The 72,089-nt window shown below is 34.6% G+C and overlaps 1 protein-coding gene and 1 pseudogene across 1 annotated transcript; both read right to left on the minus strand.

The window, feature by feature from the left end:
• Positions 1–3,471: 3,471 nt before the first annotated feature.
• On the minus strand, positions 3,472–32,679 carry LOC149565984 (peroxidase P7-like). The gene is made up of 9 exons (XM_089816420.1): positions 32,570–32,679; positions 23,233–23,309; positions 5,418–5,520; positions 5,209–5,276; positions 4,957–5,023; positions 4,631–4,844; positions 4,346–4,537; positions 3,960–4,125; positions 3,472–3,863 (listed from the first exon to the last, which is right to left on the minus strand). The coding sequence occupies exons 1-9, from the start codon at positions 32,677–32,679 to the stop codon at positions 3,472–3,474; spliced, it is 1,389 nt and encodes a 462-aa protein (XP_089672546.1).
• A 9,409-nt stretch (positions 32,680–42,088) lies between these two features.
• On the minus strand, positions 42,089–60,012 carry LOC149565985 (carotenoid cleavage dioxygenase 8 homolog B, chloroplastic-like; annotated as a pseudogene).
• Positions 60,013–72,089: the final 12,077 nt, after the last annotated feature.

The raw sequence follows: 72,089 nt of genomic DNA on the forward strand, positions 1-72,089 counted from the left end.
CCTTTAAAAACATGAGGACAGCCATTTTCAGGGGGTTGGACAAGTTGGTTTTGCATTTTGTACGAATTGAGCAAGTATTTTGTTGCCGGTTTTATGCATTTGAAGGCATTTTTAATAGAGAAGGATTGAATGGCCTGATTTTCATGTTGGAAAATTTCTGAAATATTGTTTTTAATCTTTTGTAGTGTTGGTTTGATCATTTTAATTCATTTTCATTAGTGTAGAAAAATATTTTTGTTCTTGGCAAGTTGCTGATCTGAACAGGGCTGCACTTAGAAAATGGGATCTTAGGGCCACTTCCCACCATTGGAAACCTCTGGTATTTTGGGATTTGGAACTAGGATCAATGTACATTATGTATCAAGAAGGAGGGCCCTTGAAAGCATCAGCAAGCATTTTTAAGGTGATGCCCTAGGCAAGCCAAATGCATCTTGGCTAGGAATCACAGTTGGAAAATGAGTTATGGAGAGGATTGAGTGTACAAATACCTTAATCCGGCTGCACATAAAGTAATGAGAAGGTCTAACCTTGCTTCAGTCCAAAGGAGAGGTCTTGGAAAGGTGTCTAAGGTGGTTTTTCATCACAACAGCGATAAAGCACTTGAAATCCTCATTTATGGCCTAAAACTATACTTTCATTGTACGGAAAGTTTGGAGGCTAGAAAATTATAGAATCTTGAAGTAATATAAAAAGGGTATCCAAAAATATAATTTTTTTGTAGGGTTGTTAAGAAGTTTTTCAAGAAATCTTGTTTTCAGCTATTTAGGAGGGCTAATTCCTAGTAGCCTTTTTGGAGCAATTTGGTGTATCTTCCCTAGTAGATTGAATGCGCCTATGAAATCAGGATTGTTTAGGGTCATGGATGTTAGGAGGAGTCTAAAAAAACCCTAGATGAAGAACTGGTACCCTTGGAGCTATAGATGGACTTGAGGGTTAATAGCGGACTGGAGCCGGCTAGTAAGAAATTTGATGTTACTTTGTTGGTGTACCCCCAACTGAAGGATTAGGATCTCTTGAGCAAGGTCCTAGTAATTATAGGGTGTGAAGAAGCCCTTGTGGGTCTAGTGAATGACCTAAGGTAGCCCTGAGAGGGAGCTTGGGGTTTGGAAGAAAGGTTGGGGTGTTACATCAACATGTCATTCAACATATGTAAAAATGTCATTTTCAAGATATCTACACAAGTAATTTATAACTTTTTTTGTCATATGATTTATTTAATTATTATTTTAATTTTTTACCACCCACAATTTACCATTAGACCTCTAAAACATTATTGACAATGAAAATTAGAAAAGTCATGCATAACATTTTTATTAGTCCCTGCCTTATATAAGGTAGGGAACTAATGTTTTCATTTACCCCCACTCCTATTTCTTTTTTCAGTGCACAATCATCATTTTCTAAAGTTCTGAACTGAATATTTTTAAAATTTATTTATTAGAACAAAAATTATTTGTTCCTATTGGTTGAGGGCCATTTTCCTAGGCATAAAAATCTTTTTTTCCAAATGGAAAATGTTCAAAAAATCTAGGGATAAGGATGTAATAAATATCATTGTCAGGAATTTATTAGCCTGTCAGTGTTGCATAATTTATGTATAGCACACATGGCATAGTTTATTGGGAGAATGGAAGTAGAGCAGGTGAAGCATGTGCAGACGTGGCTCAACACATCTATGCCCGTAGCTATATAGCCATGAAAATGCACTTCCTTTACATTGCTTTTTAAAACTTTTATAAAAAAATTCTAAGTCCTCTCCTTCGTAAGGAAGTGCATTTTCGTGGCTGTATAGACGTTTCCCACATCTATCACCGAGCGATCACAAAATTTATTTCTAAACTCTTCTAGTATGTTGAAGAGCTACTTCCCATTCCTTCATCAATGGAAACTTCTGCAGCCAGTAAATCTGCCGAGATTTAGGGATGGCGATGGAGTTCATGATTGTGTTGCTGAGGGCTCTAGCGGAGCAGGTAGAGTGGATTTTCAAGGAGGTTGTTGAATTTTCCTAAACTACCACTCTCAAGCAATAGCGGGGATGGATTTCCATGGCCATCGCCAATGTGAGACTTTCTCTCTTTCTCACCCCTACCACAATAACTTTGCCAACCCACAGGTGAATTTGAAATTGATCCCTGAAAAGTGAAATTTTATTAAAGTTTTGGGCAATTCCACAAACTTTAAAGAGGATGTTTCAGGTAAGTCTCTACTCTTTATTGAGTGGAAATATTATGAGTGATGCTAGTCCTTTAATTAGAGCCCCATTTTCGATCTCGGGAGTAATTTAATTTACATAAAAGTTTCTCCTCCTCAGATTTCTTCTTTAAAAATCCAAACACATTTTCATTAATGTCCATTGAGAACATTAAAGAGGCGATAAATGTCAGAGCCAATGTCAACACATTCTTCAGTAGATGGTAATGTTGATGAGGAGGCTCAACGGTTCATACGTAGCTTTCGCCAAAATCTACATCTTGGAAGACTCAATTCACTCGTTGCAGCAACAGTAGTTTCCCCTCCTCCTCCTCCTGATAATGCCAGAAAAATGACAAAGATTGAAAATTCTAATCTCAATTTCAATTTGATAGCCAACAAATAAAAAGATGTTGATCAGTCGATGAAGATGTTCATAAGAAAATTTTGCCAGAATCTAAAGATGCAGAGAGAGGAGTCCCTCAAACGTTGTAATCCAGGGCATAGAAAATGGCAGCCTTGGATTGGGCCTCATTCACGACGTGTCCCCTACAGTGAAGCTCAATAGGGAATCCGTCATGTACGCCATGAGAGAAGTCGCTGTTGGTGGATTTGATAACAATAATGAAGTCCTCGGCATGCAAAGAGGCCTTTTTAAGGAAAACTAAGGGGCAGGTTCAACTGTAGATTGAAGTCTGTCATTGGATTTTCGAGAACGATCTCATAGTGACTAAAATTGAAAGGCTAATAGTCAAAACTTTAGAACCTATACACTATTAATTTGTATTTGTATTTTTAGTAATTAAAGACTAAAAATACACACATATATCTATAGAATCTATATCTTAATAACGAGTTCATTAAATTTTAAGTTTATTTTGATAGAGAATTTTCTATATTTTTGCAACCAAAACTTCCATTAGTCAAGAGATCACATACAAATTAATTAAATGATTTAGACATCATTTTACATATAAATGAGATCACATAGATTTAGACATCATTTTACATATAAATTACCAATAATCCAGAGGCAGGGACTCAAGCTCTCCCAAGAGCTTTTGTTAGATTATATCCACTATTGAATATTCTTAAATGATTCTCACATGTCTCCAGTAGTAGAGACACGATAATGACTAATAATCTCATTGAACGCGATCAGCCATAAGAAGTGATAAAAGAAAATGAAATCACTTTATATTTGTAATTAGGGACCTCTGTCTGCTTCAGTACAGGACCATTTAATGTACGAAGTTGTCAAACAAATAAAGAGTGCTGCAATTAATTTCTGACCCTACAATTTTTGCGAGTCTCTCCGCTGCTCCCAGTAAGAGGCTCCATGTTTCTCATATTCACCATTGCCGTCACAAAATCTTGAAAGAAGGCCGACTGGTTGACACTGTATGTAGTAACAAGAGCATCGGCGGATCCGCCATCAAACAGAACCTGATCAGAGTGCAAAAGACCTCTCTGTGTTTCGAGAACTTTGTAGTAGTTGTTGTCAAAGGAATTTGGTGTGTCCACGTCCAATGGAGACAAATTGCTGTCTGCACTGCCGCTGTTGCTCGGGCAGTTTGCCCTGCGAAATGTTGCGAATCCGGCATTGATATTGCTTTCACTGTATATGCGATCTCGGAAAAGGGAACATCGAGCTTGACCAATTGTATGAGCGCCTGATCAAAACCAAGGAAATTTGGAAAATTAGCCCCCATTATTACTTCCTAAAAGTTGTTCAGTGAAAGATAAAAGTACACTTTCGTATAGGTTACCTGAAAGGGCAACCATGTCCCTAAGAGAGAGTCCCTTTGCTTGGAATGCTGAGATGAGATTAGGAAGGCTTGAAAATGGATTTGGAATATTTCTATCTGCATCGCTTTTGTTGGCAGTCCGGGAGTCTCTCCTACCCAGTACCACACTCCACCACGGACATCCAAGCTACAAGTTTTACGAACAAGCAATTTAAACAATTGCAGAGTATGATTCAATATATTTGTTGATATGTAGCATCAAGGATCATTCTTAAACATCATATATTAAGGAGCTAGCAAAAACTAAGACAATTTTAGCTATTTAACACTCAAGTCTTAATATATGATATTCAAGCCATTCCTCGTCAAGATCACCGAAAGTTGAAAATAAGGGAAAAAGAGTATACCTGGACAACCGATTCCCGAGCAGCTAGTGTCAATATATCAGCACAGGACGCCACTCCGCTGCAGACTGACTCTAACTGGGTCTTTATGTTATCTATGACTTCGAAACCTCTCGTTGAGTTGGCATTTGAAAACGAATTCTTCTCTCCAGTGAAATTTGCGGTGTCATCCAACAGAATGGACGCATCACATCCCTGTAAAACTTCATGATCTTTGATATGCTAAAATAAACCCTAAAAAGAAAAGAAGAAAGAAGATTGATTATGTATTAGGGTTGAGAATGTTACGTTAACGAAACAGGCGTGAAAGTGAAGGCGGAGCAACGAAGAACCCATGCGCCCTTCTCTTGCGACTGCCTTCTTCACTTCAGCTAAGACTACAGTCTCTACCTGCGGACATGAAGTGGCATAAAATGATGAACTAAGTTGCCCATAGACAACAACAGTCGAACACAACACCAAAATAATGCACAGAACAGTCCCCATTGTTCCTGTCGACAAAGAAGATGTTGTTAAACAAGAGATTCAATTAAAAGCTTTCCGCAATAAACTGATTTCAAACACATTTGTTGTCAAAGGGACAAGTGCTTTGCTCTATATATAGTAGTAGAGACTGGGGCAGACGATATGTATCTTCTCGGAAACGACTAGGTTTTACGCGTTGAGTTGGATGGAGAACAACTGGAATTTGAGTAAGTAATTGAAAATTATTCGGTCAGATGGTATTTTAAGCTTTGACAATGACGCTCAACGATTATAGTGATCAAGATGACGGGAAGGAAATTTGTGGAAAGCTTAGATAAGCATTTGCAGTTGGCCCCACTGAATGCAACATCTTGTTATTTTTATTTCTTTCAACAATGTACAAGAAGATGATGTCAAAACAACTTTCCGTAGTTCACGTTCCTTATTCGAAGTCGCACTACTCGTAAGTCTGCTTTTGATATGTCATTGTACAGGAGTAACTTTATTAGAGCTCGTTTAAATTTAAAAACATGGACTCTGTAATTAAGTCATGTCCAATTAAACTAAGTAATTAATTGTTAAACAATGCTCCACATCCCATCATGTTCACCTCGCCGTGTCAGACATATTTCCCATATCTATATTGGGACCAGATTTCTTGCTGCATCCAAACGGATGAGATATTTGTGGCGTGAGGTCTCGTTTAATAGACTCTAATATTTATTGAGGAAATGCAATACTTACAGATAAAACTGATGAAAATGGCAGTGAAAGTTGTTAGTCACCACTCATGGGAAAACCCTCGGTAAAGTGTAACCTCTACTTGTTTTCGGACTGGATGGGAAAAGGAACTGGAGGGGGTAGGTACCGTTTACGGTGCAACTTAGTTTTTCTAATCTAAATATCACTCATCAACCCCTTTCTCTTTCTCTTCTTATAAAGGAGATCATTGAATCAAAGCAGTACCAGTTTTTAAATTAAAATAAATATAGTTTTTCACTACATTAAGTTATAAATTTTTTTGAAGGATTTCACATGGCCTCAACATCTATATGAATCTTTCTAAGCTTCAAATGGCCTAAATTCACTATGGGAAATCCAAAATAGGTGGTAGAGAAGGTAGGTTTCTAAGAGAGATCAAAGAATGGTTGAATGAAGAAATAGATAACAGCATTTTGGGAAATCTAGAATAAATGAAAATAATTTGGTAGCATACAAGGTTTTTAGAGGGTTTTCAAATTGTCAAGAAATAGGTCAAGTACAGCCAATTGAAAGTCAGAGTAATTAAAAAAAGATGGTCTTCATTAACAAAATTTAAGAGTTGATAGATAATTATAGGGACTTGGTAAACTACACAACTCTCAATATTTTGGTTTTATAGCATGATATGGAAGAAGAATGAGAATGGGAATGAAAAATAAGGGAACTTATCTATATGGATCCTAGTAGGGCCTCTTGCACTAATGTTACAAAAAATAGAGGTATTTGAATGGATTCACTAAGTTACCAACTCAATTCAATGCATCTATTTTCAATTTCAATATGAAACATATCTTTCTTTGATGAGAAATAAGATACTATGTAGAAGGAGTGAAAAAATCAAAGTAATCAAATTCCCTTGCCAATAATTAGTGTTTTGTTTATTGCTCATTAGTTGTCTTTGCATTTACCATTTTAAAGTTATTTTTCTCTAACTCTTTTCTTCTTTATTTTTGGTTAGTCTCATTCTAGGTAAGCTTCGCATAGTTTTTCTTTATGAAAGATTTATAGAAGATATGGGTCATTTTTTATGCTATTCTAATAAAACTAGTGTATTTTCATATTTCGATATAATCTAAGCAATATCCCCTTGTATACATTCTCCTATAATGGTTTATTTAACATGAAACAATTTCACTAGCATCAAAGAAATCAATATTGACATATTCAATGCCTAACACTATAAATTAATTTTGAAAAATATATATATTAAAATGCTTCACTAAGTTGTTATAATGGATATTTATATATACACATAATAAAGAAGACAATCAAGGATACCTATTTCCATCAAGGAGAAGATATCTTTAAACAAAAGTATATACCAATATCTTAGCTTAAAGGATTAACAACTTAAAAGGAACCTGCATCCTTTTTCCATGACATCTACCTGAAAGAGCAGTGTGTAATAAAAGACAAAATATTTCATATTAAAGAAGGGGAAGATAAAATGAGCATTCCTACTCAATGTTAGAAATAGAGGTTTGATTGGCACTAGGAAAAACTATTTATTTGTTTTATTGATGATATGTGTTTTTCTGTATGATAACATATGTAATGTCATCATGATAAACAATGATTATGTATATCACAAGGAGATTATTGGCATAATTATGAGACCTTACCCAATCTATCATAGTATAGATGACATATTTGCATTATGATACTTATAATTTGATGTTTTGATATGCTTTCAAGACTACAGGATTATGCTATTTTAATATCTATATTTTGATGATATGCACTTATGTCTACACATTAAGACCTAAATGATATATTTAATGATTTCATTCATGTTCTAATCTTTTGCAATTGCTTTGATAGAAACTAAATTGTAAAAATGCTTGTAATGTTAAAGTGGAAATTAGAGTTAAAGGATACATGATCATATACATCAGGGCCTAATTCACATATCTAGGGACTCAATAGTTGTGGATTCAATATTTCATTACTATGATAGAAAAGAGATTATGAATTTATTTAGAATATTAATTTGGCCATGTTAAGTAAAGTTTAATGTTGGTATGCAAATTTTGATATTTTAAAGTTTTGAATGCTTTGTTTGAAATGACTAAGAAAGGAAATTTAACTAGATTATGTTAATGAGGATTTCACAACATTGGGATTTCTATGCATTTATAATATGTATTTTATATGACTTGTCTTTAGACTAGTGATGCTCGAGTTTAGTGTGTAGGAAGTGGAACTATGGAAATTTATCTGGGAAACAAGTCCAAACTCACGTGAATGGAGTATAGCCAAGGTGAATCTTTGGAAAATTCACAAGCCTCCTTGTGAAGTGTTTTATTTCATAAATGTAAGCTTGAATGTATATGGTAAATTTAATCTCAAGAATGCATTAGGGACATGCCATAGTGATGTGTAATATGTTTTAATGTGTCACTTGACACTTGTAGTTGTTGTGTGTTAATGACATGTCACCTAGGGTTTTTGGTTATGGTGGCATTTAACTTTTAAACTAATTAGCTTAGATTAATATTAAGTAAACCCACTTGATAAGGGATAGGATGAGTCACCATCAAGGGGAAATTTGAATTAAGACATGAAAGGGATTTTAAAGGGTCTCAAATTATCTTTTTTGTGGAAATAAGCCACCCATATACTAGCATAACATGCTAGGGACCTAGATTTGACCATTTGAGTGGTTAGCTCGCCTAGGGGGGCCCTTAACCAATGCATTCTTTCATCAATTCGAAAATTGAGTTGTCCCATGAGTTCTCCCCCATGTTTCCACTAAGTCAAAAATAGCAAACTGGAAGGGAAAATATTGTGCGAGATAATGGCTTGATTTTTTTCCAAAATAGATAGTGCGAGAGCCTTTTTAGGGAGACTTGGACAAACTAGTGGGTTGTTCACCCACTCTCTAGGTTTAGAGACAATTAGGGTATTGAAAAGGAGGCTAAGGAGAAGAAATCTCTTCATCAACTATCTTTTCCTTTTGCTTGGACCAAGGTTGGTGCCCAAGCCATGACCATCTTTTGCATTTGCATAATGGTGTTGCAAGCATGTATCGTTATTGTGAAATCATGTTTTGTGTTGTGTTGGAGTGCTTGTAAATTTGTGTTGCAATTAATTTCTTTGGATTTCTACTTTTTTTCTTGTTTTTTAGTGTTGATTGTTCATGGGTATGAGGACTTCACTCACCCTTTGTGAAGGGAAGAGAAGTCTAGGGTGAAGGGGTTAGTTGGGCTTGACAATGTAGTTGAGAACCTTGGAGTATGGGCTCCATTATATCTCATAATCATTCATATCTTACTTGAGGGTGATAAGGGAAGCATGGTGGAGATGAGGAATTTTATGGAGTATAGGCTATGAGGGAGCTTTAGCTGATGCTAGTGTGTTTGGAGGATGGTTGTGAAAGCCTTGAAAAGGCATGGAATTTGCTAATTAGTGAAAGCCCAAAAAGGGCATGAAATTTATTTTGTAGATATTATTTGATATGGAAAGTATCCTACTTGAAAAACCCACCTTCACCCAATGCTTTCATGATTACAATGGTGAATCATTGTTGAAGCCATGGGAGGGATTGTGATGTGTTGTGTTGTGGTGTTGCATGCATTAAAAGTTGCTTGATTGTATCCCATTTGGATCTTGTTTCCCTAGCTTGGTGGGTGGCCACTTTGGAGGCCTGGGATGGGAGGTGAGCCTCCATTGTTCCTAGTTTTATGTTGTTTTTTAGGTTTTGTGACCATGAATCCTATGAAGAGATTAGGGTTTCTCCCTTGAAATTGTTGAAGAATAAAGTGTTGTGAAGATATCATCTTCTTTCATGTCATTTTGTAATATGTCATGATAGCCAAATTTCCACTTTTTCAATCTTCACTAAACTGTGAGGGGAATTTATCCCACAGTGTATACCATTGTGAATATGTAAAATATGATTGATGTTATACATATAGTTGACAATGTGAGAGAAATATTGTAACACTTTTTATTTCTGTATAGGAAGGAAAGAAATAGTTCATGTAAAAGAATATCCCCATTTTAGAATTCATAGGTGATTAAGATCTTTTATGCATATGTAGATTTATGTATTCAAGTAAACCTTGTGAAATATTCATGTAAATGACAGTTTAATGTAATATTTATTCAAGCTAGAAAGAGTAAGATTATTGTAAAGTTTCATGTTATGAGAATAAAATATTTTAGGATTGCACCTGCTCATGTGTATGGATGGAAAGTGATTCATTATGTTTTTAATAAGAAGTAATTCCATATATGATTCTATCCTTCCCTTAGAAATATTTAAGTTAAATCTTGTATATTAGAGCATTAAAATTTGAGTTATTTAATACCATTAGATCACTAGACTATATGGATGCAAAGAATAACATCAACTTAACACCAAAGAAATCCTCTTAGTTTCCTAATAGTAATGGATGAAATTAACTTCAAAATAAGACATAGCCGAAAACCCATATGAGAAAGTATGTTGTAGACACACATTCTCTTCTCTAGAATTTGTATGAGAATGGGACAATAATTTTATGCCTATTACAAACTAATCTTTTTATTCAGAGAGAATATGGCTAGGATATTCTTTGTTGAGTATGAATAAAATAACAACTCCTATCTAAGGAAAAAAAAAATATTATAATAAATCAACCCAAGTAACTACTTAGGGATTTAAGCCATGTCTAACTCACATCAAAGTATGATAAAGTAAAAAACCCTTTGACTGCAGCCCATGAGCAGGAAGAACACCCTTCATATCATGAAAGAAAATATATAGTAAAATAAAAAAAAAATAAAAAAATAATAATAACATTACATGGGAGGTAAAATCTTTAATTAATTTGTTTTGAGTGGTGCCAACTCCATGTGCAAGTGCATCTAGGAGGGAGGGAGGTGGTCCCAACCACTTCCCAATGTGCCACACTCCCACTCTAGTCCCAAGATAGTCCCTCACAATTCCTCACTTGGGCCTACATGGTGTTAAGTTTGGGGAAAGTACCCATTTTGGTGGAAGAGGGAAATGAGTGATGTATTAAGGAATTTGCTAGATTAAGATGGGACAGGGGTCACATGGGTTTAGGGATAGTGGAAAGTTGGATTGGGTAGGTAAAATAGTATGTTGTGACTAAGGTAGTTAGTTAGTAGGATTCAATATTAACAAAAGATGATTAGTAATTAGAATAGTATGTTGTGATTTAGGTAATTAGTTAGTAGGATTTAATATTTAAAAAAGATCATTAGTAATTAGGATAGTATAAGTTTGTTTAAATGTTTAGTAGAGATTAGTAGTAATTATTTTTCATTAGGTAGATGTAATTTGTAATTAAATATGGTTATGAAGTTATGATTTTGAAAATGTGTTTTGGTAAACTGAATAATTAGTAATAATGACATTACTTTTGGGTTTATAGAATGTTCTTCTTATTATTTCTTTATTATAATTATTTCATTTTATAGTTAGTATAAATACGTTAAGAAGCATTTTAAACTTTATATATATATATATATATATATATATATATATATATATATATGTTTTACATCATTATAATTCATCCACCCTACAAACTATAGCTAATGAACTTAGTATATAATAAGTAACAATAGGGTTTAGGTTTATCACTTGGGATAATTTTATTCATTAGAATCTAACCATTAAGGTATCACTATTAACTTGAATATTGTTTTGAAGTGTTGAGAGTTGAACCTAAAATGATAAATCGACATGACCATGAGTAGGTGTATCTTGTTAGCCTTCTGACCCATTCACCCTAATTGCAAATTGGATTGTGTGAATTAACCTATTTACCTTTCAAAAAGAAAATTTAGCTATGCTTTATGGTAAAGTAATGAATCCTCCTACACTGACATCAATTATTTATCCCTAAACTTTATCCAAGAATACTATTACGCTAACCATGGTACCTAAGACTTGGTTGAAGTATTAATGTTTCTAAATGTTTTTAAGCATTACCATCATCTCAATGATTGAATAAGTAATATCTTAATGTACTAAATAAAAATGAGTTGCTATATTTCAAACACTCTATGACCTTTGGTAGTGTATTCGTAACATATATAGATATATGTGTGATTATATATAGTTCACCTTTTGACAAAAGTAATTGTTGGTTGTGTTTTGGCTTGTGAAATTTGGGCATGACATTTCTAGTATCAAAGCTTAGTTTCAACAATAGGAGCCTAACCCATTACATTTCAACTTGTGCAACTTTTATCTTGTGTAGGATGCCCATTGTTATCTATAATGGTCAACAAAGTGTTAGAGGCTCTAAAGCTACACATGTAGAAAAATTGAGGAAGAGAAAGAGATTCAAACACCTCTATGAGAGCAACCTAATAATCTTAACCAAGACCTTCTTAGTGTCATTCAAAACCTCATTACGATAGTACAACAAAGATTACCACCCATAGCTTTACAACTAGAGCAAGGACTTTACTAGGGCTCTAAGTGCAAACAATGGTAGTCACAAGGTTGTAAGTGAGATTAGAGGACATGAGTCTCATATGAAAACCTAGTTAGGATTCAACAGTTCTTTAGGGGTGGACTTAGGGAATCTAGTAGGCTTAGAGGTAAGCAACAGTCTAGGCCATAGGGAATTAAAATTTAGACTCATGGGTTATGTTATACTTGTGCTAGTATGGGTCATATAGTAAGAGAGTGCCCACAATGCTCGACAATAGGTAGCCATTGTGGGGTCACAATGAGAAATATGCATACGCCCCATGGAGTACTTGTAGTAGTTGATAAAAACCAAGTAGAGCACTACACCACAACTATTGAGGGCATAGGTGGAGTCATAAAAGTAGCTAACATTAAAAACCATTCTCATTTGAGCTCGATAGAACATCACAGTATGGAATAGAGAATTAGATCAAGTTCGATGGGATGCCCACACCTTTAGGATGAACTCCAGGAGGAGGTTCATGCCTAGTGGGGGAGGATGTGTGTAATGTCCTATTTTCGATTACCTTTAAATCACTCTTAGTTTCCAATTTAAAGTCTTATGAATGACTGCAAATATTTGTTCTACCCTTGGAAATATATAGAATTTGTATTTATTTTCAAGACTATCCAAATTGTTGAGTTATATATATAAATAATAACTTTGTATAAGACAAAGCATACTTGAAATTAGTTCTCTTCTAATTATATTTCGACTTGTACTACTTTCTTATTAATAAATTTATGCCCCTTACTTTATTGATAAATCCACTTACCAACTTAATACTCTCTTCATATCGGTCTTCCTATCAAGTTGACCCCTTTTAATTTCTACCAAAAATCATTGTGACTTCCATATTATATGTTTTGTACTTTATAAGTATGTTTTAATCTTTGCATTTGTATCAGCTTCATTCACCAAACCGTATACATCTCCCTTCAGCCCACATCCTGCTTTAGTAGTGATGATGTGAGACTTAATTTTGGATCTTTAATATTTTTGCTCGATGTGATTTTATCTTTGGTCCTCATTCCACGTCTGTATTTGCAAGTGGAATATTTAATGTTGATGTTCTTCATACTGATTTTGCTGTTAAACTGACATGAATGCTTGTAACTCCTTGTCTAGATGTACTTCAGTCAAATGTGATTCAGTGATCTAATTTGGGTGAAATTCTCAGCAATGCTCATTCCATGCCTTTTATTGTGAACTGAATATTCAAATACTATGCTCCTCATTCCACACTTGTTTCTTCTCTCAAATTTTAAAATCCCCTCCTCCTCAGTCCTTTTCAGTCCTCATAAATATCGTTGACTCAACTATGGGAGGATGTGAAGAGAGTAGATGTGTCCCTTGGGTTATGTAACTTTTATCAGTTCTTTTATTAATATATTGTTTATTGCATTTAGGTATATATGTTGATTATATAAATGTTGGTTAGGATTATTAATTGGATTTGTGTATTTTGTTAGTATGTCAACTAGGTATAGTTTGTTTGTTTTATTGGATTATATTTAAATGTCTATAATATTTATAGTCATTAATGCATAATACTAATAATGATTATAATTATTATTATTTTTGATAATATAAGTTTATATTATTATTAAATAATCAAGTAGAATAAATAGACTATAGATATTTATCTTTTGTGAGTAGTCAATTTAATTATATAATTTTTTTCAGTTATAGTTGTAGGATTCCCTTTTAGGAGGGGTCATGACAGTCTCCCCTTCTCAAAATTTCTTTTCCTCAAGCAATATCACTCATACATGAGCTCCTTCATAGAAATAAAATATATTTGCATACAAAAGGCCTAGAAGATTTATGAGATATACGTTTTTTATGAATGAAAACATGAAGTAGACATGATGTAGATAGATGAAGACACAAAGCATACGCAATATAGTCACATCATATATTCTTTATTGATTCTTTTTAATTTATTCCTCACAATGAAGTAGAGTAAAGAGAATGATTTACAAAATATACTTCCCTAGTATGTTTTATTGATCATGAATCCTATACGAACAGCTAATCGTTAGCATGCACATGTATATAATATCTCCAAAGAAAAGATGAGTCATGATAAATTATTTCTAAACCAATATCTTACCAAGCCCAGGAGCAAAACTTTTGCCCCCTTAGTGTTAATTGAAGACATCAATCATCTAATGAGGTGGTCTACTTGTCTGATTCTTAACTAAATTAAGTTGACATGATGTCAAATTTTTCTTAACTTGACCAATCTATGCCCAAGAGAAAAACTTTGGCCTTCTTGGCCGTGATGGAAATATTCTACCTTTCCATCAAGGTGGCTTACTTAGACATCCATCTTAACAGTCTTTTCTCGATCTAAGAACAACAGCAAAAATTTGGCCCTCTTGGCCTTGATGGAAACAATTTGGCATCAATCAAGGTGATCTACTTAGATAGAAATCTTTTTCTCTTTTAATATCCCTACCTAAGCGCAAGAGTAAAAATTTGGTCCTCTTGGCCTTGATGGCAGCACTTGACATTCATCAAGGGAGTCTACTTAGGAGGTAATCTAATTCACTAATTATTATAATTTTTCCTTTACAAGTGAAGTTTACCTTTTCTCATTGGATCACCATTAAAATTGTAGCTGATTTGGTTCTTGTCGATCCTTTGCATCTTCATTACTCTCTTGATTATGTTTAGGATTATGCTTAGATCTCTTATTCATCCTTTCCTTTTCTCCCTTATCAAATGTAGCATCCATTCTTCAAACTTGGCTTCTCTTTCCACATATATGTCCTTGTTCCCAAATCTCCTTACAAAAAAAACATTATTTTTTTCTTTTTAGTTTGTCACAATAGCTTTTTAGCTCTCTTTCACATTTATGGCCATGTTCCCATGGTTCCTTGCAGTGGTAAAATAACCCATTTTTATGGGTTTCCTTCGAGTGATTTCTTTCTTTCTCATAATGCATGGAATATATGCTTGGTGCATGGTTCTTGGACCTATCCTTTGTTAGGTACATATCAAATTTTAATTCCTTTTGGATTGCATCCTCTAATTTTTTTGGTTCATGTTCTCCCATTGCACTCTTGATTGATTCCTTCAACACATCTATAAATAAATAAGTGAGTCTCTTTTGTGATATTTCAGGTACCATGGCTAATAACCTTTCAAATTCCCTAGAAAATTCAATCACTGATCCTTCTTGTCTAAGTTGGGTTAATCTTTTGAAGTACCATTTTGAGTCTATTTGATCAAATCAATTTATGATTTTTTGGGGGAATTCATCATAACTCTTAAATTTTTTATGTCCCTGGTTGTTAAGGTCGTGTTGCCACCTATCTTGTGCTACTGTTCTTAAATGAAGGACATCAAATTGAATTGCACCTATTTCTATCATGGGATTTAAGGCAATATATGTATCCAACATTTGTAACCATGAGTGTGTTGTACTTCTTTTTGATCCATCAAATTTTGGAAGACTCACTTTATTTATATCTTCCCTTAGTCCCTTCTCTTGGTGTATCTATCTCTTTCCATTAGATAGTGACTTCATTTGAGCATCACAATAATCCTTAAAGGCTATCTCCCTTCTAAGATCAGTATCAATTTTAGAGTACTCATTTATATTGTCATTTATATTATTTACTTCATTTAACCCATCCTCATCTTCTTGTTCTTCTCCAGGTAGGAAAGGGGGGGTCTTGTGGGTCTACATTGTGATTCTACTATATGCAATTGATTATTATCATCTTCAAATTGGTGAGAATTTGTATCTCTCCTAATTTTGTTTATATCACAAATGGATTCTAAGAGGAGTTAGTTTGTTTCACTTTGCTCGGTTATAGCTCAAGTGTTTCATTTAGTTTATTCTATGAGTGATTGAGTAGTTTGATTTATTTTTTCCATGAAGGCTTTCAATTCATTACTTATTTGATTGTTCATTTTAATGGAATGTTTCATTCCTTCCCTTTCTAATGCTCTTTGATCTCTTTGGTATTTTTTTATTAAGTACTTTCCATAGCCTGGCAAGAATGTTGCTTTGATACCACTTGTAATGACCCATTTTGGATAACCTTTAAATCACTTTTAGTTTCCAATTTAAAGTCTTATGAATGACTCCAAGTATTTGTTCTAACCTTGTAAATATATAGAATTTGTATTTATTTTCAAGAATATCCAAACTCTTGAGTTATATATATAAATAATGACTTTGTATAAGACAAATGATATTTGAAATTAGATTCTCTTCTAATTATATTTTGACTTGTACTCCTTTCTTATTAATAAATTTATGCCCCTTAATTTATTTATAAACCCACTTACCAACTTAATATTCTCTTCATATCGATCTTCCTATCAAGTTGACCTCTTTTAATTTCTCCCAAAAATCATTGTGAATTCCATATTATATTTTTCAAATTTTGTAAGTATGTTTTAGTCTCTGCATTTGTATCAACTTCATTCACCAAACTTGATACATCTCCTTTCAGTCCATGTCCTACTATGACAATGATGTTGTGAGACTTAATTTTGGATGTTTAATATTTTTTCCCGACATGATTTCCTCCTTCGTCCTCATTCCACATCCATATTTTTGAGTGGAATATTTAATGTTTCTATTCTCCATATTGATGTTGGTGTGAAATTGACTTGAATGTTTGTAACTCCTTGTTTGTACTACAATCAAATGTGATTCGGTGATGTGATTTTGGCGAAGTTTTCATAAATTCTCATTCCACACCTTTTATTGTGAATAGAAAATTCAAATGCTATGCCACTCATTCCATGATTGTTTCTTCACTCAAATTCCAAAAATGTCCTCCTCGGTCCTTTTCACTCCTCATAAATGCTGCTAACTATGGGAGGATGTGAAGTAAGTAGATGTGTCCTTGGGTTATGTAACTTTTATTAGTTTTTTTATTAATATATTGTTTATTGCATTTAGTTATATATTTTGATTACATAAATGTTGGTTAGGTTTATTAATTGGATTTGTGTATTAATTGTATTTTGTTAGTATGTCGACTAGGTATAGTTTGTTTGTTTTATTGGATTATAAATGTCTGTAATATATATAGATATTAATGTATGTTACTAATTATGTTTACAATAATAATTATTCTAGATAATATAAATTTATATTGTTATTAAATAATCAAGTAGAATAAATAGACTATAAAAATATACCTTTTGTGAATAGTCGATTTAATTATACAATTTTATTCAATTATAATTACATAGGATTCCCTTTTAGGATGGGTCATGACAATGTGATGACATATTTGCATTATGATACTTCTAATTTGATGGTTTTATATACTTTTGAGAGTAAAGGGTTATGTTATTTTAATATCTGCATTTTGATGATCCACACTTATGCCTCCACATTAAGACCTAAATGATATATTTAATGATTTCATTCATGTTCTAATCTTTTGCAATTGCTTTAATAGAAACCGAATTGTCGAAATTCTTGTAATGTGAAATTCTAATGTTTAAGTGGAAATTAGAGTTAAAGGATAGATGGTGATATGCACTATGACCTAATTCACATGCCTAGGGACTCAACAATTATGGATTCAATATTTTGTTACTATAATAGAAAAGAGATTATGAAGTTATTTAGAATACTAATTTGATCATGTTAAGTAAAGTTTGATGTTGATATGCAAATTTTGATATTTTAATATTTTGAATGCTTTATGTGAAATGATTAAGAAAGGAAATTCAATTAGATTGTGTTAATGTGGATTCCACAACATTGGAATTTGTATGAATTTACAATATGTATTCTATATGACTTCTCTTTGGACTATTGATGCTTGAGTTTAGTGTGTAGGAAGTGGAAGCATGGAAATTTATTAAGAAACAAGTCCAAACTCATGTGAACATGGTATAGACAAGGTAAATCTTCGGAGGATTCAAAAGATTTTTTGTGATGTGTTTTATTTCATAAATTTAATTTTGCATGTGTGTGGTAAATTTAATCTCAAGAATGCATTAGGAACATGACATGGTGATGTGTAATATATTTTAATGTGTCACTTGACACTTGTAGTTATTGTGTGTTAATGACATGTCACCTAGGGTTTGGTCATGGTAGCATTTAACCTTTAAACTATTTACCTTCCTTAAGATTAAATAAACCCACTTGATAAGGTATAGGATGCATCGCCATCAAAGGGAAATTCATATACAGACTTGACAGGGAATTTGAAGGGCATTATGTGGTCCCAAAATGTCTTTTTTTTGTGGAAATAAGCCACCCATATGTTAGTATAACATAATAGGGGTTTAGATTTGACCATTTGAGTTTGTAGCTAGCCTAGGGGCCCCTTAATCAATGCATTCTTCCATCAATTTGAAAATTTAGTTTTCCCATGAGTTCTCCCTCATGTTTCCACTAAGTCAAAAATAGAAAACTTGGAAGGGAAAAGGTTGTAAGAGATAGTGGCTTGATGTTTTTGCACAAATAGATAGTGGGAGAGCCTTTTTAGGGAGACTTTGCCAAACTAGAGGGGTGTTCATCCACTTTCTAAGTTTAGAGACAATTAGGGTTTTGAAAAGGAGTCTAAGGAGAAGGGAGCTATTCATCAACTATCCTTTCCTTTAGCTTGGACCAAGGTTGGTGCTCAAGCCATGACCATATTTTGCATTTGCATCATGGTGCTGCAAGCATGTATTGTTATTATGAATTCATGTTTTATTTTGTGTTGGAGTGCTTGTAAATGTTTATTGCAATTACTTTCTTTGGATTTCTACTTTTGTTCTTGTTTTTTAATATTGATTTTTCATGGGTGGGAGGACTCTACTCACCCTGTGGAAAGGGAAGAGAAGTCCAGGGTGAAGGGGTTAGTTGGGCTTGATAATGTAGTTGGTAACCTGGGAGTATGGGTTGCATTGTATGCCATGATCATTCATATCTTTCTTGGGGGTGATAATGAAAGTATGGTGGAGATGAGAAATTTTTTGGAGTATAGGCTCCAAGAGAGATTTAGCTAATAGCACTGTGTTTGGAGGATAGTTGCAAAATCCATGAAAGGGCATGAAATTTGCTGATTTTTGAAAGCCTAGAAAGGGCATAAAATTTATTTTGCAAATATTGTTTGATTTGGCAAGTCTCCTATTTGAAATGCTCACCTTCACCAATTGTTTTCATGATTCCAATGGTGAATCATTGTGCAAGCCATGGGAGGGATTTTGATGTGTTGTGGTGCATTGTTGCATGTGCTAAAAGCTGCTTGATTGTATCCCATTTGGATCTTGTTTCTCTAGCTTAGTGGGTAGCCTTTTTAGAGGCCTAGGATGGGAGGTGAGCCTCCATGGTTCCTAGTTTTATGTTGTTTTGTAGGTTTCATGAGCATGGATCCTACAAAGAAGTTAAGTTTTCTCCCTTGAAATTGTTGAAGAATCAACTACTATGAAGATATCATCTTCTTTCATGTCATTTGTAAAATTCCATGATAGTCAAATTTTCACATTTTAATCTTCGCTAAAATGTGAGGGGAATTTATCCCACACTGTATACCATTGTGAACATGTAAAATGTGATTGATGTTATGCATATAGTTGGAAATATGAGAGAAAGATTGTAATATTTATCATTTTTGCATAGGAAGGAAAGAAATAGTTCATGTAAAGGAATATCCATCATTTTAGAATTCATAGCTGATTAAGCTCTTTTGTGCATATGTCAATTTATGTTTTCAAGTAAACCTTGTGAAATCTTCATGCAAAAGAGAGTTAAATGTAATATTTATTCAAGGTAGAAAGAGTAAGATTATTGTAAAGCCTCATGTTATGTGATTGATGTTATGAGAATGAAACATTCTAGGATTGCACTTGCTCATGTGTATGCATGGAAAATTATTCATTATATTTTCAATAAGAATTAATTCCATATATGATTCTATATCTTCCCTAGAAACATTTAAGTTAAATATCATACATTAGAATATTAAACTTTGATTTATTTAATACCATTAAATCACTAGACTATATAGATACAAAGAATAACATCAACTTAACACCAAATAAATCCTCTTTGTTTCCTAATAGTAATGGATGAAATTAACTTCAAAATAAGACATAGCCTAAAGCCCATATGAGAAAGTATGGTGTAGACACACATTCTCTTCTCTAGAATTTGTATGAGAATGAGAAAATAAGCTTATGCCTTCAGAGAGAATATACCCAAGATCTTCTTTATAGAGCATAAATAAAATAACCACTCCTATCTAAGGACAAAAAAATTATTACAATAAATCAACCCAAGTAACTACCCAGGGATTTAAGCCATGTCTAACTCACATCAAAGTATGATAAAGTATAATGCCCTCTGAATGCAGACCTGTGAGTAACAAGTACACCCTTCATATCATCAAAAATAATATATAATAAAATAGAAACAAAAGAATAAAATAGCACTAACACTAGGTGGGAGGTAGAATCTTTAATTAAGTTGTTTTGAGTGGTGCCAACTCCAAGTGCAAACATACATGGGAAGGTGGGAGGTGGCCCCAACAACTCCCCAATGTGCCACACCCACTCCACTCCCAAGGTAGTGCCCCACATTTTCCCACTTGTGCCTGCATGGTGTTAAGTTTGGGGAAAGCACCCTTTTTGGTGGAAGTGTAATGCCCCGCCAAGGGATCCAAAGAATTAACCTAGAATTTCACTAAGTTTAGTAGCATTTTTTTTTATGAAAGTAAACATCACATTAAACTTATGCACAATAATAGAAGCAATAGTAATGCCCATCTGAAAGTAAACATGATATACATAACAGATTACATTCTTTAAGACACCTTAACATTGAACTACATACATGAATCCATCTAGAACAACATCCATAAGAAACAATAATGATAAGTCCAATGTTTATACATTACATTTCAAATACTCAATAATCCACTATACATGTCATAGGGTAAGACAACCTCAAAAGAATATACATACATAGAATAAGGTACATCATCCTATTCTAAACCATGATACATCAAAGTAAAGATAATCTCATGATACGCATGATACATCATCATAGAAAATATATACATCCATCATAAAGATCAAACATAATAAACTAAGTGCATGGTTCCTCTCAACCGTCAATAGCATCATTAGACCGTCATGGATCCTAGCCATCCCTCCGTGTGTAACATTCCAAATTATCGAAGAGATCATTAGTATTACATAGTAGGAATGTCACTCCTACCATATACAACACCATATGTGGAAAGTAATCTAACATATGCTGATCATCAATGAAAAAGGATGCATATCCACCATCATGAAGGACGCATCAGCCACGATGTCTCAATGAATCTCAAAATGATAAGAGTGGAAAATACACTACTACCCGACCGCACAATACCTAAGTGGTCCACACCCACCGTGCTAAGGAGATAATCTCAAGTCCCAAATAGGCTATCAAAACCACATAGCACAAATCTCCATAAGTCTAGGAATCCTAAAAGTATACTAACTCAAAGGTTCTAGACACAAAATTTGACATCTAATCCCAGAGGCACACAATGAAATGTAGGAACCTACAATGCAAGCAGAAAAGTGTCATCGTAATTATCGTGTACAAGTTACCCTCGCAGTTAGCTAAACTCCACGTGTCCATACTAATTTCATGTGACCACTAGTATCCTCTCATACTGACGAGGCATACTACGGAATGCAAGGTCGCAACCATGCATCTCACTACTCCCATCCTAGCCTGTACAAGCACTCAAGGCATGGGCGAGAACAAAAAACTTATCTTTTTAAGTTCATTCAGTTAGTATTAGGTGTGAATGTTATCACTTATTAATCCAACTTACAATGAGTTACCCTGGCAGCCTCTTAGGGCCCCGGCCCCCATTGCAAGCCACTTCCCATCACTACTTGCAGATATCCTACCCTAATGCTCATGGACTCATAAATCTCAAAATCACAAAAGATAATCCATAATAAAATCATCAAATATGCATAAAAGCATCAATTTTCCATGAGCAAACATCCATAGAAAATCATGAACACAACAGCTCTCTATTGGCAACTGAAGTATCACTGATAATCAAAGTATCCAATGGTTCTCAATAACTAAAATATCTCAATCAAACTGATCAAAGACTCCAAAAATGGTTGAGTCAAACATGTCACAACATGACATCATCAAGAATAAATCCACATTTCAGTCCCATCATGGCGACTAGAAAATAATCAAGGATAACTAATCGATGACCAAAATAATGGTTAAGTCAAGTATCTCATACATAAGAATCTCAACTATAATCAATCAATAATTACAAACAATGCATAGAGCATTCCATCACATAACCATGGTTGGGTTTATAAAGATCGAGATTAAAACATCATCATGTCATCACAATCACATAACCCCCAACCCTCTGGTAGACATCTTATATTGGTCAACACTAGTCAACCCAAAACCCAAAATAATAGCATAAAGAATACACAATGCAAACACATGTTCTGGTTTTGCCAAATTTTACAACTTGAATTTAAATGTAGAGATCTCAGTTTATGTTTCCAAGTTTGAAGAATGAATAGAGGAACACATGAATTGTTTTGGATAAAAGTTTTCCTTAAAAGAACTAGAAATCCATTTTCCAATTATAATATTTGTTTGATACTTTCCTCATCAAACTATCAATTCTTAATAATTTAAAACAATTAAATCTTAATAGTTGTCACCATTATGAAAATAAACCTTCAATATAAATCTTTTGTCAAATAATAATAACTTAAATTTATTAATAACATATTTACATATTACATATATATATATATATATACATATATGTATATACATATATGTCTGTATATATATATATATATACATATATGTATATATATATATACATATATGTATATATATATATACATATATGTATATATATATATACATATATGTATATACATATATACACATATGTATATACACATGTGTATATACATATGTATATACATATATATATACACATGTGTATACATAGATATATATATATATATGTATGTATGTATGTATGTATGTATGTATGTATACATACATACATATGTAAATATATAAATAGTTATTACGTTTCATAAAATTGAATTAACAATTTCGATTGACACCATAGATCATATGAGAATCGATTCCGTATAACGTTTGTTTCAAACATTTATACATAACAATATTATTAGTTAACCCCCCCCCCCCCCCCCCACTCTTGCTGCAATACGCAGTACCTGTGATCGCAGGCACTGCGCCGTCAGCGGGTATGAAGTACCCCTGTCGCCACAAACCTGTGACGGCAGGCCTCTGCCTTCCGCAGGTATGGGGTACAAATTATGCCCATGGCATTTAAATATATACATGCATGATATGAATCGCGATGCGGTTTTATTAATTTTTTCCACTGCAATTTATCAATTGCTCATTCGGTGAATTATATATATATATATATATATGTATGTATGCATGTATGTATATATATATTCAAATTTTGTATTAGATTCCTAATAAATGTATACATATACATATATATGTGTGTGTGTGTGTGTGTGTGTGTGTAGGCAGATCTGAATACATAAACATGTATGTTTTTTTTCCACAAAGATTATATATACAATTTAAGAATTTTAAAATACTTGCATTATAGATTCACTCAATTAATTTCCTAATGGATTTGGCTATAAATTTAAACCCTAGCCCCGTGATCTTTCAGATCTATGCATATAAAATTCTCAAATGAATTAATCTACCCATATTGAGAATGTGTAAAAATATGAAACTTCTCAGAAGACATATGGAAGACACGAAGAAGACAGGGAATGCATGATGTGAAAATAGCATAAATAGAATCACAAGAATCTACCCAAATTCTGATGCTAAATCGCTCTTCCTCAGAAAATCCGCAGAGCAAGCTCCTCCCTTCTTCAGAATTCTTGAGTCCTCCGATGCTCCAATTGCACTCCCAATGCTATGTCTAAGCTTCTATGAATGCCTAAATATATCGAGCTTTCAGAAAACATCTAAGATGCTTCTAGAAATAGCTAGAAGGTGTCACCAACTAGGCATGGGTCCTTTCCAACCTTCCAGATGAGCCATATGGTTGTAGACATCATGTGCTTAATTGATGCACTAACCCCCGTATTGTTGACACGTGAGAAATAGAAAAGTGCGTTAACTCCCATGCAAGCTTATAACTCCAATTCGCTTTTTATATAATTTCTATTTAAATATTTATAACTTCCATTTTAATCTTTATAACTTTCATTTTAATTTTTGTAACTTTTATTATTTTATTTATTTATTACTTTTATTATTATTTTATAATTATTATTAATTTTAATTTCTAATTTTCTTTTATTTATTTTCTTTTTCCTCAATAATTCACATTTAATTAATTACAATCAAAATATCAAATAACATAATATTTTATATTAATTTTCTCAAATATTTATTTTATTAATTAAATCTATTTATTAAGACTTAATTAATAGAAAATTCACTATAGACTTCCAAGATAAAATATGAAAACCCATCATAGAGAAAATCACTCAAAATCAGTCTAAAGGGTTAAAAATCACGAATCATGTCATTTGACACATTCGGTGGCTAAAATATCCAGATACTTGTCCTACCTCACTAGGAAAATTGGTTTAAGGGTTTGGGATTTGGACTTTAGAATTTATCTCCCTTCTCTTATCATTGAGATAGTATAATAGGGTAACGCTCATCCTGGCAATTCAGGGAAGTCGATACCCGGTACCTGCAACCTGCAAAAAAACCATGCATGTACATGCAATATATAATGCTAAGCTAAATAGACAATGGCAGGAAGTGGTGCATCGTGTAGATCCCGATTAAGCAGGTGACTATGACTCCCTTTCTTAACCACATCAGAAATGCCATACAATAAGAAAACACGCACACCATACACATGCGTGTATGGGGTAAGTATCCATAATAAAACACATAAGATAATAAACCATCCATCTAATCATCAATAATAACTGAAAACAATATAATGATCATCATGTATGCATGAAATGTAAAGTCTAAGTGATCACATCATATTACCACTGAATCCATAACATAATGTCTAATAGTGTCAAAACAATACCACTAATCCATCAACATAAAACTAGTCCATCATAGTCTGATAATAATAGCAACAATATATTCAGAAAAGATGTGAATGAGGGTAGGCACTACATCCACCTCCCATTGGGTTAGGCTTACTCCTGGAAGCCTACAAACAAGTAGGGATATAACTCCCTCAATCTAGCTGCATCCTCCCAAGTAGCTGAAGAATCATCAATAGGGTCCCATTGGACCCTTACCTGCTCAAAGGTTCGACCCCTGAGGGTCAACTCTTGTTGCTCTAGAATATGAATTGGCTCCAAAGCTAGCTACCCATCCTCTACCTACAACGCATTCCAATCAAGAACATGTACAATATGAAGAATATACTGCCGAAGTACTGAAACATGGAAAACATCATGAATGCGAGCTAGGCTGGGCGATAGAGCAAGGCGGTAAGCAATCGGGCCAATCCTCTCCAAAATCTCGAATGGTCCCACAAAGTGAGATGCTAGCTTAGAATCCTTTCCGTACTAGATTGGACTCTTTCGTGGTCACACTCTCAAGAAAACCTTATCTCCCACAGCAAACTTCTTATCAATCCTATGAGCATCGGCATACTTCTTCTACCTATCCTGTGTTGTAGTCAAGTGCTCACGGATATGCACTACCTGTTGCTCCATATCACGAAGCATCTCAAGACCCAACAAGATGCGATCCTCAAGATTGTCCCAACTCAATGGTGTACGACAAAGACATCCATATAATGCTTGAAATGGTGCCATGCCAATAGAACGATGATACCCATTATTGTAAGCAAACTCCACTAGGTAGAGATAATCCTCCCAATGTGTCTTCCTATCCATCACATACATCCATAACATATCCACCAAAACCTGATTCAACCTCTCTGTCTGACCATTAGTCTCTAGATGATATGTCGATCTGAAGTTTAACTATGCTCCAAGCTCATGTTGTAGCGATGTCCAGAATGCAAATGTGAATACAGGATCCCTGTCAGAAATGATCTTTCTAGGAATACCATCTAATCTCACAATATCACGCATAAAGATATTAGCTACAGAAGCTACTGTGTAGGAAGACCTAATCGGTGAAAAATGCACCACCTTAGTCAACCGATCAATGGTGACCATGATAGCATCATGACGACAGTCAGTCATAGGTAATCCTACTATAAAATCCATGGAGATGATATCCCACTTCCAAGAAGGAATGATATTAGGCTACAAAAGTCCAGCCGGGTGCTAATGTTCTGCCTTAACTCTCTGGCACTCAAGGCACCTAGCCACAAAATCAGCAATATCTTGCTTCATCCCAAACCAAAAGAACAAACGTTTCAAATCAGCATGCAACTTCTTGACACCTGGATGTGCTGAGTAAGGTGTACGATGGGCTTTTGCTAGTATCAAGGTGTGAAGCTCATTCGAAAATGGCACATAAATCCTCCCCAAATGTCTCAAAAGACCATCTGACTCTCGAATGTAAACCTGCAAACTTACCTTCCAAAGATCTTCCTGAATTAATCTCTCTGCACACTTCTTGATACCAGGAATCTGTAGGAAGTGTCTGAAGAGTCTGACTCCTCAAACCCACACTAAAGGTCATTGATGATACCACATGTCTCCTGCGACTCAAAGCATCCGCCACCACACTCTCCATACCTTGAATGTACTTAACCTCAAAATCATACTCACATAGAAACTCCATCCATAGCCTCTGCTGAGCATTCAAATTAGGCTGAGTAAAAATGTACTGAAGACTACGATGATTGTTGTGTAGCTCAAATCTATGCCCCAACAAGAAATGTCTCCATCTAGTCAAAGCATGAACTACTACTGCTAACTCAAGATCATGTGTAGGGTAATTTAACTCATCATCCTTGAGCTTGCATGATTCATACGCAATCACCTGTCCGTTCTGCATCAACACTGCCCCAATCCCTTCAAGAGAAGCATCTATACATACCATGAAATCACCTTCTGGATCAGGTACAGCTAGAATCGGTGCACTAGTCAAAAGTTCCTTGAGCTTCTGGAAAGCTTCCTCACATTTCTCTATCCATACAAACTTCTTTCCTTTCCTTTGAAGAGAAGTGATAGGATGTGCTATCCTAGAGAAGTTCTGGACAAATCTACGATAATAACTAGCTAAACCCATGAAGCTATGAATTTTTGACACATTAGTCAGTGTAAGCCATTCTATTATCACCTGAATCTTTGCAGGATCCACTGAAATACCATTACCTGAAATAACATGCCCTAAATATTGAATCTCCAATTTGAAGAATTCACACTTAGCTGCATTGGCATAAAGCTAATTGTCTCTCAAACACTGCGATACCAACCGTAGGTGTTCCTCATGCTCCTTCTGAGTCTTAGAATATATCAATATGTCATCAAGAAACACGAGTATAAACCTATCCAGATAAGATCAAAACACACCATTCATCAAACTCATAAAAATTGATGGAGCATTAGTCAACCTAAAAGGTACCACTATGAACTCATAATGTCCATAGCGAGTTCAAAAAGCGGTCTTGTGAATATCTGCTTCCTTAATGCGAAGCTGGTGGTATCCTGACTTAAGGTCAATCTTGGAGAATACTGTAGCTCTCTTGATCTAGTCGAATAAGTCATCAATCCTAGGTAAAGGATAACTGTTCTTAATAGTCACCTTATGCAACTATCTATAGTCAATACAAAGGTGCAAAGAATCGTCTTTCTTCTTTACAAAGAGCACTGGAGCTCCCCATGGTGATACACTAGGTCAAATTCTCCCTTTGGCCAGAAGTTCCTCTAGCTGAAGACGTAGCTCACCCAATTCTTGTGTAGTCATGCGATAAGGAGCTTTAGAAATAGGCTCCACTCCAGGAATCAGATCAAAACTAAAGTCAATGTCCCTCTTTGGAGGCATGCCTGGAATCTCACTTGTAAAAACATCTACGTACTCCTGCAAAATCGGGTGATCTAAAGTCTCCCTCATGGAATCTTCCTCATCAAGATCATTTACCATAATAGAAAATATATGACATCCCTTACCGAATCTTCGCTTCAATTGCATAGCAAAAATCATCCGCAGAGATATAGGCCTCGGTATCCCAACTATCTACACATCATTCCCTTGGTCATCTTGGCACATAATAATCTTCTTCCTGCAATCTCTACTGGCTCTATGAGATCCAAGCCAGTCCATGCCTAAAACCACATCATAGGAACCAAGGGGTACGACTTGAAGATCCACTGTCGTATCAAAGCTTCCTAAGCTAAGCCCACACTTATGAACTATAGAATCTATGGAGACCTTAATGCCTGAGGCTAGTTCCACTTGCCAACCACGATCTTGCTTCACCGCATCCAGCTTACACTTAGAAACTATAGATGGTGAAATAAATAAATCTGTAGCTCCTGAATCAAACAATACTAAAAGAGATATACCTCTAATAGCACCTGTGGCCTCAACCACTGTTCCCTGATGATCTGCCTGACGCTGATCAACTGCTGCAAAAACTCTATGAGCTTTACCTACATCACCAACTGTAGGCTCTGAAATGGTAGGTCTAGGTCCTAAAAAATGAGGTGCTCACTGAGGACACTGAGTTGCATAATGTCGAATCTGACCACATCAAAAAAATTTCGTATTTCTGCCAGATCCTCTACCCATAGGTGGTACATTAGATTGCTGGAAGCTGTTCCTGCTAACAAAAGACTAGCTACTCTGAGCTGGCTGATTGGACTAATTCTGTCTATTGCGTTGAGCATTGCAATTGTTCTTGGTGTTAGCACCTTTGCCACCACCTTAAGCTTGAGAATTCAAGCCCTTCTTTTGTTGTGTCTATTGAGACTGCTGCTGATACTGTTTCCCCTTAGAGAAAGAAAACTTCTTGTTACCACCTGAATTGTAGTTGCTTTTAGATCCTGATGCTGCTAGCACTCCTACAAAACCACCTTGACCAAGGTTGACACTTTTCTCAACAAGGATAGCTCGATGCACCGCATCCTTAAGGGTTTTTGGATCAAATACCTTAACTCCCACAATAATACGGTTATTCAAACCCCTAATAAAATGCTGTGTCAATTGAGCTAAATTTTCATTGAACCCTGAAAAAGGCATGAGCTCATAAAACTTACGCTCATACTTGGTCACTAACAAAGTGTACTATCTGAGATTATGAAATTCATCAGCCCTTTGTTGTTTCCATTCCTCTGGTAGGAATCGTTCATGAAAACTCTCTAGGAATAACTCCCATGAACACTGCTCATATCGATTCCCAACTTCTTCTACTCTATCGTCCACCAAGTGGCCCTAAAATTCTCTAGATTAGTGATCGCGAATCTTGCCTTAACATTGCTATCGAACTCCTGCATGGAAAAAATCTCGTTGAGAGAAATAAGCCACTGCTCAGCCACATAACTAGAACCTTTCCCATTGAAAGGCTTAACCTTGGATCTTGAAAGATCCTTCATCTGAGTGGACACAATGGACCTCTGATGTTCCTTCTGAGGACTTCTAGATCTGGGTCTATGCTCTTGTCCTGTCTAATGCACTTTGGGTTGTTTTTGAATAGGAGGTAGACGTTCTAGAATAGTCTACATCATCTATCTCAAATCGACCTCTTCGGACTCAGCTTGGTCCTCTCTACGGCTCTCTTCCTGCTGCCTACTAGAGTGCTCTTCCCTGCTCTCTACATGAGCCGATCCCTCATGGGCAGACTCATGGACACTGATAGCTCTGTCGTAACCATGGCCTCTACCATGGCCTCTAACAGAAGACCTAGTCCTAGATACCATCCTACAACAGTACAAGGTACTAAGTTCGGTTCTATGTTTAGGTTTAAGTAAAATTTCCAGTTTTGAAACTAAGTGTTGAAGTATGAAAAATATTCAAGTAACAGTTCAAGTCCTATTTCAGTTCACCTAGATCAAGTTTGGAAAGTTACACTTAATATTTCAAAGTTCTAGTTGTTCCAAAATACCCAGAGCTCCCAATGTAGAAACTTGGGCTTTGATACCAAATGTAATGCCCCACCAAGGGATCCAAAGAATTAACCTAGAATTTCACTAAGTTTAGTAGCATTTTTTTTTTAATGAAAGTAAACATCACATATAACTTATGCACAATAAAAGAAGCAATAGTAATGTCCATCTGAAAGTAAACATGACATACATAATAGATTACATTCTTTAAGATCCATTAACGTTGAATTACATACATGAATCCATCTAGAACAACATCCATAAGAAACAATAATGATAAGTCAATTGTTTATACATTACATTTTAAATACTCAATCATCCACTGTACATGTCACAGGGTATGACAACCTCAAAAGAATATACATACATAGAATAAGGTACATCATCCTATTCTAATCCATGATACATCAAAGTAAAAATAATCTCATGATACACATGATACATCATCATAGAAAACATATACATCCATCATAAAGATCAAACATAATAAACTAACTGCACGGTTCCTCCCAACCATCAATAGCATCATTAGACCATCGTGGATCCTAGCCATCCCTCTGTGCATAACATTCCAAATTACCGAAGAGATCATTGGTATTACATAGTAGGAATGTCACTCCTAACATATACAACATCATATGTGGAAAGTAATCTAACATATGTTGATCATCAATGAAAAAGGATACATATCCACCATCATGAAGGACACATCAGCCACGATGTCTCAATGAATCTCAAAATGATAAGAGTGGAAAATACACTACCACCCGACGGTGTGGTACCTAAGTGGTCCACTCCCACCGTGCTAAGGAGATAATCCTAAGTCCCAAATAGGCTATCAAAACCACATAGCACAAATCTCCATAAGTCTAGGAATCCTAAAAGTATACTAACTCAAAGGTTCCAAACACAAAATCTGACATCTAATCCTAGAGGCACACAATGACATGTAGGAACCTACAATGAAAGTGGGAAAGTGTCATCACAATTATCATGTACAAGTTACCCTAGCAGTTAGCTAAACTGCATAGGTCCATACTAATTTCATGCGGCCACTAGTATCCTCTCATACTGACGAGGCATACTACGGAATGCAAGGTCGCAACCATGCATCTCACTACTCCCATCCTAGCTTGTACAAGCACTCAAGGCATGGGTGAGAACAAAACACTTATCTTTTTAGGTTCATTCAGTTAGTATTAGGTGTGAATGTTATCACTTACTAATCCAACTTACAATGAGTTACCTTGGCAGCCTCTTAGGGCCCCGACCCCCATTGCAAGCCACTTCCCGTCACTACATGCAGATATCCTACCCTAATGCTCATGGACTCATAAATCTCAAAATCACAAAAGATAATCCATAATAAAATCATCAAATATGCATAAAAGCATCAATTCTCTGCGAGCAAACATCCATAGAAAATCATGAGCACAACAGCTCTCTATTGGCAACTGAAGTATCACTGATAATCAAAGTAACCAATGGTTCACAATAACCAAAATATCTTAATCAAATTGATCGAAGACACCAAAAATGGTTGAGTCAAATATGTCACAACATGACATCATCAAGAATAAATCCACATTTCAGTCCCATCATAGCGACTGGAAAATAATCAAGGATAACTGATCGATGACCAAAATAATGGTTAAGTCAAGTATCTCATACATAAGAATCTCAACTATAATCAATCAATAATTACAAACAATGCATAGAGCATTCCATCACATAACCATGGTTGGGTTTATAAAGATCGAGATTAAAACATCATCATGTCATCACAATCACATAACCCCCAACCCTCTGGTACACGTCCTATACTGGTCAACACTAGTCAACCCAAAACCCAAAACAATAGCATAAAGAATACACAATGCAAACACATGTTCTAGTTTTGCCAAATTTTACAACTTGAATTTAAATGTAGAGATCTCTGTTTTTGTTTCCAAGTTTGAAGAATGAATAGAGGAACACATGAATTGTTTTGGATAAAATTTTTCCTTAGAAGAACTAGAAACCCATTTTCCAATTATAATATTTTTTTGATACTTTCCCCATCAAACTATCAATTCTTAATAATTTAAAACAATTAAATCTTAATAGTTGTCACCATTATGAAAATAAACCTTCAATATAAATCTTTTGTCAAATAATAATAACTTAAATTTATTAATAACATATTTACATATTGCATATATATATATATATATATATATATATATATATATATATATATATATATATATATATATATATATATATATATATATATATATATATATATATATATATAGATACATACATACATACATACATACATACATACATAAATAGTTATTACGTTTCATAAAATCAAATTAACAATTTTGATTGACACCATATATCATATGAGAATCGATTCCGTATAACATTTGTTTCAAACATTTTAACATAAACATTTATACATAACAATATTATTAGTTAACCCCCCCCCCCCCACTCTTGCTGCAGTACACAGTACCTATGGTCCAAGGCACTGTGCCGACAGCAAGTATGAAGTACCCCTGTCACCACAGATCTGCGACGGCAGGCCTCTGCCTTCCGCAGGCATGGGTTACAAATCATGCCCATGGCATTTAAATATTTACATACGCAATATGACTCGCGATGCGGTTTTATTAAGTTTTCCCACTACAATTTATCAATTGCTCATTCGGTGAATTATATATATATATATATATATATATATATATATATATATATATATATATATATATATACATATGTATATATATAGATATGTATGTATATATATATTCAAATTTTGTATTAGATTCCTAATAAATGTATACATATATATACATACATATATATACATACATATATATATATATATATATATATATATATATATATATATATATATATATATATGTAGGCAGATCTGAATACATAAACATGTATGTTTTTTTTTCCACAAAGATTATATCTACAATTTAAGAATTTTAAAATACTTGCATTATAGATTCACTCAATTAATTTCCTAATGGATTTGGCTATAAATTTAAACCCTAGCCCCATGATCTTTCAGACCTATGCATATAAAATTCTCAAATAAATTAATCTACCCATATTGAGAATGCATAAAAATATGAAATTTCTCAGAAGACATATAGAAGACACGAAGAAGACAGGGAATGCGTGATGCGGAAATAACATAAATAAAATCACAAGATTCTACTTGGATTCTGATGCTAAATCGCTCTTCCTCAAAAAATCCGCAGAGCAAGCTCCTCCCTTCTTCAGAATTCTTGAGTCCTTCGAAGCTCCAATTGCACTCCCAACGCTGTGTCTAAGCTTCTATGAATGCTTGAATATATAGAGCTTTTAGGAAACATCTAGAATGCTTCTAGAAACAGTTGGAAGGTGTCACCAACTAAGCATGGGTCCTTTCCAACCTTCCAGATGAGCCATAGGGTTGTAGACACCATGTGCTTAATTGATGCACTAACCCCCGTATTGTTGACACATGAGAAATAGAAAAGTTTGTTAACTCCCATGCAAGCTTATAACTCCAATTCACTTTTTATATAATTTCTATTTAAATATTTATAACTTCCATTTTAATCTTTATAACTTTCATTTTAATTTTTGTAACTTTTATTATTTTATTTATTTATTACTTTTATTATTATTTTATAATTATTATTAATTTTAATTTCTAATTTTCTTTTATTTATTTTCTTTTTCCTCAATAATTCACATTTAATTAATTACAATCAAAATATCAAATAACATGATGTTTTATATTAATTTTCTCAAATATTTAATTTATTAATTAAATCTATTTATTAAGACTTAATTAATAGAAAATTCACCATAGACTTCCAAGATAAAATATGAAAACCCATCATAGAGAAAATCACTCAAAATTAGTCTAAAGGGTTAAAAATCATGAATCATGTCATCCGACACATTCGGTGGGTAAAATATCCAGATACTTGTCCTACCTCACTAGGACAATTCGTTTAAGGGTTTGGGATTTGGACTTGAGAATTTATCTCCCTTCTCTTATCATTGAGATAGTATAATAGGGTACGCTCATCCTGGCAATTTAGGGAAGTCGACATCCAGTACTTGCAACCTATAGAAAAACCATGCATGTGGCAAGAAGTGGTGCATCGTGTAGATCCCGACTAAGCAGGTGACTACGACTCCCTTCCTTAAGCACATCAGAAATGCCATACAATAAGAAAACACGCACACCATACACATGCGAGTATGGGGTAAGTATCCATAATAAAACACATAAGATAATAAACCATCCATCTAATCATCAATAATAACTGAAAACAATATAATGATCATCATGTATGCATGAAACGTAAAGTCTAAGTGATCACAACATATTACCACCGAATCCATAACATAATGTCTAATAGTGTCAAAACAATACAACTAATCCATCAACATAAAACTAGTCCATCATAGTCTGATAATAATAGCAACAATATATCCAAAAAAGATGTGAACGAGGGTAGGCACTACAGGAAGAGGGAAATGTGTGGGGTAGTAAGGAATTTACTAGATTAAGATGGGACAAGAGTCATATGGGTTTAGGGATAATTGAAAGTTGGAGTGGGTAGGTAGAATAGTATGTTGTGATTTAGGTAGTTAGTTAGTAGGATTCAATATTAATAAAAGATGATTAGTAATTAGAATAATATGTTGTGATTTAGGTAGTTAGTTAGTAAGATTTAATATTGAAGAAAAAGATGACTATAATTAGGATAGTATAAGTTTGTTTAAATGTTTAGTAGAGATTAAAGGTAGTTAGTTATTTTTTATTAGGTAGAAGTAATTTGTAATTAAATATGGTTATGAAGCTATGATTTTGAAAATGTGTTTAGGTAAGGAATAATTAGTAATAGTGAAATTATTTTTGGGTTTAGAGAATGTGCTTCATATTATTTCTTTTTATAATTAGTATATGTACTTAAAGAAGCATTGTAAATTACACACACACACACACACACACACACACACATAGATATATATGTATATATTTGTTACATCCTTATAATTAATCTACCCTACAAACTATAACCAATGAACCTATTATATAATAACACATAATACTATATATATATATATATATATATATATATATTTGAGTGCTAATTCTTTAGATTATCAAAATTAACTAAGTGTAAGAACCCTAATTATAACAGTTACCACTAGAAATAGGACTTTGTTATAGACCATGCTTCTAAGCATGCTAGTGTTAGCATTACTACAATAATCAAAGTAGGGCTTAGGTTGATCACTTGGGATAATGTTATTCACTAGAATATAACCATTAAGGTATCAGTATCAACTTGAATATTTTTTCAAAGTGTTGAGAGTTGGACCTAAAATGATAAACTAGCATGACCATGAGTAGGTGTATCTTGTTAGCCTTCTAGCCCATTGACCCTAATTGAAACTTTTCTTGTTTCAGTTAACCTATTTATCTTTAAAGAAAATTTATCTATGTTTAATGGTAAAGTAATGAATCCTCCTGCACTAACATCAACTAAAATTATTTATCCCTAAACATTATCTAGGAATACTATCATGCTAACCATAGTACCTAAGACCTGGTTGAAGTATTAATTTTCCTAAATGTTGTTAAGCATTACCATCATCTCAATGATGGAATAAGTAATATCCTAATTTACTAAATAAAAATGATTTGTTATATTTCAAACACCATATGGTTTGATAGAGTATTCATAACATGTGTGTGTGTGTGTGTGTGTGTGTGTGAGAGAGAGAGAGAGAGAGAGAGAGAGAGAGAGAGAGAGAGAGAGAGAGAGAGAGAGAGAGAGAGAGAGAGAGAGAGAGAGAGAGGTTTTCTATAGTTCACCCTTTAAAATAAAATTGTTGGTTGTGTTTTTCTTTGTAAAATATGGGCATGACAATAATAAAGCTTCAATATAATAGGTTAAGCCACATGATCTTAGTATTGTATTCTTAGATGATTATATATATTATATCTATTCTCATTTGAGTTTATTTTAAGTTTTAGATGAGTTTGTTTTTGATTCCATATCCATGATTGCAAGGCATCGAGATCATCCTAGAAAGGTCATTGTAGTGAAATGTGTGATATGTTTTACTAGTTGTTGACTAGGTTGAGGAAATGTGTTGATTTTTATTATAGGATGTATTAAATATATTGTAACATATGTGAACCTTAATGTAAACATTGTATTGATTCTTGAGAAGGTGTGTGCCTTAGTGCAACACTATGAAATTAGATATACAATGGGGGAACTCTAAGAAGCCAACCTAATTAATTATTTATGAAGGTTGTACAGGAAATTTATTTTCCTTGGTTAGGTATCACATATATATTAAATCATGGATGTGGTTAGAGGATGTGAGTTTGAGTGTTGAATGACCAGAGAAGAGTAGGGATTGTTTTGGTTGATGATATTGAGCTTTTAATGAAACATTATTTACTTCACTTGATTTTTTATATGTTATCTTAAAGTTTGATCTTCAAAATCTTTGGAGGAATTGAGAGAGTGGGTCTAGTTTTTTCCCTATTAAACTCTAATATGATTAGAGCTTTATAACAAGTTTTCAAGTCATTTAAATAGGTATTTTTCCTCTAACAAGTATTTTAGTATTGAATGTAATGTAATTAGATCCTAACAAAGTAACATCTTTTCACAAGAAACTTAAATATTAGTACCCTATCTTATGGGTGTCATCCCCATCAAGGTTTTCCCTCTAATCAGGGGTTTCCCTAGTCAACGAATCATTTTATTATGGTTTATAGCCTTATCCTATTGTACATCATTATTTTAATTATTTGAGTTCATAAAATTAAGTTTTGATTTAAGTTTAATTACTTCCAATTGATTCACATACCCCCCTTTATGTTTTGTGTGGACTTTACTTATTAATAATTGATATGAGAGCATAAAATCCTCTTTTAGAAAAAACTTTATAGCTTGAGGGGTTCCATGACTTACTAGAAAAGGAGTCTAACGTTTTGTGATAAGAACTATGAAAATTCAAAGGATAAGATGTGAGTACATTCAATTTGGATGGGAATTGACTGTTGGTTGATTACAAAGATATAAGTTGATGTTTAGAAATAGAGAAGTTTATCTTCATCCATAGATGAGGAAAAGAAGATCTTCTAGTGTAATATGATTGCAAGAGAAGCACCGATTATTAGACTTTTAGAAGTTAAATTTGTTGAGGTAAAAGGTCTTCATCTTACTTATGATATTTTATTAGGTTAGAAAAACCATATGAAGGTGATGAACGCACAAAGAAAGATAATTTTTAGAATTGGAATTCTAACTTAGATGGATTTAGAATGCAATAATATGAATCTATTTGGTCATATATGTAAAGAATTAAGTTAAGATTTTCATATGTATACAAATCTCTCAAAGAGCTATATCAGAGAAATAAAGAACTTTTGTAGGACTCTTAGACACTTAACTCATACTTATGACAATAAGGTAAATGCTATTGAAGAATTTTTTCCTCTTATAAAATATTTTAATAGAGAAACTTTGATTGGAAAATTGCAATATTTTGAAACTGGTAGATTAAGAGATGCTCTTCCTAGAGTTGAGACTACCTTTCAAGCTAGTTTTGATAATTATAAAACAATACTAAAAAATAATGCCATAACTAATGGAGATTATGCAAGAGATTGGGTAGAGATCTAATAAGAAGAAGAAAAGAAAATTGATGATCTTGTTTCACTGATTGAAAAAAGAGAACCTAAAGGAAGAAGCCAAATTTTTATTGTTCGGATTGTAAGGAAATTGGTTATTTTTCGTTTAGATGTCCTATGAGAGAACCAAATGTTAAAGCTAGAAGCACTTACAAATTAAATATTCCTAAGGAATGTATGTATGTAAGGGATGATGAAATAGGATTCAAAGAGATCATTTTTGTAGATAGTGATGATGAAAATGAAATTAGATTATTTCTACCAAGAAAGGGGGTCTTATTAAGGAAGAAAAAGTGCAAGCTTGTTTCACATGTTAAGAAAACAAAATCTTATTGGATAGCAAATAGTGGATGTTCACATCACATGACTAGTGGCAGATATAAAATTATTAAGTTTAATGATGGTGGTATAGTCAAAGTTGACAATAATACACCTTGTCACATTAACAAGAAAAGATCATTACTCTTCATAGTAAGATTAAGATTGAGGATGTATACTTCCAATCAAACTTTACTTCCAAACCTTTAACCAAATATCTACTATAATAATTAGGCTTAGATAATTGATCAATCACAATGTATAACATAGTCATTTTATTTTCACAAAAAAAACTAGTTATAAGGTAAAAATTTGGCAGGATGATCCATACAAGATTTTCACTATAGTTAAAATATTTCCTTTTTAAGTGATTACAAATACCCTTTCTAAGGTTTCACCATTTTAGGAATATTTTGCACACAATTAGGAGTACAAGAAGACTTATTCATAACTACCTTACTTAAAGGATTTAGGACTACTTCAAAGAGTCCACCATATTCATGGATTTACAATAAATACACTTGTTAAGGTCCAGCCACTTAATAGATTTCCCTTATTAAAACTATTAGGTAACAACAAGTTAATTGATTTGTCTTTAGCGCTACTTGCCTACCAAGTTCATTTTCTCTACTCAATATCTACTTGTTTTCTTACTATAATCACATACTCTACATTTACCTCCCAATGTCTCTATGATCGTTCTCTTTTTTCATCTTATATTTTTATCCTTACTTATCACTCATCTTCTTTAACTTCTACTTATTCTTTTGTCACTTAGTCTCATCTCTTTATTCAAATTAGAATACTTTTGTACTCATACTTTGTTCACTTAATATATCTATATTTCCTTAACATGTTTTACAATCACTTTCTTGGTTGTCATTACATCTTCTTGTGTAATTCCCTACATTAGTTGAAGCATTCTTGGTAGATACACTTGCTTCATCTTATAAATATATATTAATTAAATCACTTGTTTCAATAAAATTCATGATTACTTTTTTTTTTGACTCCATTTACTATATCAGAAATATTATGCTATGAACTAGTCATCTAATCATGCTCTAACACATAGATTCTTGTTTACCTCTCACTATTATGAATTGTTATTACAAGATTAAAAATCATATCATCTTCTCTTAATATGATTCTACTAGATTCATAATTGTTCATGATTCTTGATAATAATAATAAAATCTTTCAATTGTCACTTCTCCTTAATATACTAGTCATTATCAAGTATTACTGATCATATTTTGTGTCTCACTAATTAGTTTGGTTCCTTTTATCATTGGGTTTCTATCAATGAAAACCTTTCACCTATTTGAATTCACTAATAAAAATTCTCTTGTTAATGTTGAATTCCAAAAATATTTACATTATATGGCATATTATTTGTAGAGTCATTTATTATAGATTTTCTTAATAATATTGACGACATTTATCTTTTATTTGGTGATGGCTTTTACAAAGCTATGTCATCATTTCCATCTTCTAACATTAATCTTACTTCAACTACATCATATCCAACTCAATCATCTTCATCTATAATAATATCAAATTCACATCTATCTAAACATGATTATATATACATGTTCCTTATTTAGCATCAAGTCTTTATATATGATGGATCACATATCAATATTAGCTTCTATATTTTTGAAAATCATTCAAAGTCATCAATAGAATCATTTTAATTTCTTTCTTATGAGTAGAATTCAAAGACAAAAATGCATAAGTACTGGTCGAGGATAGGAAGTTCAATGTGAGTCTAGCCTTATGCTAAGGATGAGAAGGTATCAAAATACATGAAGTAGATAACCAAAGAAAACCCAAATCAAAAGGGTAAGGGATATATAATTATTGGTAAAAATATGGAGAAACCAATACAAACCCACAACCATAAACAAAGGAGAAAAGGAATGAAGATGCAAGCAAAAGTAAACTCGGGCAACAACATGACACCAAATCACACCCAACTAGCAAGATGCAGATAGTAGTAGAAAAATATGAGCACATCCATAGTAGAAGGATGAACAACTACAATAAATAACGCAAGAGGAAAATCTTCTAAGTCCCCAACTCATAATAAGGAGCTAAACAAGAATTTCAAACAAGAAAAATTGAATAGCAAAAGAGACTAGAAAAACATGAGAAACCTAGTGTTGGTTAGAGCCATGAAGAACCTCTTTCCAAATGCCAAAAACCATCTCCATTTTGATATATATTTATAACTTCATAAGACTCTAGAAAAATGGAAGCTATAATAACAAAATCTTCATATAAACAATGACCAAGAAACAACACCTTAGGAGGAACAATCGTCCCCAAAATTAAAGGGTGGCAAAAGATCTAAGGAAAGGGGAAGAAAATAGCTAGCTATATGATTGACCTATGAGTCCCCACATTAAATATTAAAACAAAAAGGGAAAAATGTACTTTCCACAATAGCCCTTTATAGAGTGAAGTGAAAAGTGCAAAATAAAAACAATAACATCCTATAAATACCAAATATTGTTGAACACAACTAAATCGTGTTAACTCATAAATAAGGTAAAATCTCCAATGATAGACAAATATATGGAGGGAGAAGTGGATTAGATCCATCTTAGTTGAGTGTCCCCTTAACAACTTGAAGAAAAAAAATCCTAGAAACCCCAAAACTTGGTATACTAACTATAGGAAAGGAACTACTAAATAAAAAATTTTAGCGCTAACGCATAGGGGAGCCAAGGTAATGGAGAGGACATGAAAGGGGAAAACCATGCTCATTACACACCCAATACTACGAAAGCAAACCAATCCAGATACCACCAAAGGGGCCTTTCAACTACCTCACACCTATGGTCTCAATATCAATGAATTTATAAATCCTCACTGATCCTTCTTTCACATACATTGTGAGACATTAGGATCTCACAAGAAAATATAGGATGGCGATCTTACATCAATATATAGAAGAAAGGAAAAGGGGCACATAAATGTGGGGGAAAAAAATAGCAAACAAACCAAATGGTTTCTCCATTGTCAAAAAAAGTCTTGATAAATAAGCCACCTCAATAGAGAGGCAAATAGACCATCTAGAAAGAGTGGAAGACCCAATAGCTCTATGGTAGAAAAATACTTTGTACCACTATCATGGCCCAAATCACCAAATCTTTCTACAAGACCATCTCATAAAATAGGGTAACAAAAGACCACCAAAGTATAGGGTCCACCAAGGAACAAATACCAACAAAGATCAATTGATAATAAAATAAAAAGATACATAGAAAAGAGAAGATAAATCCATGCATCCACCAAAAAAGGTAGTCTTGATCATCATGGACCATCTAGGTATCAGTAGCCATAACCCACAATGCTAATCTATCTAAGAGGAGGGTTGGAGCAATATCATTGCCACACTTACTACCATCTACCTCTCCTTCATCAGAATCTCCACCTCCCTCAAAAACCCTAGCTCCATCCTCCTAGATATTCAATGTAGTTAAAATGGTATATTTCAATCAATGTTTGATTCTATTTACCAAGGAGTACAAATTAATATTCCCTTATCCATTTATATATTGTATGCAATAATTATATTACATGGTGTTTCACATTAATATTGTGTGGGGTGTATTCATGTTCAAGTATTAGAGGTACAAGAAATCTATGACTTTGCAAACTTATTGTATAACTCTATGGTATAATTTCATTAACTATTTTTAGACATTTTACAATGATAAATGAATAGTTAAATAAACATTGCTATTATGTCCACTTATCAAAGTTTGTTAAACCTTGAAACACAAATAGATGTATAATTTATAGCTAAAAATAAATCTAGTATTGAAGATATAGATATAAAACCCCTTACAAAATTACATAGCTAAAGATTACACAAATTCAGATTTATTGTACATGCTATACCAATGTCAAGATAATGACCTCTACCTATTATAAGTAATGTTGTCTGAAATAATTGTATTTAATTTATAAATCACATTTAGGAAGCCAGCAACCATGTGTGCCAAATGGTAGTCCGTAAGGAAACTTTGCACGAGCGACTTCAAGAAATGTAGTTCCATCTAAAATTAGTACAAACCCTCCACCATGCTTATCACTCACCAATGATATTATCACTCCTGCATTAAAAATAATTGAACATACATGATTATTATAAGTCTCATTGATAAATTAATCATCCATAATCCATAATTATTATGTCTATATATTTGGTAATAATCTTCTCAACATCATCCTCTGTCTTAGCTCCGGGCCGAGCTACAAAGAGAGGTTCCGATGGAATGCCCCCTTCAACATACCAACTCTTTGTTTCTTGCTTTTCCAAGTCAATCTGTACCATTAATGAAAATATCAGTTTCTAAAAATCTATGGTAATAATCTTTATTTTAAAAAAATGTACTGAACTAAGAAGCCGGACATATTCGAGGAGAAAATTAAAAACGTTAAAAGAAAGTTACATATAAAACAAGCTGACCTTTATAAGAGAATTGAGAACATTGCAAGGGCGTCGTATAGAACAGCCATACACATAACGATACTTCTTCCCAATGTATTTTGGATTTATGGTGCACACGTCTATTAATCTACCATGTTTATCTGGTGCAATGACTTCATCTAGTTCTCCTGTTGAACTTCCATCTAGGGGTATCTTGAAGCGCCCTATTCTGCTCACAAAAACCAATTTCCATAATGCCCCTCTATTATGCAAATGCAACAAATGCTACTTGAATTGATATTGTCAACATTTTTATACAATTTTTTCAATATGTTGTTTTTTTTAAAAACAAAAGGCAAATAGCCTATATATATACTAAAAAACCACATGAATTATTTTGAAATGTCTCGAAATGTCTTCAGTTCTGTTAATATGAATTATATACTAAAATAACACATGGTAAAACTCAATTATCTTGAATTTAAAAGAACATCTTCACTGGAGAAGGATCGCAACTCTTGTAGTTTCAATCTATCTATGATAGAAGGATCGGCGTTATATTCACAACAATCAACTATTATTGACGATTTCTTTCCAAACTCTTGTCTTTCTTCATAGGCATTGATGAAGTGTAACGCCATAAACATTGGTACTTCAACAGATGTAACCTGTTATAATTATTATGTTAGATAAAAGCATGAATACGTTCATCCACTGTGGAAGGAAACAAGCAATGCCACTTACCGTCCTTCCAGTATGTCGAGAAACCACATGCATGAATGCCTTAGTCTCTGGCTGCCATTTGAAAACATTTCCTCCAAAGATACAATCCAATGAATATCTCAAAGGCATATCAGGAATAATTATATAGTTGTCTGTCGCTGCAAAAGAATGCACCCAACCTGGAGCATGACCTCCTCTGCAATTTACCTGATTTTTTTTCAAAAAATAACATCGATAATATCATTTTTATTTCTTTATGTGCCTGGTAAAACAATTCCTAACATCAATGAAGCCGACCAAGCAAAATCAACGCATTTCTGGCTCAAACAAATCACAGACGGGTAGCAAATTGTTAATTATTGTTAGTTGGACAGCTGTTATTTCTGACTCTAGCAGCACTATTTATGGGTAGCTTGGACAGCTGTTCGTCCTTATCTATGAATAGCGGTTGTATTTATGGGTGGTTTGGTGAAATAACCTGGTAGGTTATTGGTTCTTTTAGCACTCACAACTCATACTTCAAGGATTAGTCATTCCGACAAACGGTTAGCTACCAGGCACTGATGGCCCTCTCTATAAGAGTTTAAAGTGTAAACCTCTTATCAAATACTTGCCATGAACCAGACTGTTGATTGGTGCCCCAGAATTTGATTATTCAAGCGTCCATCTTCAGAGACTGTGGGAATATGGGTGCCGTCTTTCTTTTTTATAATCTGTCGTGGGAACTTACCTAGGTCGAAATTCGAGGATCTTTTTCCAACTATTCAACAAACCACCATTCTTCCACCTGGCCCATTAACTCTCGTCGCCTGCGGTTCGTGTGACTGGAGCCTGACTGCGATCAGATCGCAACTTGTGGAGGCGCCCGAACTGTCGGCAGTCGACCTCGCTGGTTGCAGGGGTAATTGAAGCTCACAAGCGATTCCAAATGCGCGACCCCTCCCCCTCTGTAATCCAATCTCAGATTCGGGTGATAAATCTGCAATTAGTCCAACCTTGATGCGATTACCATTTCTGTTAGCTTTCTATCTGCCGTCCAATCTTTAATGCATACTATTGATCACGTAAAACTCTAAACTGTTGTTTCGGACTGGAAAGAGAGTTTCGCATTTTAATTCCGCCAGTACTCAGGACTCCAAATCGTCATCCTCAAAATAATCCGAATGCGCAAATAATCTCAACATGAGATGGCTGAAGACCACCTCCAATGTGCAACCCTTCGAAAGATATCCCACCTCCTCAGTTATGCAGATCTAAGAGAGTTTTCGTTCTCAGAGACCTCTGGGAATTTGCAGGCCGGGGACTACAAATTGCTCCAACTGATAATTAAAAACCAATCCACAAAATCGCTTGCTTCAAAGGGAGCCCTATGTCCTCTATTTATCTTTTTGCCGGGAAGTTTCTGGAAATTATCCGGAATCATCTTGCACTACAAATATTAACTTTATAAAATTAAATAATTAACTTTATAAAGTTAGAATACAACCTTTATTTAATATTCAAATGAGTAGGCCCCGCTTTCTTAATTGGAAGACAAAATCGACCCTCTTCCCATAATTATTTGCCTACGAGAGTCAATGATAGGCAAATCCCCTGTTATAATTATGTTGCTAAGAGAGGGACATGACAGTCCGCCCTTCCGGATATTGCTTGCCCTCAAGCAATCTCAGAGCTGGATGTTGCAAAATGGTCTCATTCTCCCAAGTAGCATCTTCGACTGGTAGATCCTTCCATTTAACAAAATATTCTCTTATTACTCTTCGGCGAAGCTATTTTTCTCTGCTTTCTAAAATGAATTCCGGTACCATGATCAATTTCCCTTCATCATCCAGAGGCGGCAAGACTGCAGAAGGTATCACATTCTGTCCCAATGCTTTTTTGAGACGTGATACATGAAACACATTATATACTTTGCTGTCTGCTGGAAGCTCAAGTTCATAAGCCAATTCCCCTATTCGCCTACTGATCCTGAATGGTCCATAATACCTGGGCTTAAGCTTCTCTGACCCACTATTTTTGAGAGTAGATTGTCGGAATGGTTGGAGCATTAAGTAAACCATGTCGCCCACCTCAAAGCTTCTCTCCATCCTCTTTTGATCTGCATATTGCTTATACTTATTCTGTGCTCGAGCGATGTTATCACGTAGAGAGCTAATGATATCTTTACTTTCTTGCAGTAATTCCCCAGCACGTGGGACCCGAACATCACTCATCAATAAGTCAATGAAATTGGGTGTATTATAGCCGTACAATGCTCGAAAAGGTGTCATTTGTATAGACATGTGGAAAGTGGTGTTATAGCAATATTCACACAAATAAATCCATCTTACCCAAGCCTTTTGCTGATCAGCTACGTAATTCCTCAAGTAGCCTTCCACCCATTTGTTTACTATCTCCGTCTGACCATCGGTTTGCGGGTGATAACTAGTACTGGGTGTGAGCTCAGTGCCGCATAATCGAAACACCTCTTGCCAGAAATGACTCAAGAATCTACTATCCCTGTCACTGACAATACTGCGGGGTATCCCATGTAACCTGAAAACCTCCTTGAAGAATACTTCGGCTACCTGTACTGCAGTATAAGTAGTGGTGATAGGAAAGAAATGAGCATATTTTGTTAGCCTATCCACCACCACATAAATGCAATCACGTCCTTGAGCCTTGGGCAACCCAGTAATGAAATCCATGGATATGCATTCCCACTTCTGACACGGAATGGGAAGTGGCTGTAGAAGCCCCGCTGGAAAGGTGTGCTCCTATTTATTCTGTTGGCAAACGGAACACTCACGAACATATTGCAAAACATCCTTCTTAAGTCCTTTCCATGTAAACCGTTCTCGCACCTGTCTATATGTTTTAAAATATCCGGGGTGACCAGCTATAGGTGAATCATGAAGAGCTCGCATAATGAACTGTTTCACCTTCGATCCTGGGACTAAAAATATCCTGCTCTTGTAAATAATCAATTCATCCACAAGTGTGTACCTGGTATCAACAAGGGTCCCATCAACTATCCTTGATGCCCATGAATCTCGAGCATATTCTACAATAATCAGATGCTTCCAATCCTCAGAGATTTCAATCATTGAGCTAAGATGTGGTCTGCGTGACAAGGCATCTGCTACCACATTCTGTGTGCCCTTAACATAAGATATATCGAAGTCATATGCCTGTAACTTACTGACCCATTTCTGCTGCCTATCATTAAGATCCCTTTGCCCGAGGAAATGTCTCAAACAGTTGTGGTTAGTTTTTATGCAAAATTTGCCACCTACTAAGTACTGCCTGAACTTAGCTAGTGCATGCATGATAGCTAACATCTCCTTGTCGTAAATGCTTAATGATCTCTCGGGCCCACGGAGTTTCCTGCTTTCATATGCAATTGGGTGTTTATCCTGCATTAGAACAGCCCCAATACCATCTCCTGAGGCATCACACTGGAGTTCAAATGGTTTCGAGAAATCAGGCAACGCTAGTACCGGACATGAAGTCATGATCTCCTTGAACCTATCAAAACAAGCCTGTGCCTTTACTGTCCAAACAAAAGCTCCCCTCTTAAGCAAATCGGTTATAGGAGCCGCGTGTCATGAATATCCGCAAACAAATCTGCGGTAGAATCCACATAAACCAAGGAATCTCCTTAACTGAGTTAGGTTCTCAGGAGTAGGCCACTCTACAATAGCACGAATTTTATCAGGATCCATCCGTACACCTTCTCGGCTGATAATATGACCTAAGTATAACAACTCAGTCATTCCCAAATCGCATTTGGATTCTTTGGCATACAAGGATTCTTCTTGCAAAGTCTTCAATACTGTTTCCAGATGCGCCATGTGCTCCTGCCATGTTCGACTGTATACCAAGATATCATCAAAGAATACCAACACGAATTTTCTCAGCTGATGATGGAAGACCTTGTTCATGGTAGACTGGAAAGTAGCTGGTGCATTGGTCAATCCAAATGGCATCACTACAAACTCAAAATGCCCACAGTGGCACCTGAATGCCGTCTTCTCAATGTCTTGTTCTCTGACTCTAATCTGGTGGTAACCTGATCTCAAATAAATCTTACTAAAGTAGCATGCCCCATGTAGTTCATCTATTAGCTCATCAATCCGTGGAATAGGATATCTATTCTTAATGGTTTTCTTATTCAGCATCCTGTAATCTATACACATACGTAACGAACCATCTTTCTTCTTAACCAAAACTACTGAGGAAGCAAAAGGAGACTTACTAGGTCTGATGTGTCCCATTGCGAGAAGCTCCTTGATGGCTTTTTCTATCTCATCTTTAAGCCTTTTGGGATGCCTGTATGGAGTAATCATGACTAGTTTAGTGCCTTCTTCCAATTCGATGATGTGCTCGATCCCTCTATCAGGTGGTGTACCTTGTGGAATATCGTTGAATACCTTACTGTACTTTTCCCTCAATATCTGTATGTCGGGAGGATATTCTGTCTTGGGTTGTTCCTCCTGTATAGGCATGAAAGTACACATGGCTGCCCATTCAAGATCCTCATGTCTCACCAATCTTTCCAATCGTCTAAGAGAGATTGTTCGAATATCACTATTTCGAATAGCTCTCAATACATGCTGCCTCCCATCTACTTCGAACTTAATCTCCATGTCCCTGAGTCGGAAAGTAACCTCACCCAATAAACGTAACCATGTCATTCCCAAAACGATATCCAAATCACCCATATTGACCACGTGGTAATCCGCTTTGAACTCATAATTATTCAGGCGTAAAGGCATGTCTCTGACTATCTTGTTACACTTAAGAGTGTATCCGTCAGCAACCTATACACGAAGACCTTCAAATTCTTCTGTCTTAATACCACGACGCTCGACCAATCTTGCATCAATGAAGTTATGTGTAGCTCCGGTATCAACTAATGTAATCACCTTCTGTCCTGCTAGGACACCACGTAACCTGAAAGATCCTTCCTGTTGAATGCTAGACAAGCGTCCTTGCTGTAGATGCAATTCAGGTTCTTCTCTCTGTTCTGACTTTCCTGTCTCTTCCTCAGATTCTGAACCAGTATGTTCACCCTCTTTCTCCGTACTGTCAGAATCTGATCCCTCGTAATATGCCCACATAACTCTATTGGCTTTTCCTTTGGGTCGCAAGGGACAATCATGATCCCTGTCATATGGACCTTTGCAATAGAAGCATAGTTTCTTCCTTCGCAAGTCATTTAATGCTTCTGTATCTAGGGGTGTGGTAGATTTCCCTTTGGTTTCAATGCTCCTCCCTTTATTTTTATCAAACTTCCTGTTGTCCTTGAAAGAGGTAGTGCTCCTGGGAGTGAACCGGCTAGAGGGAGCCGTAAGTTCCATACTTCGTGCTTTCCTCATGGCTTCCTGCAGTGTTGGTGGATCAAATGCCTTAATCCATCCCTTGAGGGGTTCAGTCAATCCTTCGGTAAATAGGATAACTAACCTCCTTTCCGAAACATCTGGTACCATGACTGACAACCTCTGAAATTCACTAATATAAACCTCGATATTGCCAGTCTGCCTTAATTGTGCAAGGTCGCGAAAATAAATTTCTGGATCCTTCTTATCAAAACGTTCAACCAATCTATCCACAAAGTCCTGGTATGATGTTACCTGATTGTGCTGTAAAGTAACCATTCCATGTGACCACCAATCATGAGCTGCGCCTTCCAAATGCAAGGTAGCATACCTGATGGCGTCTATTTCTGACATAGGCCTTAACGCTAAAAAGGTATCCAACTTATGAATCCAAGCTTGTGCTGTCATCTGACCACTCCCATCGAAGAAAGGCAAAGTAAGTTTACTGACAGCTCGTTGTAACTCACTTTCGTGACCTCCTCTAGGTCTCCTATTCTGGCGGCTATTCCTCATATGTTCTCTTCTTTGGTTTAGATATCGATCAAAGTTTAATAACTCACGCACATGCGGGGGTAATGCTTGCTATTCTGCCGTAGCAGCCCTAAGATCATCCTGAAAATCTTCTGGTGCATCATCTTCTCCTATCTCCTGAGCCTCTTCCCTTAGGAAGGTGGGACGAGTAGGCCTATTTGCTGTCCATGATCTGCGCCTAGGAGCACCTTGTGATCCTGCCACACTCCTATCATCGTGATCAGATGTGCCTCTTCCTTGATCTTGAATCCTGGGCTGAATAACTCTTTCCATTATGGTAGTCAAAGCCTGTAGTGTCTGAGTTATTTCTTGTTGTCCGTTAGTCATGGTTCTGTAAAATTCTCTGGTTTCATCATCGTCGACTCTGGGAAATCTTGGCGGACTCTGTCTTTCACCCATATCCCTGTTCTTGAATATGGTTCTCGAGTACAACTCCGAAAATTAAAGTACTTTTTCCCAATCAGGATGGCAGGACTACTGATCTGATACCACTGAAATAACCCGGTAGGTTATTGGTTCTTTTAGCACTCACAACTCATACTTCAAGGATTAGTCATTCTGACAAACGGTTAGCTACCAGGCACTGATGGCCCTCTCTATAAGAGTTTAAAGTGTAAACCTCTTATCAAATACTTGCCATGAACCAGACTGTTGATTGGTGCCCCAAAATTTGATTATTCAAGCGTCCATCTTTAGAGACTGTGGGAATATGGGTGTCGTCTTTCTTTTTTATAATCTGCCGTGGGAACTTACCTAGGTCAAAATTCGAGGATCTTTTTCCAACTATTCAACAAACCACCATTCTTTCGCCTGGCCCATTAACTCTCGCCGCCTGCGGTTCGTGTGACTGGAGCCTGACTGCGATCAGATCGCAACTTGTGGAGGCGCCCGAACTGTCGGCAGTCGACCCCGCTGGTTGCAGGGGTAATTGAAGCTCACAAGCGATTCCAAATGCGCGACCCCTCCCCCTCTGTAATCCAATCTCAGATTCGGGTGATAAATCTGCAATTAGTCCAACCTTGATGCGATTACCATTTCTGTTAGTTTTCTATCTGTTGTCCAATCTTTAATGCATACTATTGATCACATAAAACTCTAAACTGTTGTTTCGGACTGGAAAGAGAGTTTCGCATTTTAATTCCGCCAGTACTCAGGACTCCAAATCGTCATCCTCAAAATAATCCGAATGCGCAAATAATCTCAACATGAGATGGCTGAAGACCACCTCCAATGTGCAACCCTTCGGAAGATATCCCACCTCCTCAGTTATGCAGATCTAAGAGAGTTTTCGTTCTCAGAGACCTCTGGGAATTTGTAGGCCGGGGACTACAAATTGCTCCAACTGATAATTAAAAACCAATCCACAAAATCGCTTGCTTCAAAGGGAGCCCTATGTCCTCTATCTTTTTGCTGGGAAGTTTCTGGAAATTATCCGAAATCATCTTGCACTACAAATATTAACTTTATAAAATTAAATAATTAACTTTATAAAGTTAGAATACAACCTTTATTTAATATTCGAATGAGTAGGCCCCGCTTTCTTAATTGGAAGACAAAATTGACCCTCTTCCCATAATTATTTGCCTACGAGAGTCAATGATAGGCAAATCCCCTGTTATAATTATGTTGCTAAGAGAGGGACATGACATTTGGACAGCTGTTTGTCCACTTGCCAAAAATTAGTAAATGGTTATTATTTACTAATTTTAGTGATTCTTTTGGATACTTTGCAACCAATTCTATTATTGGCTATCAAGTTGTCTTAATCTCAGCTGTTGGTTAGATTTAATCTCGGTCGTTGGTTTACCAATAGGAGTAGTATAGAAAGGGGTCATTGGGTCATTTGGATGTGAAGTTTTGGAAAAATGTTTGCAGTGTTAGCAAGGGCGCAGTGTTAGCATGGGAATAGCAGTGGGGAATATCAGCGGAAGAAATTAGGAGGTTGTCGGAGTTCTGCCAGTGTGAGGCAAGGAATTTTGTATCTCTTGATTTGCTAAAGTTTAATATAATTCCTCATCTGTAGAACTGGTTTTCCCTTAGGAGTTTTTCCAGGGACAATTTGTTCGAAAATATTGTGTTCATTGTGTTGCGCATTTCTTTCCGTATTTTATAAGTGAAGTTGCAGTTGTGTTATTTTTCGATATTAGCTAGGAATTTGTTTTCAGCAGTTTAATAATCGTTTACGATAGGAGATTAATAATCAGTGACTGCAATAGTTAGATTTTTCACATGGTATCAGAGCATTGTTAAGGGTAGAAGAGTTTTGCCCTAGGAAAGAAATTTTGATCTCTTTAAATTTATTATTACTTTAAACCCTTGAGATGGCTTCAGCTAGTTTGAGAGATCAGGACAGATTGGATGGTGCCTCAAATTTTGGTGTCTGGAAGGCCAGAATTTCTTTATTGTTGGAAGAGAATGGTATCAAGGATTATGCTACCAGTGGTGTACCTGTACCAATGGATGCAACACAACTTGCAGCATATAGGAAGGACGATGCCAAAGTAAGGAGGATTATCCTTGATGGTGTCAAGGATCATATTGTTCCACATATCTCGGAGCTAGATACAACAAAGAAGATGTGGGACGTCATTCTAAATCTGTACCAAAATGCTACCACCAACAGGAAGTTGATTCTCAGAGAGAAGCTAAAGAATACCCGGATGAATCAGGGAGAAGATGTCACAAGTTACCTCACCAGGCTCAAACTTGTCAAGAATGAGTTAGCAACTGTTGGAGATAGCCCTAGTGATGATGAGCTAGTGAGAATAGCCCTAAATGGGTTTACTAAATAATGGAGTGTCTTTGTTCAAGTTGTCAGTAGACGAGATACTTTATCAAGTTGGGATCGACTATGGATTGATTTCACTCAGAAGGAGTTTAGACTAAGTCTTGTCAATGGGGCCAACAAGAGTTAGAAAAATGTGGTGGAACAAGAGAACGTTGCCCTAGCAGGTAAAGGGAAAGCAAAGAAGGGATCTAGCAAAGGATCAAATTCACAAAGTGAAAAGAAGAAGAAGGACCTTTCTAAGGTCAAGTGCTTTGGATGTCATGAGTTTGGCCACTATGTCAGTGATTGCCTAGAGAGGAAAAAGGGTAAGAAGCAGGTGGCAGCTTCAACAAGTGCAGAAGAACTCTCCAGCAGAATGGAAGATGAGTTTGCACTCATAGCTTGTATGGTTAGCTCAACCTCATAGTGTGTTTGGTATATAGATAGTGGGGCATCATTTCATATGATAGGAGTTAGAGAGTGCTTCTCCAGTTACAAGGAGGAGGACACCAACATCCAAATTTCTATGGGAAACTTATCCAAACTCAACCATGTTGGGAAAGGGACTGTTCAGTTTCAGAGGGAGAATGGAAAGATAATTCCTCTTCATGATGTGTTATATGTGCCAGGCTTAGGTATGAATTTGATTTCTATATATGTTCTTCAGGATAGAGGGTATAATGTACTCTTTAGAGGGACACATGTGTTGATTAAGCACAAGGATTGGAAATCACCCATAACTATTGGAGTTAGGAGTGGTTGCCTTTATAGATTGCAGTTTGATACTCCTAAGGCACTTATGAGCAACAATAATCCTAGAGATCTTGGAGAGCTATGGCATAGGAGGATGGGCCATATTCATCATGGAGCACTTAGATTGCTTCGTGAGACCGTGACAGGTGTTCTAGAGGTGAGTACAGAGCATGACGATGTATGTAAGGGATGTGTGTTGGGAAAGTTTGTGAAAGCATCTTTTCTAAGGAGTGACACCAGATTTAAGGGTGTTCTTGATCTAGTACATTCAGATGTTTGTGGACCAATGTCGATGAAATCTCTCAGAAGATATGAGTACTATGTTACTTTTATTGATGATTTCTCTAGAAAGACCTAGATATACTTCTTGAAGACTAAGGATGAGGTTTTCAGTCGATTCCAAGAGTTCAAGGCTCTTGTGGAGAACTCGACAGGAAAGAAGATAAAGGTTCTTCGATCAAACAATGGAGGCGAGTACAAAGGAAATGTCTTCCAGGAGTTCTGCACCAGAGAAAGAATCAAGAGAGAATGGATTGTTCCTTACAATCCACAGCAGAATGGAGTTTCTGAGAGGAAGAACCGTTCTATATCGAAGGCAGCAAGAGCTATGCTACATGACCAGAACATGCCCCGTTACTTATGGGTAGAGGCGTGTAATACAACAGTCTACATTCAGAATAGAGTTCCACACAAGGTGCTAGGGAAGATGACACCAGAGGAGGCTTTCACAGGGAAGAAGCCAGATGTTAGTCACTTCAGGATATTTGGGAGTTTGGCATATTGTCATATTCCTGGAGATACACGTACAAAGCTAGATCAGACTGCAGAGAGGGGGTACTTTGTTGGGTGCACTGAGACCTCAAAGGCATATAGAATTTTCATTCTAGGGACTAAAAGAATTATTGTCAGACGGGATGTCAAGTTCATGGAGGACAAGGAATTCAGGAGATCTAGAGATTTGCTAGCAGATGATCAGAGTGAGCAGCCAACAGAAGCTCCAAGACCAAGTCAAGGGCAGCAAAGCTCAAGTACAGTTACCAGTACGAGTGTAGGCTCAGTTAGTGAAGATTCACATAGTATGGAGCAATAGGTGCAATAGGAAATGCATCTAGAAGACTTAAAGGTTGGCATTTCATCCTCTACAGTTGGCAGCAGGAACCATATGGTTTCAGATACACAAAGGGATACTCAGGAGTTTGTGGGAGCTCCTAGGAAGAGTACTAGACAGCAAAGACAACCAGCCAAGTTCAATGACTATGTGGCATTAGTTAGTCAGTTGGTAGATAGTGAGCCTTCTAGCTATCAGGAAGCTGCAGAACATTAGGTATGGCAAGATGCTATGGTTGAGAAATATTCTTCAATAATGCAGAATGATGTGTGGGAGGTAGTACCTAGACCAACAGATAGGGCTATAGTTGGATCACGCTGGATCTATAAGATAAAGCATGGTGCAGATGGTAGCATCGAGAAATACAAGGCTAGGTTCATGGCAAAGGGGTTCTCTCAAAAGGAGGGAATAGACTATGAGGAGACATTTGCTCCAGTTGCCAGGTATACTTCTATACAAGCTGTAATCTCACTTGCAGCACAGATGGAATCCATCAAATGGATGTCAAGACAGCATTCCTCAATGGTGAGTTGAAGGAGGAGGTATACATAGAACAACTAGAAGGCTTTGTAGCACACAATAAAGAGACCCACATGTGTAGATTGAAGAAAGCATTGTACGGACTCAAGCAGGCTCCTAGAGCGTGGTATGAGCGCATTGATACATACTTGCAGAAAATGGGCTTTGTAAAGAGTGAAGTAGATGCTAACCTCTACTACTTGATGGCTAGGGGTGAGATTCTCATTCTTGTTCTTTATGTGGATGACCTATTTCTTACAGGTTCACTAGGGCTCATAGTGGATTGTAAAAGGAACCTTGCAGAAGAGTTCGAGATGAAGGATTTAGGACTTATGCACTACTTTCTAGGCATGAAAGTGTGGCAGACAGATGGGAAGATTTTCCTTGGTCAAGGGAAATATTGCATTGAAATCTTGAAGAAATTTGGGATGGAGGATTGCAAAGCCATGTCTACACCCATGATCACGAATTGGAGGAAGGTAGATATATCTAAGGAGAAAGATGTACATCCCACTTTATATAGACAGTTGATTGGTTTGCTTATGTACTTGGTCAACTCTAGACCAGATATAGCATTTGCAGTTAACTCTCTTAGTTAGTTCATGGTTGAACCAAAGAGAATGCATTGGATAGCGGCTAAGCATGTGCTACGTTACTTGCATGGTACAGTCGAGTATGGGATCAGATATGTTCAAGGTGAAGGTATCAGGTTGATAGGCTATACTGATGTAGATTGGGCAGGAAGTACAACGGACAAAAGGAGCACTTCAGGATGTTGTTTCAGCTTGGGATTAGGAGTTGTATCTTGGTTCAGTAAGAAGCAGAAATCTGTGGCTCTAAGTTTAGCAGAAGCAGAATACATAGCAGCTAGCATGGCGACATGTGAAGTTATATGGCTTCGAAAGTTGTTAGTAGCCTTCTTTGGTCAGAAGGTTGAGACTACTGTGATACATTGTGACAATCAGAGTTGCATCAAGTTGTCTGAGAATCTAGTGTTTCATGATAGGTCTAAACATATAGATATCAAATATCACTTCATCAGAGATTGTGTACAAAGGGGAGTTGTTCGACTACAATACATACCTACAGATGAGCAGGTAGCAGACATTCTGACGAAGGCTTTGGGAAAGGCCAAATTTATCTTTTTTAGAGATAAGATGGGTGTCATGCAGAATAGCTTCCTCGCTAAGAGGGAGTGTTAATTATTGTTAGTTGGACAACTATTATTTCTGACCCGAAAATAGCAGCACTATTTCTGGGTAGCTTGGATAGCTGTTCGTCCTTATCTATGAATAGCGGTTGTATTTATGGGTGGTTTGGACAGCTGTTTGTCCACTTGCCAAAAATTAGTAAATGGTTATTATTTACTAATTTTAGTGATTCTTTTTGGACACTTTGCAACCAATTCTATTATTGGCTGTCGAGTTGTCTTAATCTCAGTCGTTGGTTAGATTTAATCTCGGTCGTTGGTTTACCAACAGGAGTAGTATAGAAAGGGGTCATTGGGTCATTTGGATGTGAAGTTTTGGAAAAATGTTTGCAGTGTTAGCAAACAGTCTTGCAATGTTAGCAAAGGCGCAGTGTTAGCGCGGGAATAGCAGTGGGGAATATCAGCAGAAGAAATTAGGAGGTTGTCGGAGTTCTGCCAGTGTGAGGCAAGGAATTTTGTATCTCTTGATTTGCTGAAGTTTAATATAATTCTTCATCTGTAGAACTGGTTTTCCCTTAGGGGTTTTTCCAGGGACAATTTGTTCGAAAATATTGTGTTCATTGTGTTGTGCATTTCTTTCCGTATTTTATAAGTGAAGTTGCAATTGTGTTATTTTTCGATATTAGCTGAGAATTTGTTTTCAGCAGTTTAATCTCAAGTATATCAGGAATAATTATATAGTTGTCTGTCGCTGCAAAAGAATGCACCCAACCTGGAGCATGACCTCCTCTGCAATTTATCTGATTTTTTTTCAAAAAATAACATCGATAATATCATTTTTATTTCTTTATGTGCCTGGTAAAACAATTCCTAACATCAAAGAAGCCGACCAAGCAAAATCAACGCATTTCTGGCTCAAACAAATTACAGACGGGTAGCAAATGACTCGCAGGCTATCGCTCCAGAAAATTCGCATAAATTATAATGGAAACCTAAATTTGACGTTACCCTTCCAATTAGCGTTCTTTCATTAGTTCCAGCAAGCATCCGTACAACATGGTAGCCCGGGTTGATGAGATCCGGAAGGATTGTGATGAGTTCTTTCTCAAATATCATAGGGTGTGACGATTGGTTTGGATTCAGCCCCTGCCAATCAAATCATAATTTTGCTAAATATTCAATAATTCCTCAAATTTGCTCAGAATTTCTGTTTAGCTTATAAATTTTTTATTTTCTTCTATAACAAGTCCATAAAGCTACTGAATGTCTTGTATTACAAGACAGTAGACATATAAAAACAATCTTTCTTCTCAACTGTATATGAAAGCATTATTCCTCAGAAAAATCCTATTTCAAATCATTAATCTATAAACGTTTTATTTCAAACTTATGTAAGTGTTCAATTTAATAAGAGAGCCATTAGTTTACATACTCCCACGCTATCGATGTAGTTAAATCTTCCGATGGTTTCGAGTGTTTTTGGATCGATTTCGATCGATCCCTTCGTAGTTTCTGTCAGCCAGATAACTCGTCCATCACCTAGCCTGACAAAGTGATATGATATCTGGTTAGACGCTGAGATTGAAATGATTACTTTAGGCGTCAAAACTATTTGGAGACAAAAGATAAACAACCTTACGACTGATACATTTGCATTGTCGGTGATTGAGGCACCAGAAACCATCCCCAGCAAGTATACAATGCAAGAAAAGAAATTTGAGCGCTTTGGTATTTCTGAAAATCCACGATGACAAGATCTATTGTTTCTCTTGGCTACCTTGTATGCGTCGGACAGTAACTGTGCATGCCCACCAATCACTTTGCCATCATCAAACTCAACACGGACCAGGGTTGCATAGCTGTGTGAAAAACAACATTAGAGGCCTGATCGAAAGCAAGGATATTATATGTGAGATTAAATACATAGATTGTGTAACTCTATAAACGGGAGTGCATTCCATTTACACAAATGATTGTCAAAGACAAGCTAGAGTGAAATTGGCGAAAGGAATATTTCCTGATAGAAATCTACCCATCCAAAAGGTTGTCGACACTGTGATCGCCTATGTCAAATACTCCCGGACCGTTTCGCAGGTACGTACCATTCTGTATGCAACCCATGCAGATTCCCAACTCAAATGAGTGCGTTAATGGTTAGTTGTACAATAAATTTGGAAGAAATTTTTTTATCTGATTTATAACAATTAATATTTTGGGTAAATAATAATTAGATTCAAAAAATAATAGAAGTCAAAAGACACATACAATAACACAGATATACCTAGAAAATTCTAGAATGAGGAAAAATTCTATTTAAGAGTACAATAGAATCCTATGAATTCTATTATAAGTCTGTTATAACAATCTTAAATATATACAACCTAATCTCTTTGCTTATCTTACAAGAAAAAAACATCTTCACTTTCTTTTGCTTTAAATCATAAATTTTTAAAATCACTCTTTGTTTTTCTAAAATCTACAAACCTAGAAATATTCTTTGATATATGTTATCGGTTTGTAAAGAGGGAAGTACTGAAGTTTCACTATCAAGTTCTCTACGTAATCTATGTTGAAGAAACATGCCACATCACCTTCTATCCAACATTAAGAACAATAGAGGACTCTAAGATTGTCACAACAATTATACAAAAATAACTACAAACTCAAAATCCTCTCTTTGCTATGAAAACAACTTTTACTAAATGTACATATAAAAATTTGTGCTCAAAATTATCTTGGGAAGAATCTAATAGAGAGTATAGCAATTTCTAAGGATAAGAATAATTGCCCCAAACTATTTTGAGAAGAATTTATAAATTAAAAGTTCACAATAGAAAGTATAACAATTTCTAACTAAAAGAACGTTCTTTAAAACACCACCTTCACAATATATTTAGAAAATCTCAAACTCTCTTGGAAATCCCTTTGCACAATATATTTTAAGAAGTCTCTCCCTCTTGATATATTCAAGAAATCTCTTCGTCAAAAAATCTCTTCTTTCTTCTTTATATTTCTAGGAAATCTCTTCATCAATGTCTCCATCCAACTCATTCTTCCTCCTCCCTCATACAAACCCTATGTTAAAGGATACATAGCCACCTTGCAACCCATTTTTACTAGAACACTAGTTACCATAGTCACAAAAGATACTCCAGAGAAAATTATTTTTTGTCACAAATTTTAGCTTTGTTTAGAAAGAAACTCAATCTAATTTATAACAATAGATAATCTGAGTTAACTAGCTGAACCTAATAAGTGGATCAAAATGAATAAATTTCAACACATAGACAATAACACAGAAATACACAGAGGAAATTAATGTTAGAAATTTTTTTGCCAGTGTTAGATCTTCTATTCAGCTTAAGAGTAAACTTAAATTTATATAACCAGACTGTTTTATTTAAATAATACCATAAAATTTGCTTCACATATAAAATTTTACCAAACACAACATTATTTTCTGCTATAGACACAGCTTCTCACACACAACATTACATTCTATTGAAACTTCAACTGAACTGCTTCAGCTAATAATAGAAAATATTTTTTCTATTGACAACAATCCAAGTCAATGCTATTAATTATTGTCATTGCTAGAGAAGACAATGTTAGGTCTATGAGGGGCAGAATCCAAAAATATATTAATTTTACATTTTAAAAAAAATGCATACAATATAAATGTCTACATCTCTGTTTAATACATGGTAGGTTCTTTGTTTTTAAATATATTAACCTATCTTGTATCTATTGTACTTCAGATATTTCAAATGACAAGGATCCATGCAGACTTTAGTAGCACAATTCGTCCATTCAAACTGTACAGTTGATCAATTTTCAGAAAATAAAAAACGTAATAGATTTTGGTGGAGATTTCAGAGTTTGATCTTCATGATCTGCATAATTTGTAATAAAAAACAACAAAAAATTTGGAAAAAAATTAGTTAAAAGAAAGACTTTGTTTTGTCTTTAATACATTTTTAGATAGGTCCCCAATTTTATTCTGTAGATCGTACTGCATAGTCTAAAGTGTTGACGATGAAAAATGTCAAACAATTAAAATAACAATATCCAATCTAAATCATTTCAACCCGTCTTATATCTACAGTGCTTCAGATATTCAGAATGACAGGATACAGTATGGATGTAGCAGCAACATTGTAAAAGTTCGTCTAAAAATATGCATATCATACCGTAATCTAAGCCATTTAATCCATGATAGGTCATTCGTATGGAAAACAAGTTTGCACAAACCATGATAACATACTAACCAACCAGTGTGGAATTTTCCCATCAATTTTCAGTTCACCCTGCCAACGTTCCTCTTTCACACTTCGCCAAGCCACATGATATTTGCCACCACTTGTGCTATGTATTTCCTTTTCGTCGGCAAAAGAACGCATACTAGCAGCCAATATTAACTTAGAAATCCTACACCTGGCATAGATTTTTGCGTGTAACGTTAAGTAGTCAACACGAGGTGTTCCATGACCTGACATATATTTCGAGCTTTGAATTCTCAACACACGGGAATCTACGAAAGCCATCAAAGCATATATCTGATAACCCTAAGGAAACTTGCAGATTATAATAGAATAGGGAGACGATATATGTATCAACGACACTAAACTCAAATGATAATATTGTTGATTTCTTTTTATAAGATTAATTTTATAAGGTTGTTGATTCTGATATTTCGTCTAACCGGGCCGACAATGTCCTACCTTGTTGATTTCTTTTTATAAGTTTAATTTTTTATAAGGTTGTTGATTCTGATATTTCATCTAACTGGGTCCACAATCTTTTTATAAGATTAATTAACCCGATAGGCTTTCTCCCTAGGAGACTTTCTTCGGAATTTTCGGAGTTTCCGACATTGTCGGACGCCTGAGAAGAGATTTTCCGCCTTGAAAATGGAGTTTCCGACGTTGTCGGACGCGTGAGAAGAGATTTTCCACGCAGTAGGTGGAAGAGATTTGCCGCTGTGAAAAGTGTATGGAAATTAATCAAAGCAGCAAGGTTTGTACACGAGGGAAATCGGTTTGGGGCGTCATTATTTCATTGAATTTAAAATCAATCTGATATGCAGAATGGCTTAACAATGTTGAGATCCGGGAATCGTTTCTGTCCAATTTTAATCCTATCCGTGTTTCTTCGCTGGCCTGTTTATCGTCAGTTTGTCATCATTTTGACACTCTGCGATGTTACCATCACGACAGGCGTTGACTCACACAATTCGTTCATCCTTTTTAAACTTAGTTTTCTCTTACTGCGGAAGTAAACATGAATCCGCCGTTCAAGCACATTGTTTGAAGATTAATTTTTATTATTTCATTCTGATGGTTTGGGTAGGTATTAATTTAAAATCATCATTTTAGTGTTGAGTGAACGAAAAGTTTAGGAACTATTATTTTCAGTTTTTGAGTTCATATATTTTTCGGTTAAAATAAAAAAATTATTATATTTTATATTTTACTATTTTACATATATTTAGTAATATAATTAAATGTACATAATTTTAAATTATGTAATATTTTCTTTATTTGATTTTAAAAAAATATAATTAATATTAGAATCAAAATGACTTTTGTCTCAAGTAATATAAGATGGAGATTTGTTGTTATGGTATTGGAGAGTGGTTTAAATTCTTCTAGAGTGGGGGCTTTCATGTTCATCTTATTTTGTTCACCTGTCGGTCATTGAATTTGGGCAAAAGTCAAGGGGGTCAATTGAATGGCTTTGATTTGCTGTTGTGAATGGCACGACAGAAGGTTTGTTTTGAGAAGGGAGGCTCCTTCCATCAAGCTTGCCCATGAAAGGACTTGCCACAAAATATTCTAGTGGTGCAAATCAATGCAATATGACAGGGCTTAGGAGGCCCCTCTGTCACAAGACGCAATTCTACGAAGGCAATTCCAATTGAGTTATGAGTCTTTATTTTTAAGAGAATAATCTTTAGTATGCAATAGTATCCTAAAAACAGTAAATAAAACTAGGTAAACACAACTATATGATGTAATGGATTTCACTATCAACTTTTACCCATTGTTTAGCTTATAATTTATTTGTCTCATTTTCATTCAACATTAAATCTATTTCTTTCTTTCTTCCAAAGGATCATCCAATTTCCAAATCTCAAAACTTTTACAATTGAACTTTCCAATCCACCGTCAAGATGAGTTAGTCATGGTCTCTTATCACCTAAAGCTCAAAATTCAAAGCAAAATAATATAGTGAGATTGATCTCAACACTTGTAGTAATTCACCTACCAGGAATGAAAAATAATGATTTTAAAGCTAAATGTTGGATAAAGTGTAACTAATTAGTAAGATTCCTTAAACTTAAATATTGCATATTCATTAATAATGATAAAATATCAAGTTAATAAAATTATTCATAAAAAATAATGCAAGCTGTAATAAATAGATTTGATTGGAGAAAGCAATTTTAAAAAATTGATGTGTGAAGAGACCTAAGATTATATTAATTTGTTACATCCATAAAATAGATAATCCATCTAAAAATTGAAAATTACAATGATACATTATATGTAGAATGACAAACGCATCTTCTAACCCAAAGTATCAATGTATAGGAGAAGAACAAACTAGAAATCATCACATAGTTATAGGAAACCGTTAGCAAGCCCAAGGCATGTATGGTAGGCAAGTAGTCAAGGCACAAATCCTCTAAAGCCCTCATGGTCTTATCTTCTAGGCTATTTTTGGGATGTTCCTAACATATCATGCCATAGAAATATATGACCAACAAAATTTGAGTGCTCCAATTTCTCTCCACACAACCCATTCAATGGCATTCCATGTCAATTGTTGAGACTTATGACAATGTTTGTTAAGATTCTAATGTAACATCCCTCTTACATGTTCTTATACGTTGTAATAATAAGCCATAAACAACACCTATTATGATGCTCTTACCCACTATTCAAGACATTGACACAAGATAAAACATGTCGACTTAATATAGGTCCCCTACTAACCCATATAAGGAAAAATATATTCTAAAAGTTATGTCACCTTCAAATGGGATACAGAATTATCCAATTGAATTCAAAACAACTTAAGATAGCACAATAAACACAAATAGGATATTAAATATGATCATTATGGATGCAAAATTGAGACACCTCTTTTCAATACTAACTTGGGAGATCTTCAACTATGTTCAATATGATTTTGCATAATGTTTGAGACAACACCAAGGGTTAACTAAGTCTTACATTAATTAGATTAAGTTTTCTTAATTTTAACATTATCAAATTTCTACATTCCACTTGAAATATAATTTTTTTGTTTTTGGATTTGATTGTTTATGTTTGTAAGTGTCAACATTTTAGATCACATTTTGTGATCCATCATTAGAGCAAGAGAATCTTAGAATAAAATAATGTTGATGCTAAGAAACATATACAATCAAATCAATAAATAAAAAAAGTTACATTTCTTAATAAGTTTTTATGGTAAAAAAGTAATTTTAAAATTTTGATCCACAAAACTTTAAAATAAAGATTATCTTGTCAATAGAGTTGTAATCTTCTACTGAAATTAAGAGGCTCACAAAGAGCCTATTAGAAATAGCTCAATTATTTGTAAGTACAAAACTATAGATTATAATGAAGACAAATTTAACAAGAGACACAAAGCGCCATAGTTCCTATCTAAACCACATAATGGTTGTAGATTGGTGATTGAATTGGAACTATGGATTTCAAATGGAGTGAGAAAATTAATATTTGGAGGAATGAGTAAGATGTTATTGTAAATTGGCATTGGGAATAAATTGACACAAATAGAAGAGTATACAAAATAGAAATTTTGTCTTCTTTAAATTTGTACCAAGATCTTCACTTTTGATAATGTATCTCTGAGACCTTTATTGGTGTGGATTCTTTTGGTTGCTATTTTTTAAATCTCTTAATTAGAAATCAACATCTTTAGTAAATGTATTAAGAAAGGAACTTGAACAAAAGAATCTTCTTTTATCAATCAATGTTGTTTAATTAATATTATCAAGTAAAACATTTAGCATAATTGATTGAATAGTTGTTTCATTGCTTTGCTCTATCTTTTCATTAGAATATACCAAAGAATGCCAAATATCAAATATGTAAAATCAGGACATAAATTAAGATGAAATTAAGACCAATCAGTTAAGAGTATTAATTGGAAAATAACTATATTTAAACATGCGATTCAACTAAATCACACAAAAAAAGACTAAAATCTAAATTCCAAACTTCATAGTCAAGCATAGTGATTAAAAATTAGAGAGGAAAAAAATTAATTATATATATATATATATATATATAGAGAGAGAGAGAGAGAGAGAGAGGGGGGGGGGGGAAGACAAAGAAGTGGGAAGGAGGAGGGAGAGGTAGATGAAGAGGAGAGAGCGGGGTAGGGGGATGAAGAGATATAATAAAGATATTTGAGGTGATAGATAGTATATAGATAGTTACATAGAGAATACAAAGAGAAATTGAGAAAATAAAATATAGATAGTAAGAGTTAAAACTTAAAGAAAGGGGTATGATAAGATAGAGATTAGGGTAGAGGAAGAAGTGTATGTGTGTATAAGAAAGATATAAGGCAAGGATATGGAGGTAGATAGGGAAAGGGTGCAAATTAGAGAGAGATATGGATATAAAAACATAGAGATACATAAATATAGAAAAAGATGGAGATAAAAAGATATAGATGATAAGATAACAATTTTAAATTGTTGATCTCAAATATCTAGGCTGTCCATTTTTTATAGGAAATAATAGTCTGAGGCATAGATAATTATAATGAAGATGAGGAATAACTAAATGCACATTCAATATTGAGAAATAGTCATTTATTACCAAGTTGTCAGGAAATAAAGAAATGACTAGAAGCAAACAAAAGAAGGACCACCTATATCAGATAGTTCTTCAGACAAAGCATTTGTATTCTGAGTGTGATGATAAATCGAAATAATACAACTAAATCAAACATATTACATAAATAACATACTCAAGAAAATAATCAAAAGAACATAAGACTATCGGTGTAACCCCTTGCACCATCAAAAGAACAAGTGCTAGTTTTATAGCATTGTTGATTTTCATATTTCAGCTAACTCTAATAGACTACCCAAGCTAACCAGTTGACTTGGAGAGTCGGGCCCACAATGTCCTACCTGTTGATTTCTTTTTATAAGATTAGTTTTATAATGTTGTTGAATTTGATATTTCAGTAGAGTTCAATAGACGATTGAGGCTAACTAGCTTACTTGGAGTAGCTGGGCCAACAATGTCCTACCTTCCCATTTATCCATTTATGTTGATGATTCCTGTGCTAGTACTAGAGAAGCATCTTTGTAATTTAGTTTATATATAAAATATGCTATTCTATATTTGTCTAATCTATTAATGATTCTTCTGAATTAAATAGATATATAAGGTAGTTGTTACAAGTTTTACAATTCTAATAAATATAAAATATTCTTATTCATCAAGTTAGCAATGGAATAGAAAGTTTAAGAAAAAATAGACCATTAAAATATGATTTATACATTATATATTTTTTTTGACTAAGTTCATATTAATTATTATTTGTTTAAGTTAATTATTATTATATGTTAAGTATAATTAGATTCACAAGTTACCATTATGGTGTAGGATCTTGTCTTGATGTACATATTATTAAGATGTATAAAGTAGTTTATCATATATTTTAAGAGGTTCCATACACTCAAAGGTGGGTTGAGGTATCATTCAAATACAACCTAATAAGTTTGATGTTTTAAAAACTAATACTTTCTTTGGGCGATTATGCTAAAAGGAAACCTTACAACCTACATAGAGGGAGTGAAAGGGTTTGACCCTACTTTTGTATGTGACATGGTCTATGTCAAAATTATTATTGCCACTGCTAGACTAACTGTTTAAGGTACAATCCCTCATAAGAATTTCAAAGGTCATTGTAATAATGATTTCAAAAGGTTCTTGTTGCCAGGGATAAGATGTAACACTTTAAAAATGGCTTTAAAAAAGAAGTCTTGTTGGAGAATGAATAGAGATGACCTTTGCTCCCATGAGAAAATGTCATCATGAAGATACTCCATTATCCTTTTTCAATGTTTTATTTCTCATCATTAGTCAATGGTTACCACTATAGTTAAGGATGAGCTACCTCTTTGTTAGGATCTTATTTATAGGTTGTATAATTTTATTAGCTATTGTCCTAGCCCTAACTTTTCTACCTCTATGAATTCAACTCTTTATTAAGCTTTCTAATGTTAAAAGAGTGTATTTATGATGTAGTATAAAATAATTATTTGAATCAATTTATAAAACTTCAATCTAAAATAATAATAAAAATATTATATTAATCTAGTTGACTTCTTAGAAAATCCAAATAATAAAAATAATACATTTTAGTAATTACTTATTTTTTTTATAACTTAATTTTTATTATTTAACATAATTTATTATATTACATATTTCTAATCTATTAATACTTATTGTAAATCATATATATATATATATATATATATATATATATATATATATATATATATATATAGTAGCTAGAGATTTTAAAAAATAATTTTAGTTAATATTAAATATTCACATCTTAATATTTAGAATAAGATATGTTTATAATTTATAATTAAGAAAAATAAATATAAAAAATTTAGTGATTTAAAAAAATTAATAATAATTTTTTTGATTGGTAATAGGCCCAAGGGTCAATATTATAATGTTTTAAAAAAATCATCTTAATAGTGTTGGATACAATTGATTAATTGTGTGTTGTCTTTGATGTTACACAAATGTCACATTAGTTGGTAGATAGTGCTTACCGAGCTCACTTGGTTAGTAAAGACAGTAGTCCTTATCTATCGAGTGTTCACAAGTTTACTCTGACAGATGACAGTGTCTACCAAGCTCACTCAGGTGTCGAAGCAATTGAGGTAGAAAAGAGTGTTAATTAAGCTCACTTAATTAATGAAGGAAAATTTGGATAGAGTTAGTATTCATCGAGTTCACTTAGTTGCCAAAGGATTTCTACAAGTTTGTAGTGTTAACCAAGCTTCTGTTGGTTAACATAGGAAATCATTCTAAAGCTAGTTTCTACCGAGAAGGGTCAGCTTATGAAGGATTTTTCTTGTTTTTGAAGCTTAATTACTTTATTTATTGATTCTAGCTAACTATGGTGATGAGTATTGGTTATTGTAATTTGAATATGGGCCAACTTGACAAATTGAAAGGTATAAATAAAAGGTCAAGTTGAGATGTCTAGTGTGTGTGCAAGTGTATTGATTGAATTGAAAAGAAAAGAGAGGGAGTGAACTTAAAGGATAAGTAGGAATCCTTGTGGAGAAAAAAAGTAATATTCAATCAGGAAGAATCAAGTTTAAGCAGAAAAGAGATCTAAATTCAATAATTCAATTGCATCACAATTACGTCATTTCACTGTTGCTCTCTAACCATTGTAGCATTGATCTAAAATCTCTTAATAAAGTTGGTTTAATAGCCAGTTGTAAATCCTCTAATAGGGTCACACCTAATAGTGTGTTTTGTAACCCTTAACAAGGTTGGCTCCTAACAAGGCTCACTTCAAAAGAGTTAAAAACAATAACTAGTTACACTGTTGGTTTTCCCAAATTGGGTTTCCATGTTAAATCCTTTTGTCTCATGTGTTCATGTTATTTTTTCTTATGCTTGCAAGATTAATTACTATTAAATCTACTAAAAGTAATTCACACTCTGCATTTATCGAGTTACAACATTTTTTGTGTGTTTACCAAGTAACAACAGCAATTAGTTTTCTCAGTCTAAATTTTATTCTTGACATCTAAGGGATCTAGGATTTATTTTAGTGGTAACTGATTCATCCCCCCTCTTAGTTACTCCTTCTATATTTCCAACAATTGGTGTCAGAGCATTTGGTGCTTACAGGAAAGGTTTCAAGGACCTAAGCCAAAGATCAAGATGTCTTACAAGAGAGAAATTCCAAAGCTAAATGGAGACAACTTTTTAGCATGGTAGGGACTCATGAGACTTCATCTAGCCACCATTAGTGATTCAGGCTACAAATACCATGATGAAGAATACAAAACTCCTATTGGTACATTATATATTGGAGATCTTGCTGAAAAAAAGAACCATAACATCATGATGATTGATTTTGCATCTGCTCTTAGCTATGATGAATTTGATGAGATCAAATACTGCAAAATTGGTTTTGATATGTGGAACCAGTTAAAGGATATTTGTGGTGGTGATGACAATGTAAGGACAACCAAAGTAGAAGGCCTTAGAGGACAGTTTGATAGATGAGAATAAGATGAAAATGTTGCCAAATATGTGGAAAGAATCAAAGCTAGTCTCAATGCAATCCGAGCTTCTAGAGAAGAAATCAAGGAATAAACTATTGTATGTAAAGTTCTCAGAAAATTGCTTCCTATCTATGCAATTAGAGTATCTTCTATTCAAGAAAAGAGATGTGATCCAAATCACAAGTTAAGTTTGGACGTGTTGGTAGGAAGGTTGACAACTTTTGAGCTAGACAACTTTGACAATTATTTTCTAGCTTCCAAAAATGTTGAGTCTACATTTGAAGCCAAACTTTCACTCAAAGAGAAAGGAAAAAAAAGTAAAGGACATTTAGTCAGAAAATGAAGAGGAAACAAAGAAAATTTTTAATAGTGATCTTGAAGTTGTTGAAGCTTTACTTGCAAACAAATATTCTAGAGGTATAGGAAAATACAAAGGTAAAGTTCCTTTAATCTGTTTTTCATGTGAAGAAATTGGTCACATTGCTACTAGGTGCCCAAATAGAGAAAGAAAGGATAAGAAGAAGAGACACAAGTACAAAGGCAAGAAGGAAGCAAAAAGTCACAAATCCTTCAAAGAAAAAGGTAAGAAGATTGTTTCATGGCTAAAGATTCTGATAATAGTAAAGATGAAATAGTGTATATTGCTGTAAAAGATCAATCTAATAAAGAAGAAGATAAGATGTAAATTATCTCTCATGTTAGTCAACAAGACAAAAGGTTTTTGAAAGTTGTGTGATGTGTGGTTAATTTCGTGGGTCCCAGTTGGCCAAAATAAGAGGTAAAATTTTTATGTAAAAAATAAAATTAAAAATTGTCTCTCATGTTAGTTAAAATGACACATGGATCATAGATAGTGGATTTTCACATCATATGACTAGAGATAAAACAAAATTTAAACACTTTGAACACTATGATGGAGGTAGTATAAGGTTTGGATACAATGAACCTTGTTGCATAAAAGGGAAAGGTGTAATCTCATTAACTAATGAACTTGTATGTGACAATTCCTATTGGGTTGAAGGACTAAAACATAACTTACTAAGTGTGTCACAACTAATCAACATTGGCTTCAAGGTAGAATTCATGCATGGCAAGGCAAAATTGCTGGCTAACAAAGGGAATCTAATTGAATCAGGAAAACAAACAAGAGGTAACCTAGTTTATCTTGATCTTGGTGATTGCTCCCGTTTTATTGCTCAAATGGAAGAAAGTTAGTTATGGAATAGAAGACTATGTCATGTAAACTTTGATAATATATCAAGATAAGAAAATTCAAAAAAGTAAGAGGTATCCCTAGTTTGAATAAACCAGATGTTGAATTATGCAAAAATTATCAGATTGGCAAAATGGGAGAGACTAGTTTTAAGAGAAAAAACTATCAATCTAAAGATGTCTTGGAAATTGTGCATACTGACTTATGTGGACCTATTGGAATAGAAAGTTATAGTGGAGAGAAATTATTCATTCCTTTTGTTGATGACTATTCTAGAATGATGATTATTATGTATCTTAGAGAAAAATCAAAAGCATTTGAGAAATTCAAATGTTATCTAGCAAGAGTAGAAAAAGAAACTAGAGAAAGATTGGAATTCTTAAGATCAAAAAAAGGTGGTGAATTCATCTCCAATGAATTCAATAATTTATGCATTGAAAGAGGAATTAAAAGGCAAGTATCAGCCCTTGGCACTCTCGAGCAGAATGCAATAGCTGAAAGAAGAAACATATCCATCATGGATTGTACAAGGACTCTAATGATTGAAAAGAATGTTGCTATCAAGTACTGGAAGGAAGCCATCAGCACTAAGGACTCACATAAAACTCCCTATGAATTATGGTACGGCTACAAACCCAATGTAAGTTACCTAAAATTATTTGGTAGTAAATGTTATATCTTGAAAGACTCTAGAAAAGGAAATTTTGATGTGAAAGGTGATGAAGGTATTTTTTAGGATATTCTTGTAGAAGTAAGGCATACAAATGTTTAAATTTCTCTAATCATAAAATCATAAAAAGTGCACATGTGAGAATTGATGAGTTTGCAGAAAACACTGAAGAAGAAAGAAAAAGGGAAGTAGAAGATTAGAAAAGATTTGTTTACTACAAACCTGATACATTGCTAGGCACATCTAACACTAAGGAGACTTGACCTCCTGATTCTTTCACTACTACCGAGTTGCAAGAAGTACAAACCAAGACACAAGGACCCAAGTCACATTCTGAAGCTACAGAGCTAATATCTATCGAGTCTAAATGAATCAAGCCAGAAGTTGAGATCCAAAATGAAGATAGTGCAATTCATTCAAAAGGCAAAGAACCTGTATTGGCCAAGTATGTCAGAAGGCATCATGCACCTGATCAGATTATTGGAGATAAATCAGAATGTACTATGACAAGAAGAAAATTAAAAGGCACATGTTTACTTGCTGATTTTGAACATAGAAGTGTTAAGGATGCTATAGAGAATGACAGTTGGTTTGAGGCATGTTGGAAATGATTGAAAAGATCATGAGAAAAATTGTTGGAATGATCATATGGAACTGGAAAAGAATGTTCTCAATCATTGTTTTCTCATTGATGTCAAACTTGCTACTTGCAGGAATGACAATTGCTTTAGTGATCCAAATACTATCAAGTGGTTGATTGACATTGAGGAGGAAATCAATAAGATGTAACTAAAACACCTAGAGAAAGGTTGAAGTTATGATGTTGGAATGAACTAGAAGAATCAACTAAGCCATTGATGAAAAAGTGTATTGATGAGATACTCTAAGACATAGAGAATGGGCACACTAAAACATATCAAAGATGTAAGGTTTTAGCTAAGACATCTGTAAAGCCTAACTAAAGTTCATTAGAGGGAGGGAGCCAAGCAAGCTAGTAGGTGCCGAATAGATTCCTAGTTGAAGCCAAGCAAGTTCAACTTCAAGTGTCAATTGAACTTCAAGTGCCGAGTGAACTTCAGATGTCGAGTAAAATCAAGTGCCGAGTAGAATCAAGTGCCGAGTAGATACAAGTGCCAAGTACAAATAGATGTTGAGCATCAAAAAACCAATAGTGCTGAGTAAAATAGAGACGCCGAGCATCAGTAAACCAATAATGTCGAGTTGCTGCATTATTTTGAAAATCGAAGATTTGGCGGATCTAAGCCGACAAGTTTTTTATCTAGAAGTTTGTGAATTAAATAGAAGATAAGAATGATGAGCTGGTGGCACAGAACACCATGTAGAACTTTTTTTTTTTTTGAGATTATAACTGGAGTCTAGACAAAGTTTCTAGATAAGAGCAAGATATAGGGTAGATACATTGTATCCTACCTAATCCATTTGAAACCCTAAAGTTGGAAAGGGAGAATCGAGCAGCAAAAGAAAATCAGAGCATGAAAGCATAATTGCTGAAGGAGGTGCTAAAGAGAAAGAAAGTACATTTACTCTGCTTCAACAGATGACCATAGATATGGATGCATTGGTATGATGAGTAAGAAGACTCAAGGAGACAAAGCTTGAGATGACAAGCTGTAAGAACTAAAGTGATTAAAAGCCAAGCAAAAGGACTAAAGTGAAGAGTGATATGAAATCTGCAAAGTATGTTGCAAGTTGTATCAGATCAACAATCCATTATTGTTACTCTCTAGCAATTGTAACAGATAGTTTAAATCCTATGGGCTTAGGTTGGTTTAATAGCCATGTTGTAAATCCTTTAACAGGGTGACATTCCAAGTGAATGTTCTAAAGTCCTTTGATCAGGCCCATTCCTAACAGTATGGTGAAATCCTCTAACAAGGTCATATTTAAGAGTGTGTTGTAAGCCTTTAATAGGGCAGGCTTTTAATAGGACATCACTTTAGAAGAGTGAAAATCAAGTAGCATGTTACTAGTGTTTTTTCCCAAATTGGGTTTCCATGTAAATCATTGTGTCATGTGTTGATCTTGCATGTTAATTTACTATAACTTGCTAATATGGTTGATCTAAGTTTGGATGGATGAAAAGTATATGGAATCATTAAAAGTAGTGAAAAAGTATTATTAGGGCCTTTGGACCTTGGATAATTGATTCACCTCCCCCACTCCCTCCCCACCCCCCTCTCAGTTATTCTAAAGAATTCTAACAAGGAAATGAATGAAGAAATAGAATACATAGAAAAGAACAAAACTTGGACTCTTGTTCCTAGGCCTAAAGATAAAAATGTGATTGGAACAAAATGGATATTTAGAAATAAGCTAAATGAAGATGGACAAGTATCAAGAAACAAAGCTAGATTAGTGTCTAAAGGGTATTCTCAAGAGGAAGGAATTT

The sequence above is a fragment of the Cupressus sempervirens genome, chromosome 3 (assembly GCF_028749045.1).
Source record: "Cupressus sempervirens isolate cs-2001-9-10 chromosome 3, ASM2874904v1, whole genome shotgun sequence".
Classification (NCBI taxonomy): Eukaryota; Viridiplantae; Streptophyta; class Pinopsida; order Cupressales; family Cupressaceae; genus Cupressus; species Cupressus sempervirens.

Excerpts from the sequence above, each read along its gene's own strand:
- LOC149565984 (XM_089816420.1), bottom strand. The coding sequence starts at position 32,679 with ATGGGCATGATTTGTAACCCATGCCTGCGGAAGGCAGAGGCCTGCCGT. Across the intron at positions 4,538-4,630 it reads TTCACGCCTGTTTCGTTAAC|GGATGTGATGCGTCCATTCT; the intron begins GTAACATTCTCA and ends GAAGTTTTACAG. Across the intron at positions 4,126-4,345 it reads CTCGGGAATCGGTTGTCCAG|CTTGGATGTCCGTGGTGGAG; the intron begins GTATACTCTTTT and ends TAAAACTTGTAG.